The sequence below is a fragment of the Zosterops lateralis genome, assembly GCF_965231275.1.
Source record: "Zosterops lateralis genome assembly, chromosome: 13".
Lineage (NCBI taxonomy): Eukaryota > Metazoa > Chordata > Aves > Passeriformes > Zosteropidae > Zosterops > Zosterops lateralis.
The window spans coordinates 17,054,384-17,124,772 of NC_139773.1; the positions used below are offsets into that span (position 1 = coordinate 17,054,384).

The 70,389-nt window shown below is 40.5% G+C and overlaps 1 protein-coding gene across 10 annotated transcripts; it reads left to right on the plus strand.

The window, feature by feature from the left end:
• The first annotated feature begins 2,489 nt into the window (after positions 1-2,489).
• On the plus strand, positions 2,490-57,151 carry LRRC28 (leucine rich repeat containing 28). Of its 10 annotated transcripts, none has more exons than XR_014591058.1 (14): positions 2,490-2,544; positions 4,713-4,930; positions 8,583-8,623; positions 11,219-11,256; positions 12,015-12,152; positions 28,585-28,724; positions 29,872-29,920; positions 34,023-34,229; positions 40,471-40,573; positions 43,987-44,162; positions 46,379-46,538; positions 49,420-49,676; positions 50,435-50,510; positions 55,442-57,151. XR_014591058.1 is itself a non-coding variant. In XM_083870902.1 (12 exons), exons 2-12 carry the CDS (start codon positions 4,748-4,750, stop codon positions 49,490-49,492), a joined length of 1,308 nt encoding a protein of 435 aa, XP_083727028.1. In that variant the 5' UTR covers positions 2,490-2,544; positions 4,713-4,747; the 3' UTR covers positions 49,493-55,415. The 10 variants fall into 10 exon arrangements, 3 of the variants coding, with proteins under 3 accessions (XP_083727028.1, XP_083727030.1, XP_083727029.1); XR_014591060.1 differs by having other exon boundaries at positions 49,420-50,510; positions 55,442-56,390; positions 56,671-57,146; XR_014591062.1 differs by lacking the exon at positions 55,442-57,151 and adding an exon at positions 51,319-55,419.
• The last annotated feature ends 13,238 nt before the right edge of the window (positions 57,152-70,389 follow it).

Below are 70,389 nucleotides of genomic sequence, written 5' to 3' on the forward strand. Positions count from 1 at the left end.
TTGGCAAAACAAAAGAAAATGTTTCCATAAAGTTTTACTATGCGAAGACATTTCCAGTTGCATCTCCCCACAGCTGTCAGCCTCAATTAGTTACCTTGTGTAATAAATCTGGTACAGCATAATCTCTTTTTATTCACACTATCTTCATCTGACTTGTGTGATTTTGGCAACCACAAGGGATCACCAGTGATCCCTTGCCCATTTGCTCCAGCTACTGGATTTGTTCCAGTAAACCACTGAATGATGGTGGATCTTCACATCACTGACAACTGCAAACTACTTGAATAGATCTACTTTAAACTGCATTTCAAAGCAAGTTTCATTAGTTTCTTCATGTAGGCACAGATAAACTCAGCCATCCTTCTTAGCAAGATGGAAAAGTCAAGCCCTCTGTGCTCTCAGAAGAACAAAAAAAAAAAAAAATTAAATTAGGGTAAAGAAACAGTAAAATTTACTTAGCAGAGAGATCGCACTAGTCTGACGTGTTAGATGAGAATGACTTGACACCCATGAGGCAAATGCTCTCCTCACCAGATCAGATTCCAATATCCCTGCTCTGCTCATCATTTTTAGCCTTGTGACTACACCAGCAAGACTGGACACCTGTGCTGTGCAGGATCAGAGCTCCAGGGATCAGCTTTCAGATCTGAGAGCAGCACCTTTCAGAGATCACCATGGCACTGCCAGAGGGGGAAAAACAGAATGAATAAGTGTGAGGATTCAGGCTACACAAAACAACAGAGAGAGAATCCTGAGTGACCTGTCACAGGGAGAGATGTAAGAAAAAGTGATGTATGTTGGTGTGAGCAGAAAAGAACAGACAGAATTTGCTCCCAACAATACCAGAGTGCAGTAATCTTATCTCCTATCCATTACTCTCTCAAAAAATCTCCAACGAAAAAAACCCAAACCATTACAACATATGTGTAAATAAACACATTAAGCATCCTGGCTCTGATTTTCTCCCAGGAAAAAAACCTTCATCTTTCCTTTTCTATTTCAGTAGAAGACAGTGTTTCTGTCCTGATCAATGACTCAATATCCTGGAGAAGTACATTTGACACACTGAATTCTTTCTGAGGAACATGCTGCTAAAAGTCCTCATATTCAGCTTGTCCTTCAGTCTGAAATAAGCTTAATTTATAATTTCTCAGCTATTTATAGTTCAAGACCAAAGTGACATTAAAAAGTGTGATGTATTTGCTGTTTTTAAAACCATGGTGGTCTACAAGGAGGCCACTTTGTAACGTAGATTTTAAAAAAATAGACAAGTGCTCTCAACCACAGTGTACAGAATGATATGATAAATATGGAGGATGGTGAATTTTGAAGGGTAAATTATTTCAACAAAACCCAATCTATTTTTTCCTGGAAAAAAAAAATAATCCAAAAAGACTGCAATTGCAAAGTAAGATGGAGCAAGTGGAGTTGTCACAATCAATTATTGCCTTTCAAGTGCAGGGAAATGACAAATGAGCCATTAAGGGCTCCTATTCTTTATTTAGAACTGAAAAAGAGAGAAATGAGTCTGCGAGGGAAAAGATCTTAAGCTTTTCTGCATGTTGATTTATTTCAAGTGAAAGTTATGTGAATTTATAAAATAAAATCTTCTGCAAAGTGTTTATCTCGGTAACCCCGCAGACCTGCTGTGTGAATCTTGCTAGGACCAGTTTATATTAATTAGTCTGTGGAAACTAGAAAGAGGATTTCTGCTGCTGAGATTCTTTTTTATTTTTAGCCAGGTGTAGAGGTGATCTTCAGCAAAAAGCAACTTTTTAATACCTGTTGACGTTAAATATCCTGAGAATGAGGGAATTTGCTGTCAGCAGAGAACTGACAAGACACAAACAAGCCTTTATGTCTCATCCTAGTGTGTGTGAATACACATAAAATCAAAACATTCCACATGGCAACTATTGTGGGTAAAGACGGTCCTGATGAGCAGGTTGTGGGGCAGGCAGGACCCCCTGAGCTGTTAACACAGAAATAAAAGGCGGCGGCAGTTGCACCAAAGGTAGAGGGTGGTCCCTGACCACAACTTTTATGAGCAAATGATATTCTTCTTTATCAGCGATTAAGCAGAGATGACTTGTTAGCACCGGGGGCTGTGTGAACACGCGGGGAGGGAAGTGGAGCCCACATATTCACTCATGGAGCCGCACCGGGAGCGACCTGGAACACCTGAACACCGGGAGAAACCGGGACATGGGGGAACACCCGAAAACACCGGGAACACCGGGAACACCGGCAGAAACCGGGACACGGGAGAACATCCGAACACCGGGAACGCCCGCGGCCCCTCAGCCCACAGCGAGGGGCGGGCGTGTCGCTGAGGGGCGGGCACGGCTCTGAGGGGCGGCGCGCTCCCATTGGCTGACGGAGGGAGGCGGGAAAAACGGAGCACTGTGATTGGCTGCGGCCCGCGGCGGGGCGGGGCGGTGTCTCGCGAGAGCCGCGCGGCGGCCGCGGTCTCGCGCGGCCCGGCCCGTCCCGCCCCCGGGTCCCTGGGCCGGCGGCGGCGCCGCTCCCGCTGCGGCGGCCCCGGTGAGTGGCGGTGACCCGGCCGGGCCGAGGGGGGACGGGACAGGGACAGGGCGATCGGGTCCTGACGGTGGGAGGTTGTTTCCGGTGCTCTGCTCCTGCTGTCTGCTGGCCGGACCGCGCGGGCACGGCGCCTCTCCGTGAGGGGGTACGCGCTATGGCCGGGCCCGATCCCCGCTGTCTCTCCCGTTCCCGTCTTGTGCTCCCGTTTATCCTTCTTTCCCCCGTGTTCCCCTTGCCCGGGGCCCCTCTCTCCCTCTTCTTTCCCCACTTCCCATCTCTCTTCCCCCCCATTCACCCCCTTTTCCCTCCTCGCCCCTCCCTGAAGGACCTGGCCCCTCACAGGTCACTGGGTGCTATCAGCCCTCATCATTATTTTATTTATTCCCCTTAAAGACCATGGTTGTGGCTGTTCCCTTTAGGTAAGGCTGCGCCTCATCCATGGAAAAAGATAATTGAGAGAGGAAAAAGTTTGGCTGGTGGTGGAAGGGGGTAGGAGGAGGTTCCTTTGAAGTAAGAGCCAAAGTAGGTTTGTGACTGGACTTTGCATCTGTGGCGTTGCATGTCTGTGTGTCCGTGTGTGCCATGGCTAAACATGCAGGTCTGTGGAGTTCTGCAACTCTGTGAAGAGAAGCCCACAAGTGCAGGACACCTGAAAAACATCTCTGGACAAACTGGAAGGCTGTTGGATATTTATGCATATATTTTGTCATTTCTCAGCTTCTGATTAAAAAAAAAATCAGGGAAAGATGAGCTTTCCATTACCTTGTCTTATATTGTGGAGGTTAATAATAAATATTCAGACTGTGCTCATTAAAAATGTTAATGCTTTTCCAGGAATGATTTTAATGCTGATCACAGAAGTAGAGATGGGAATTGCAATGGCTTCATTCCCTTGATCATCTAGACGAAGAGAACTTTAATGTCAGGAGTTGGCACCCTGTTCCCTAAAACAGCTAATGAAGACAATGGTTAAAAACCTCCTTAAAACCCCACAAATGTGTGTTACTCCAGAAGGACACTGCTAAGAGCTGTTATCTACAAATTAAAGGAAATATGGTTGAGTTGTCAGTCTTCAGCTGGAGTTTTGTGTACCATGCCTGTCTTCAGATGGGATTTATGATTCAGGACCTTCACTTCCAATATCTGTTATGATTAGAAACCTCCTTCATTGGAGGATTGAACTGAAATATAAAGTATTATTGGTGGGACAGAGTTCTGAATCTTTGCCTTTTGTTAATGACAATAATAATGTGTATATAATTAATTTATATACACAAGTCTGTACCCAAATGGTAACTTTAATGAATAGCTTGGGTTTATTATGTTTTTTATGGAATAATTGTCTAAATCTGGACAGCATAACTTGAATTTTGGCTATATGTGAAAAACAAGCTGAATGAAGTCACGTTTCAAATACAAGTTAATTTTTAATTTGTCTTCCTGCTTTTTGTTTTCTGGTTTTGAAATTGTCAGTTAAAGCTTGACACTTTGTTCTTTCTGGTTTTATTTTTAGCTGAAAACCTGCTGTCTTATCTAACCCTTTATAAATTTTCTCACTGCAAGTTTCAAGTGTCTCATATGCTGGTGTATGATTTTAAAATGGCTTTACTGGCTCTCTGTCCCAATTATCTCTTCCAACTGGTAAATTATTCCAGTAGTTTTATATGGGAAAGCACTTCAAACTTTCATTGCCTTTTGTCTTACTGCCTTAAAAGATAATGGTGTTTTCTAATCATCTGAGACTAAAAATCCTCCACTAATTGTGTGTTTTTCTTATCTGTGGGTTCTTTTTTTAGCACCTGTGACAGGATAGATGTGGGACATCAGTCATGGTTAATAGAAGCTGCTTTTCTTTTTCCTTCTTGTGGTGGCATTTGTGACAAAATAATCCAAAAGGTCCATTGAACATGGAGGAAACTAAAAGTGTTTAATATATCCAAAGATTTTGTTGTTTCAGGTCCTATAGTGCACTAAAGCTTAATCCAGAAAATAGTCAAGGACTTGCTTCTAGCATAGCTTGTGGTGTGGATGTTCTGGGGACTTTGTGTATGAACTGGAACAAGTTTAGATAAATTATCAGATAATCTCTAATCAGGAGCTCTTCCTGCAAAAGAAGGCACAGCTACACCTTGGTAATACTGGGCTTTTTTCCTCTTTTTGTCTCCTAGAGATGGGCCTGCTCTCAGAAGATGTGATGCAGTAGATGTGGTGCTCAGTCATGGCATCAGAACTGTGTAAAACAATCTCTGAGGCAAAGCTGGAAAGGCACAAGAACCTGTTCCTAAATTACCGAAATCTCCATCACTTCCCTCTGGAGTTACTGAAGGATGAGGGGCTGCAGTACTTGGAAAGGCTTTACATGAAAAGAAATTCCCTGACCACATTGGTACGACTGTCTCTTTATTGCAATGTTTACTCTCTGTGTGTTTAGGGATTCTGATTTTTGAAACAGGAAAAACAAAAAAAGAGATGATATTATAGATAATCTTACCCTGAATGATGTCATCAGCTGTAAGATATGAGTATTTAAACTTGCATAGGTAATGTAGAGAATAATAAATGGAAGTTCATGACATTTTATGTTTACCCTTTTCAAGTTCTCAAGACCTTCTGGGGCTTTTCTTGTCAGGCTTGTTGTTCTGTTGGGGTTTTTTTTAACCTATACATTTTACTCACATCAGTGGTCACTTTCTCCGGTTGGGTGATGCTGTGCAGTCTATTCTACATGTCTTCATTAGGCTGAATTAACTTTCCCTTATTTCAAAGTCAATGTCAATCCCAGGGTCTAATTCCCAACTGTGTTAAGATGCCAGTAAAAACTTAATTCTATGGACTGCTGTTGATAGGAAAACAGTTAAGTGTCAGTTAATGTCACAGTTAATGGGGGATTTTCTTTTGGGATTTCTTCTTGTCTTGTTGTGTTGCCCTGAACTGGAGAAATTCTCACCCTGAGTGGATGTTGTGACCTCAAAATTCAGTGCAGGGCAGTTAAATAACTGAGATGTCCTGAGCTGGTAAAACTCTATAGGATAGAATCAGAACTTGCCAGTGTCAATGGGCTCTAGTATCCAAGTTTTCATTTTTAGTTGATTGGTTTGGATTTGTTGGTTGGGATTTTTTGCTGGGCTCTTCAATGGTATGAGAGGTAAAATAGTAGCAACAGTAGAGGAGCTGTAGGGCGTGACTACTTAAAATTTATCAAAATTGTACAGTTTTCAGGGTTTCCTAGAACAAGTCCAGTACTCCACTTTAAGGGCCAAAAGCTGAAAGAATTCTGAAGATTTTTTGCCTTTTCCTCATCTTGAATGAGTCACTTAAGTTGACATGTACTGTAGAGAATTATTTTAGCGCTCTGGTTTTGGGCAGTAATATAATAATGTGTAATAATTTAACAGGAAGATAGGATTCATGGTTACAAATCAAAAGTGCTATAAAATTAGCCAAAGGCTGTAAACAGCTCTGTCTTGACACTTCATGAAATTCAGTGATGATTTAATGCAGGAAGGTTCACAAACTTTGCACTGGTCAAAATCCGAAACAATCAGGAGGGTTTTGTATGAAAGTGTTAAGACCTGGATAAAGAAACTGAAACAAAAGTTAAAATGTAGGTCATACTTAGGCAAAATTGCTTTCCAACAGAGTGAAGCAGAGCATGATTAGATTCACAGCAATCAGGATAACTTGCTCATAATGTGCCTTGTTGGGATCTCATTCAAGTGCTCAGCACTATTGTTGGAACAAGGCAAACAAATTTGGGTGTCATTCACTGAGCATCTGTTCAGCAGAAGAGATGTTGGAAGTTGTAGTGGACCAAAATAGACCAAATCAGCAGCGTGTTACAAAAAAAGGCAGATGTCTTTTTGGAGCATGGAAAGTTTCACAATCTCCATTAAAAGCAGAAGGAAGTAATTATTGGATACTGTTAAAGCACGAGCTGGAGCAGAGAGTTTGATACTCATGAACAGCCTGGGTGAATTGGAGAGAACCTGGAGAGCAGCAGAGAGGAACCTGAGAGAAAAGGTTGAGAGATTGATGGAGAGGAAAAACCAGGAGGAACTGGGGGAAACAGAAATCACAGATATTTTTACAATGCAGAATTTAATAATGAGGTTTTTCGATGTCCACTGCTGGTAGGACAAGCAGTGCTCTCAATTTTAGTGAAGTCACAGTAAGTCAGGTACACTGGGGCAGTGCAGGAAGTGGAAATCTCATCTGAGAATAGCTGGAAACAGTTAAATTACTGAAGGAAGATGTGAATTCCTTAAACTTCTCTAATGCAAGGTGATGAGCAATAGCTCATCAATAAACACTTTAAATTGCATAAACATTATAGAAAACCATCAAAATGGAACCTGCACCATATTTCTCTAAAATCAGGTGGTACTTTTGTTCTACTGGTTCATTCCTTCAGAATTCTGAAAATAAATGACTAAATCAGCTTTTCTTCTTTACTCTTCTCAAATGACTCCTGTCCTTGACAGATGACTCCTCTGAAATGTCTGGGATAGCTGACAGAATTTACCTTGGCTAAGAATAATTTCATTTTTGTCTTCATTGGCAAGATGGAAGTGATGGAGTGCTGTGACATAATGAATGGATCAAGGAGCCATACAGCACACCTGTATCCCAGCATCAGATCTTCCCACTTCTCAGTTAATCTTTGATAACATGAACCTTCCAGTGTCCAATTTCCCCATCTATTAAAAGGAAATATTTGTTTGCCTTGTTACCTCTGTCAGAAGCAAGATCACAATACTACCTCAGGATATGTGATGCTGTCCTGTTCTGACAGGACAACAGTCTGTAGTTCAGGTTAACATCCTTACCACAATACGGGCTGTAGGAAGGCAGTGAATTTGGGGTTTTTTTCTGTTAAGGGTTGAATTTTTTGCTGTTTGAGCCGTTGTTCCCCGGGGCGGTGACGGCGCCGTGGGGGAGCGGCCGCCAGGGGGCAGCACCGCACCGCCACAGCGCGCGCCGCCGTGACGTCACCGCAGCGGGGGCTTCACCTCCCCCGGCAATTCCTGACCTGACCCGGCCATTGCGGCCCCGAGCTGAGAAATCCGGGTTTGGACCCAAATCTAGCATAGAACATATTTCCTACACGACAACATTACCTTTTTCAGGTCACCATATACTTCTGTCAACTCAAAGTTATATATTTTAGATAATACAGCTACTTAAGGTATCACACGTCATGTTTATTTTCACACGAAAATGTCTAGTTTTAACATGAATTTAATTATGTGGTCAGGCTGCTTTTAAAATGCTGTAATTTCTGCATATATCAGTATTGTAGCCCCTCTTTTCAGTTAAACAAAGCTATGTTAAAGCAGGTTTTTTTAAGCAATAAAACTGTCTTAACTTTGAATAATTTTTGAGTACAGTTTCCAACACGACATCTGAAACTTGTGAAGCCAATTTTGTGATATGTGTTCATGGTTATAAATGCCACCAAGGAAGAGAATTACAGCTAGGGATCAGTTGGCAGTTAGGAAATGATATGCATGTTAATATGTAAATATGAAAATCTAGTTTGATGGATTCAGCAGTTCTGGCTTGGTGGTAATTGATAAAGCTACACTAAGATTGTAGGTCATTTCCCAGTTTAGCAGCATTATAAAATACATTCTGGTTAGACATCTTGTGTAGTTCTTGTTCTGCTTTAAGTCTGTAAAGGCTGCAACTTCTTAGCAATCTCTTGCCTTCAACTAACTCATTTACTTGAATATATTTTCAAAAGGAGATGAGGTAATCCATCTTTTCAGTCTCAGAAATCTGACTCCCATTTTGCTGAGGACATGAGAATGTCACTTCTAGGCTGTAGCTCTGTTCAGTAGTGAACTTCTCACTCTGAATAAATCTGAGATTGCCCTGATGGATACCTGGGGGCAAACCAGGGTATTGTACAGATATTCCTTGTTGCCGTTTTTCCTCCTGACATGTTACAGTGTGGTGATTAAAATGACTTGGGTACACAATGTTTGTGTGTCTGGTTTTTGTTTCAAAACTTAAAAAAATCTCTAACTCTCTTTCAGCCAGAAAACCTTGCACAGAAGCTTCCAAACCTCGTGGAATTGTGAGTTTGTGTAGGAGTTTGAATATATTTTTATAATGCTTATCCGTCTCATCTTAAAATAATCTAGAATGTATTACTTGCACATAATTTATCTCTTAAGTGTGGAGGCCTTTCTTGGAGGGCAAGAAGGGGTAACTTTTTTGTTCTTGTGTTTCCTTAATTTGTTTGTTGTTGGGCTTTTTTTCTGAAGGAGGTGTATTAAATCCAATTTTATTTTTTTTAATTTCATGTTTATTTTACAAGAAGAACCTTTATACCAATGTCTCTGCTGCTAAGGGAAAAAAAAAAAAACAACTTATCCCATAAATCCTTTGTAGACTTGTCACACTGATAAACCCCTGGAACCTCCCAGTGCCGTGGCCAGAGGGTTGTGACAGAGGCAGAGTAACAGGTCACAGCCTCCAGCCCATCCCTGGGCTGCTCAATCCCACCCCACCTCCCGAGGGTTTTATGATCTCAGCCTTGCTGATTGTAGTAATCAGTTTTTGGAACCAAGTCACAGATTGTCAAATAGGAGCACAATGAGCATGTAGGGATAGTAACTGTGGAATGATGATTGCTGTAGGCAGAGCAGTTTATCCAGTCTTGTCTGAAAAATGGATGTCCCATAAACTGGATTATTTTGACAATTAATTTAATTAAGCCCCTGAGACAATGGTTTTTTCCTTCCCCTTTTCTTCTTAAAAAGTCACGATTCCTTTTTGTGGTAGGATTGGCAGTGGGGGGTTAAAAGGGACATCCTCTTCCCCTCTTTTAAGCCCCTTGTCTCAGTTTCAGATGAGTAACTGATGGATTGTGTTTGTTTAATGGGCAGCTCCACACGGGAGGTGTTTATCTGAGGAGTCACTGCCCTCAGCTGTCTGATCTTGTCATCCTCCTGTGGCCCTGGAGCCCCACCTTGCTGTGCCTGTGCCACAGTGTAACTGAACTGGTTTGTAGGTCACTGCAGTCTCTGACTCACTCAAGAGTGAATCCTATCTCATCCTGCCTCTGTCTTGACAGTGTTTGTGCTCTGAAGCAGTAAAATAAATATTTTTGTATTTGATATCATGATTTGCCACTGGGCATCAGGAAACCTCCATTTTATTTGATACTGCTTTTAGGACAACCTGTTTAAATTACAACTTAAAATAATTTTTTGCAAACACTGATTTATAGGAGTCAAACCTAATTATTTGGTGTTCAGCAAGCTCAGCTGTCCCACCATTATCCCACACATTCTGGTGGTCTAGACAGAGTTACAATGGGCCTGTGGCTTGTGTAGCTCTAATAGAGCAAATCAATTTCTGATGAGATAATAAGAGGTGTTTTGTTGTTGGGGAAGAGACCACAAAATACGGATTTATTTAAAGAATAATTTGTTAGTGTAGCTTTCAATTTTGAGAGACAAACTTTTTTTTTTTTAATTTTCCTAAAAGTTATATCCTTAGTGTGTTATCACTTGTATGCTTTTCTTGTTATATCATGCCCCTGATGCTGGGCTATGAGGTGTAGTTCCTCATAATACAAGGGGTTTTTTAGCTTAAGTGAAGTAGTTCACAAATATTTTCAGGAGCTGCAGCTGAAATGGGTAGGAGAATTCTCATCCTGTGTTTCTACAAATGTGCTATTCTCATGTTTGTTAACTTTTTGGCAAACTACAGTTTTTAAAGAGAAAGAGAAGGTTCAGGTGCCCTGAGCAGTTGAAATGTTCATGTCTTTTCCTGTGTTCTGTCTCCCTGAAAAGAGGCTCCCACTTTAGGAAATGCTCTTGGAATACAATAGGAAAAAAACCATGCCATCAAAATAATTCTATGTGTGCCTAAGCAATTGAACATTGAGTACTCAGTATTTCTTTACAGTTGGATATCAGTATTGGAAAAATTTGTTACTGTTATTTTCTACAAGATCCAATTGTTCTTTTGCAGCAATGATGATTGAAATCTGATATGTGTAAAACCTAAGATCAGTGTTTATATTACCAGAAGTACTGGAAGTGCTCCATCAGAGGGTGCTGAATATTCTTAGTGAGAGATCTGGCTACTCTCTGTAGCTGCATAAATAACCATGTAGTAAGGTTGGGTTTTTCTTTCAAAAAATGTACTTAAAGTTTGAAAAACCCACTTTCAGTGAATAGATCACACCTTCTTCACTGAAGGTGTGAGAGTTTATGTGCAGGGGAAGATGTTTGTAATTGTGTAACTGTGTGGGTGTGGGCTTTTTTTTCTTTCCTTGGCCAGCATTTAGTGTCAAATAACCTGGTGCTCAAATATGATTTATTCTGGTTATTCTCTCTGCTTATTCTTTTCCCTTTTTGTTTTCCTCCATATGACTTGCAAAACTAAAGCCCGTTATTATTGTAACTGTGAATGGTTTGTTTTACATAATTGTATGTAATTTTCTTTTATTTTTATGCTAATCATTTAATAATCCAAGTGAAACTTAAGTGCCTGTCCATTGCCAGTTTATACAGTTTCCACAGCTTTTGTGGTCATAGGGAGGAATGGCTTTGAGGGTGCTCTTTCAGTCTGAAACTGGATATTTTGCAAACTGATTATGTAGCAGAAGTCCTTGAGGGTAACAGGTGGTGTCCTCTGCTTTTTCTCCTCCCCCCAGGTACCTTCATTCAAATAACATAGTTGTTGTACCTGAAGGTAAGTAATCTACCAGCTCACGATAAGTGGCAGGAATCATAAAATATTCATTTTTCTTCTTTGAAGAGGCCTATTTTTCCTTTATTTTCCCATAAAACATTAAAGATTTTCATACAAAGTATACCAGTGTAGCTTTTAGTTGATAATGTCCTTGTTTATGCTATGTTAAGTTCTTTTAATGAATTCTCAAATGCACCTAAATGTTCTTTGCTCCAGTTCTAATTGCAGAAAGTGAAGAGGCTAAATGGCACTCATCTGCAGAAACTAAAAATCCAGAGTGTCTGCTGCTTTCAGGCAGTTACCACACTGAATACTCTGCTGGTTTAGATCATGACAGATTTGAAACCCAAAGGAGCAAGAACTTGTACTAGTTTCTTTTCCTTATCTTAATTGCAGAGTTATGCTCCCAACTTGAGGAATTTGTGTTCAATTTATGCTCTTTCTGAATATAAATTGGATAGAGTCGAAGGAAGAGAATGTAGAAAGTGGTTTCAGAGCAGAATTGTCTGAGGAGATTCTGGAGATGGGAGTGTTTGTACCTCAGTGTATTTGTTACCCCTGTCTCACTGCCAGCAGAACTGTTTGTTATCTGGAGCAGCATTTCCACAATTGATGTCACTGAGTTGTGAGACTGGCTTTAACACCTCGAGATGTGCTCAGACACAGCTGTCGGGTACTGTGGCTTGTCCTCCTCTCGCAGTGAAGATTTTAACGTTACTCTTGGGTCACATTGATGTTTTAATCTGTTCTCTCACAAGCCATTGGCTCCCTGGTTAAGCTGCAGTTTCTGGACCTGAGTGACAATGCCCTGGAGATCGTGTGCCCTGAGATCGGCCGCCTGAGGTCCCTGCGGCACCTTCGCCTGGCCAACAACCAGCTCAAGTATTTGCCTGCAGGTGAGTGCAGTGTCTGAGGGCTCACAGCACTGACACAGCCTCCAGCTTCACCTCCCAGGTGATCTGCTCTGGGTTTCCTGAGTGCTGCACCCTGCACTTGCAGGGCTTGCTGTTTGTGTTGCTCCCTCCGTGCTCTGTGTGCTTGCAGAGTCCTGAAAAATGCTGCTGAAGTGGGAAAAATGTATTTATTTAACAGCTTTTGCCATCGTATCAAGAAAATATTGAGCTTCTTTGAGAAGACACAAAATGCCAATGACAACTGTCATTATGATAAAATGATGTTTCTCCCAATTTTCCACAATATAAAGGATTCCGGTCCTTCCTTCCTTTCCTTTTGCCCAACAGCCCCAGTCTCGTATTTTCTAAAAAGACACATGTCTAGTAGCTTTGCCTATGGCAGTTCTATCTCATTGTGACAGTAGATAACAAATGTTTGTCTTGCTAGTTTATAATAAAAAAGCAAAATATATTCAAAGTAAACGTGACACAAAATCAGAAAAAGTTGACCATAGGCAGATTCTGAATGATTTTTTTTGTCTTTTAAATACTTTGATAAGCAGATATAACATTATTATTCTTCCATCACCCTTATATCTGTTCAGATAAGATGATGGTGATTTTCAAATACTTTTTTAATTTTAGTTTTTAATTTTTCTCTGGTGTATTTGCATTTTCTGATCTGCAGAAATGATAAAAATTGCAGGCTATGATTTCAAAAACTTGCCTAACTTAATCTAACAGGATTAGCTCTTGGCTCTATTTTAACTAATTTCTCAATGTGACCTTCATATGGTTTAAGTTCACATTGTTTATTCTCAAGAAATGTATTGCAAATGCTCCTGGAAGTTTTGGGTGCAGAAATCTTGCTGTCCTTTCCTTGCACTTTTCTAGACTGCTTAAAAAAAGTCAAAGGATGGTTATGATTAGAAAGAAAAAAAAAAAGTATATGACTATGTAAATGCTCTGGAATGAAATTAGATAAACCTGTTAAACATTATGACCCAGGGCCAATAAAATTTCCATCAATTTTCAGATGTCCTACATTCAAAAGAAAAGAGTGACTTGAGTGTGCTTTATGTTCCTCAAAGATAATTTACCTTATGGTGCTGTACCATGAAAGAAAGACTTGTTCAAAGAGAAAGTGACACATTTTCTGCAAAACTTCACACATTAACTTAAAAAGGTTCCAAAAAAGACTTTCAAAAGGATAATTTACATTACTGAAGAGTTGATTTGGAGTCTACCACATTTGATTAGGAACTGGTATCAGCTGAGACTTGCTGCATTAAATTTCTCCTGAAGTTTATAGAAAAATTTGGTCCTGAGCATTGTCCCTGAATGTGTTTAGGTCTGTATGCATGAAAAGTTTGCATGTTTAGGAATCCTCCTGCTGTTGGAGAATGCAGTGGTGCGTGGCCTTTGTGTTTGTGGTGGTGTCCCTTGTGCCACTGCTGCTGCTGGCACTAATCCTGTCCCTGTCAGTGGGACTGGGTGTCACACCAGAGTTACCAGCCCAAGCAGGATTAGCCTTTTCACTCACACACTCCATAATTTGCCCACTGCAGAGTTAATCTATTGCACTGATTGTTTCCTAAACAGAAACAATTCCCAAACGTGCTTCCAAGCATGTTTTCTTAGATGTTCTCTGTAAAATTGTGAAGTCTTCAAAGACTTCATTAAAAAAAAAAACATAGAGTTTCAAAATAACACTTATGTTCAACAGTTGAAAAAGGAGAGCAAAATAATAAATTTTGATTGTTTCATCCTTAATTACACTGGTAGCATGAATCTTCATTATAGTGTCAGCTAGCATTCTGTGGGGAAAGCTGGCAAAATTCAGCTGAACTAGGATGGGATGTGATTTCACTGCAGTGCATCATTTTACTCTGTGTTCACTGCTTTCTGTGCAGCAGACACTGCACTGCTGGGGAAAGACAGTTCTAAATGGCTCTTAATTTATAATAAGGAACTATTTAAGATATAATTTAGCTTCTACCCGTGCAGCTTGTGCAGAATTTAAAGATCTGCATTAAAAAAGAGCTTTTGGGTCTAGATGACATTCATTTATGGAAATTACTTCAGAGTGGTTGCTCTGGCATTCCTCTTGGGTCTCCATTCCCAGTGTCTGATGTTAAAAGTACTCTCAGTTTTTTCAAAATTCCATGGATATCTAGGAACATGCTCTTGGTTATATCCTCAATCAATTGCTAAAAAATATCTTCCTTGCAGCTGCAGACACAGTTGGATGGTAAATGTTTGCTGTTATGTGTCTGAACACCCCCACTGTTCTATTGCATTTTAATTCTTAAGAATGATTCTTTGTTGTGTCTTACTTAATTGTGATTAAGAGCTGGAAGAAACAATGCAATTAATAGCATATGTTGATCCATTATGCATTTTTAATGGTTTTGTTCCACAGTTGTGCTCTAACGTTCATTTTTAGTATTTAAGATTTGCCTTATAGAAATCAAATTTTACACTAATTGAAGTAGTGTGCATTTAAGATTTAGATTTAAGCCTCTAGTCTGATTGCAGAGATTCTTGAGACTCTGACAGAGATTGAGCGTGTGCTGTGGTTTATCTTCACTGGGATGGGCAAGGTTTTAATCTCCTAAGTACTTGTTTTAATAAAACAGAGGAGAATTTAATAAGGACATGCACTCTGCTTATCTCAGGTTTGGTCATGATTGTCCAGTGACAATTATTTTAAGGGAGGAGGTGGGGAAGAATGATAAAAATACATGCAGCCAGTGTGGAGACACAAACTTTAGCTTCCTGAGGAAATCAGACAATACAGGAGTGATGAGGAGGAAAATGGGCAGCAGGTGAAGCATGGCCCTGGTGTCCCTTGGAGATGGGGACTCACCTCTGTGCAGTGACACTGCTGGTGTGACTGACTGATAGTCCTTGTGCTCAGCAAACACTCCCAAATCGCTGCCACCCTTGCATCAGATCCTGAGCTCTGCCCTCAAGGCTCTGTTTGATTTCCCACTGCTCAGGGGGGGCTTCCATCAGCAACCCTCAGCTGTTAGAACTGCTCAGAGGTGACTCAGCTGAACTTGATGAGAATTAAAGGGAAAAATTTGTCCAGAATAAGCGCGTTGAGATAGAAATATAATAGCAAATGGCTGGAAGAAAATGCTTTGTGAGATTCTCTTAATGTCATATTTTGAATATACTTTAGATAAGATTAATAAGCAGACCAGCTTCTGCCTAATGCAGATTCTTCAGTATCTGCATTCTGGGGTAATCAGAATCCCTGAGAGGTTCTGCCTTTCAGAGACGAGCTGATTAAAAGAGTTGCAGATAAGTAAAACGAGATTTAATGTTCTAAAGTTCTCTTGAGGACTTGTTTTCATTTAAATGCACAACATTTTTTTGTTCTGCAAATTGTAAATCTTGTAGCTGCTGTCTTTAACAGTTTCTTGGTTCATTTATTTGGCTCTGGTAAATGCAGTTCTTGAACATGAAGTAAGTTTTGTAAAGTTTTCTACTATTTAAATGTAGCACTTAAATAATCTAACTTCTCGAGGGCCATTTGGAAATGTGTGACACCAAAGATGTTACTGGAAAAAGTCAGCATAAACAAAAGATGGTTATTTCATATTATTACATTAGTTCATGTATGAGCTTGACTTAGACATGACATTGTGTTTTCACAGTAGCTGAACCTTATTTTTTCAGAGATTTCTCCTTTTATTCGTTGAATTGATATTTCATTTTAATTTGGAATTGTAGAGTTAGTTCTATATGCATGTACTGTCAGAAGGAAATTTTCTGAATCTTCTCACTCACAAATGACTAACTAGAAAGTTCTCCTTTGTTTCTGAGAGTTATAATGCACATGATATTTTCATTCTTTAGAAATAATATTTCTCTTTGTGTAAGAGTTACTGTGTCATTTAAAAAAAAATAAATCCAGTGAGATGCATTATAAAAATTATTCTTGAAGAGTCCCAAAGTCAAGGTTCTCTGTTTTCTGTTACCATTTAGATTTGGTTTGACTTTAGCCTTGGAATCTTTTGATGTGCAGTGGTGGCTCTTCAGGTTTATATTTTGGTCTTAGAGCTGGAATGAGTGTTTGGGGAACAGATGACTTAAAAGAGGGTGGGTTGTACTTAAATTTGGATTTCAGTTTCTTATTTGACAAGGATTAGATTTTTTTTTTGTTGGTTTTTTTTTACTTGAGAGGTACTTCTCTTTAGAAACAGCAAGTTTTGTAGCATCTTGTTCTAAGATTTAATTAAAAGTGAGGTTATGTTTACTCAGCACATGCTGGAGTTAATTATAGATTTACTGAAATGAAAAGCTTAATGTTTTGCCAAGTCAAGAGCAGAATCTAAGTAATTAAAGAAGAGGGTATGGTTTATGATCCCAGCCCATCTTTTGGCAAAATTCCCTTTAAGAAGAGGGGGGAAAAAATCAGCAGTTGGCTTTACATGGGCTAGACCATGGTTCTCTTTGTGTTTGTTGTTCAGGAACTTTAAAAACCAAGAGCTGAGTGCACTGACCAAGGGAAAAAAAAAAAAAAGAAAAAAAAAAGAAAAAAAAAGTGGCCAAATAATAGCAAATTTATTGTCAAAAGTGGGATTACTGTTTGTTTGCCTGTGGAAGGGAAGTGCAGGTGGCAGAGCAGCCCTTGCTGGAGGGATGCAGGTCTGTGCCAGAGTCCAGGTCCTGCCCCAGCAGAGGAAAGTGTGGCTTCCATTGCAAATCCACATTTCTGTGTTGTCTCTGGAAGCTCCTGCAGCTTACATCCACTTGTTGCCACTTTGCTTCCTTTGGACAGACTGAAGGAAAAGGGATTTGTGTGCCTTTGGTGTATTTAAAGTGCAAACTGCAGCAATGTTAGCACAGAGACCCTTTCCTTTCAGTCCTGCTCAAATCCTTTTCCTTTTTAAGGCAAATTGTTTTAGAAATATAATCAGTTTAAGACTCATTAAAATACATTTGTAGGCTTATAAAACTTTATCTTCAAAGCATTTGAGAAAGATCCTGTGAAGCTGATAAGGGAGTGTTATCCTCATTTTACAGAGTAGAAAAAAAAAGTGTTTTTAACAGAAGTGATTTGCTCCAGGCCACAGCAGGAGTCAGTGTTAGCCAGAAATAGAACTTGGGTGTTCCCATTCCATTTGTTAAGACCACACCTTTTTGAGGCTGATCATATTTAATGTTAGGGAGGACTGAATCTTCCCACCCATTATTAGGAAATTAATAATTATCTCTCCATAATGAATAAACCTCTAAGTTAATAGGAAATTAATAGCGGTAAGATCAGGGAGTTTTTGTAACTGAACCAGCTTGTGCTTCCAGAAGGCTGGAAGAGCTCAGGAAGATAAATTTTGAAAAAACATAACTTTTATAGATAAATACTAGATCATTTTCTCTTGCCTAGGTAACTTCAGTGTAATGACAAGGAGAGTTAAATCGTTACTAAAATTATAAATCAAACGATAATTGTTGATTGCTGCTTTGTCTATTTATACAGTAACCCTTGGAATGTTGAGTGATTATTTCAAAGTCTGCTTTGCTTTGGAATTTGCTTTACTAATTGGGGGCAGGAGAAACTTCCAGATATGAAAACTGCATATTCATTTCTCTCACTTCTTTAATGTTGCTGTAAAGTACAATATCTGTATTTACTATTCATACCAGTATTTAACTGGTAAAGACTTCTTGAATACCCAACTTAGAATTCTGAATAGAGCTCAATATAAGGGATTTCAGTAAATCTTAATTAAAGGCACATAAACACGACTTATTCCCTCCCTTCTTTTCACAGTAGATTTCCACTGATGGGTGCAGCATGCCAGTAATTCTATTCTTACTCTAGACCCTGGCATGAAAGTATGTGGCCCTAATTCATTTTTTTTCTGAACTTATGTTCCACATTTTGATTTAGAGGCTTTAAAATCAGGGGAATAAATTTGACTTCTTACCTTAGCTATCCCCAGATTTCCCTTCTGCTTTTATTACTGTCTCTGGTTAGGGCAGATTGCTTTGATACTTAATAAAATTCAGATTTTTTTTTTTATAATGCTTGTGAGTTTAAAAGCAAAGGCACAAACTGATGCAGACCCTGGTCTTTTTTCCAAGTTGGCATAACCTTAGTCCACTCTGCTTTCCTAATTTAGTAACATGGATAAAAATATGCACGACGGGCCAGGTTTGGTACGCCAGGCACCCATCCAGGAGCTTGGTGTTTTTAAGTAAATGGACTTGTGGGGATTTGAGGAAAACACAGATTAAGTTACATGAGCTTTGCACTCTGGAAGTATGTGACTATTTAAAGGAGCATGGCCTCCTAAATAAAAAAAGTGTTAATTATTATAATAATATGTTGTTTTCTGTGAAGGAGTTGATGCCTAATTATTAAAAACAAGGTTTTCTTTGCACAGATCTGTAAAATATATGCTCTGTTTAATAATTCAATTCTAGCTTCAGTTTGCTTTATAAAACCATACATTACCTCTTAGGTTGAACAACAACTAATTATTACTTTTTTTCCTAAATCAATGGAATATGCTGTATTAATCCAGAAGCACAATAAAAATACCTGATAATATCTCTAAGTCATTCCTTAGATTTCTAGGAGGAAGAGATTTTAAATATTTTGGTTTTATATAAACTCCAATACAGCCCTATCCAGGCAGCCTGTAAGGACTGAATTTTTTTAAAGAAAAATTTCCCCAATGAAATTACAGCAGGGAGGAGTCAAGAACAAAATGGCAACGTGGATGGGAAATGATTTGGGTTGGACTTTGAGACAGCCTAGAGGTGACCAAAGCACAGGGCAGTGTATTCTACAGCTGCTATTCCTTATGGATTAACCTCCATGCACGTCCAAGCACAGTGGTACCTATTTAATTAAAGGATGTTGGTTGCTTGAGATTTTATAACAGTCTGCCTTGCTCAAACATTTGGTTTGGGTTAAAATCTCAGGAGGACTACTAGTACTTCTGAGTGCTTGAAATTTATGGGGAGGGAAGTGAAGACAGAGAATAAAAGAATTCCACTAAATTCCTGGAAATTTTTGTTAACTGAAGTTTTTCCTGTATACCCTCACCTGTATAGAATGTCAGAATGAGTCATCTGTGCATAGAGCTGCTCACTGTTCTCTCTTTGTCTGCTTGCCCCTTCTTAGTGTTATTTTCTTTTCCCACTTCCCCCCTGTTGAGGGGCTTTTAAAAGCCTCTTTGTTATTATCATACGACATTTTTCAGTGTACCACGGAAGGTTCATAATGTCACTGGGTGCTGGTAACAAAAATAGCATAAACATAGTCAGAAAAATTCCAGACCTATATTTTATGGTTAAAAAATGTTATTCCAATATAGGCTTTTGTTCCAATACTTCTTCCAGATGGGCTTCTATTGGGTGCACTGGAACTGAAATATTTCCCGTAACTGTAACAGAAATGACGTTAAAAGAGAAAAAAATCCAACAAAAGTATCTCTTTCAACAATGGCCTGTGGTATTCCTGGTATTCCTCATTCTGGGGATGCACAGCAGGTCCTCAGAAATGCATGTGCTGAGTGTGTATGTGTTGTAATTCAGTAATCTGAAAACTAATGGGAACCAGTTGGAGGAAGCCATCAGCGTCTCTCATTGTAACATTTAAATTACAGATTCAAATATTGCTTTGTGTACCAGGCTTATTGGACTAGAAAATTCCATCTTAAAATTTGCTATTCTAATTTAGAGCAATCACTGGGAAAAGTATGTAGAAATTAGGCTCCTTTAATGAGCATGGGCTTAGTTAAAAAAAGAAATTGTGATATGGTTAAGTGCATTGTATTTTCAAGTACCTGCAATTTTATAAAACAGATTTTAACTTCTGTGGTCATTCCATATGAGAAAAAAAGATCAGGCACAAGCTGAACCTGGCATTGAGGCTTCATGTCAATAACTGGAAGCCTAAAATTCTATTGTAGCACAAGTAATGACCAAGTGTTTTGAGTTTTTTCATATTAGTTTTATAATATTTAAAGGTCACTCAAAATTGTAACATAACTTTATTGATTTTGATTTTTTTTCTTCTTTCTTGCACATTTTAGCAAGATTATAATGATTTTGGCTCAATCACACTTTTTTTTGCCTCTAGGTTTGGTGATGCTTTAACTTGGAGAAAAAAAAAAAAAATCTGTGCCTGGTTGAGTTTTGACTGTATTTAAACATGAGCAATATGCTGATGTAATTACTGAGCTCATGAATAGATCCAGGGGTGTCTGGGAGCTGGGAGCTGTACATCAGCATCTCAACATCCTTGTTTTGTTGGAATTCCTCTGTGTGATCTGGGCAGAGACTTGACCTGTAAATTTTCCCTTTTTATGTGGCAGTTCTTCCTGGCTGCCAGATTGTAGTGACACTTCTTGTGGCTTCACCTGCCTGGACAGAGACATCTTGGAATGACACCACCTGAGTTCTGATCAAAACTTACTTTATTGCAACAGATGGTTGAACAAACCTGATTGTAGAGGGTAACACTGTGTCTGTGTGAGGCTGCCTGTGACTCGCTGTTGCCCCATTTTTTTTTATTTTCAATTCTGATTTTATTCTCAATTCCAAATCCCAGATCCCCATGTTTTTCAGTTTGAAACTGGATTCTGAGAATGGGCCAATGCTGCCATTTGTTCCCTGTGTTCCATGTGAAATCCTAGTGAAAGGTTTCCATGCTCCAAACTCACAGAATTACCCCCTCCAGCCCCTCCCTGTTCCTCCCCTCCTTTGAAGAAGAGCTCCTAAGAAACCCGGTGAGGTGTAGGTGAAACCAGGATGGAGCAGGGAGAGCCAAACTCATTATTGCCGGTGATGCTCCCAAGCCTGTTGAGCTCCTGGCTTAGCAGCGCTCCTGAAAATCAGAATCCTTGCAGGGACACGTCTGTTGCTGAGCTCTGGGCCATGGGCTTTCCCCGTAGCTGTTCCCCTTGAGGGCTCTCAGATAGGAGATAAAGGAGTTGGAGCTTCTAATGGTGGGTACTTGGATGATTCTCGCATTCCTGAGAGGACGGGAGCAGATTTAACTGGATTCTCTATTGTTCGGAGATTTGGTGCTGCCTCTCAAATCCTGGCTCATTCTTCAGCTCGGCAGTCCTTGATTTCTCAAGTGACTGTAAGCCTCGTTTCTCCAGGGGTTTTCCTCTTGTTTGTGGGGGTAGGCAGGAATTTTGAACATGTTGAGAGTGCTTTAAGTAATCCTGACAACCATTCATCTGAAGCTTAAAACTCTGTGAAGATGTTGGAGGTCTTAATGTGACTGTAGAAACGTGGTAGTTATGTTGCATGTTCTTATGCCTTTTTATTAAATAAGGAGTGTTAAGTACAACTCATTTCAACACGGTTCATTAAACATAAAATTGCATAACATTTTTCTAGTAAACTCAATTTGAAATTTCTCAGTGAATTGTTAAAATACAGGCTTTTTCTTTTTTTTTTTTTTTTTTTTTAAAGGGCTTGCATGTCCAAGTAACTTCCAGACTTTGCTTTTAAAAGCTAGTTATGTGGTATATGCAAAGCAATAAATTGAAAGAAATTTAAGATTAAATATTGATTTTAATACTAAGAGTGAGAAATAGTCTTGAGATGACAATAAAATGAGCAATAGGGTGATGTGGAAATGCTGCTAGACAGACAGATAGTTGACACAGTAAAACACCAAGTTGTCATTCAAACATCTGATAGAAGAAATGACAACCTGAAGTTTTTAGGGTGTATTGGAACAGAGCCCTGGTGGGATTCCTTTCCCCACTCCTGCCATGGGTAGAGCTGCCCCTTAGGAACCAAGAGCTTTGGAAAGAAAATCTCCTGACCTTTGAATGTCCCCCCAATGTCATGCTGAGCCAGGGGCCACGAGTCAAAAGTGGGAAGTTTGTACAGCAACATATAACTTTAAAGAACATTAAGTTGTCATTACTGCTTTGATCAGTGATAGAATATACTTTGATAAAACTCAGATAAAGGGCTTCAGGCTGTAGCATCAAAACAATGCGTTGTGTTCCTTTTAGTTTGAAAAATGTATTTCTACAGTCTGTTTTTGAGGAGTGGAGTGTGCCTGTGAGAACTAATTAGACCTGGCACACAGACCTAAATAATGAAGGTCAAATAGAATTATTTGCTTTTTACATTTTGATTGTTTGAAAACTTGGGTTTGAAATTTATGGGGAGGACTCATTGTGACACAGTTATATACCACAGGAAAAAAAACCAGTCTGAAGTGGCTACAGTTGTGTTTGAATTCAGTCATTATTCCATTTGTGGTGTTTGTTTTATGTGAGTTTATTGTCTGCCAGCAAATGAGAGGAAGAAGTAGAGGGTCTTTGGTTGCTTGTGGTCCATCTTATTCCTGTGGAGTTGAATCTAAGATGTAGAAAAACAGGCTACCAGGAATTTTATTTTGCAAGGAAATAATTACGTGTATTCTTGCTTGGACTGTTTTAAGGTGTTAGTTACATAAATGTATCTAGAAATCCATAAAGCCCATAAAACCTAACATTTCTAGTTGTTTCAATTTTATGGGTTATCAGAGTAGGCTCTAAAGCTTAATAGAACATTACTCTGTTCATAGCTCTGGCAAATCCCCTCCCACCCCCAAAATTCTTGGTGGCATCTCTTATAATCTTGGTAAATGAGAAAGTGTGATGGCTCATTGCTTGTCTGGCTGCTTTGCTGTGCAACTGTCATCAGGACTGGTGAAAATTCATGTAATCACTGTTGTGTTCATTATGATAAAGTGTGTTAAAGATATTGAGAGGGGTTTAGTTTGCTTTTGTGCTTTAGAAAAAGCCCGACCTAACCCAAAAAGGAACCTTTAGGATCTTTTACCTTTATCCTTACATAAGAAAAACAAACCTACATCAAAAGAAATTTCACTTCAGTTAGTGTTTCTAAGGTGTCATTCCCCTCCTTTTGAAACTTCTTCCCTCAACACGCTGAATCCTCTGCTGAGAGCAGAGCAAAGGCTCTGGTTTGGGGTTTGATGGCCGGGATTTCCCGTGTTGGGGCTGGCAGCAGTCGGGGGCTCTGAGCAGCGCCCCGGGGCCGTCCCTGGGCGGATTCTCCTGTTGCACAGGGCTTGTAACAGCCTGTCTCCATCGGGACAAGAGCAGGATGGGACTTGGAGTAAATCTTTTCCCTCTGACTGCTCTTACAGAGACCACTTCTTACTGAGGACATGCTCTGAGAAATTAACCTCAACTCAAGTAATCGTAGAGTGCATAATCTCAGACCTGCTTCCTAAGTGAAGGAATTGCAGAAGTTGTTGGTTTGTAACTCATCACTGAATTCTTTTGCTGATGATCTAATGGTAAAGATAAGCCTTTACTGATTGCCTGGCTCAAACACATGTGAGATTTATGAACCTCTCGCTTCTGCAACTTCAAAACAGATGCTCTTTAAAATACTTGTAAAAGTCTTTGGGTTAGAGCTGTTACCCAAAAGTAAAACTGAACTTCAAGGGAGTTTTGAGGGTGTCTCTCATAAACGTTTGCCAATAGCTGTTCACACGGGTGAAGACAGATGTGGATTGATAAGGCTGAGACCAAACCTCGGAGGTGGAGTTGTATTTTGAGAAAGATGTTTCCCATACAGATGGTGTTGGGCTTTCTGTAGTATGAGAGCTTCTTTAATATCAACAATCTGTTCAGTGGTGTTTAGCTGGGCTTTCAGAGAACCCCAGCTTTGAACAGATACTAAGCTGCAGGTGTTTTTTCTCTGAAACTTTTCATCAGTTTGTAAATGTGTGAAAAAAGAAATGGTGGTTACTGCTTTGCAATTTCCAGGTTTACCTCAAAAAGGCCTTAGTGACTTCAGTGTGCTGGACTGACAAGGAGCTGTAACTTTGTTTTGTTGCAGTGGTTTATTTTGGGAGGGTCCTAAGACAAGTTCAAGTAATTCATACAAGCAAAACCAGCATTTCAGGGGGATTATGTCCATGCTTGCTGCCTTTACTAACATAGTTTTAAAATAAATTTATTTGTTAATTCTAACTAAACTAATTTGCTAGTAATTTTTTATGTAAAACCTCTTACTAATTTGAAATTTGTGGGATTCCTTTTTTTTTTTTTGGTTGCACTAAATTAACATTTGTGACAGGAAAAAAATAGCTCTTGAAGCTTATTTTTTACAGTTTCTAGGGCTGGGTGTTAAAAGTTAACTTGCTTTCCCCTTAAACTCTAAAGTCTTTATAAATAAAGTTATCTATGAATGTACTTTTGTCTCTTTGGTTTCCTTGGGTTTTTCCTTTCTTTCCCTAAGCTCTCCCTAACGTATGTACAGTGATTAGCAGTATTAACAGGTAGTTGATTTTACTTGTACATTAAGCAAATGCAATTTACTAGTAGGGATTGAGTGCTCAGAGAAGCTTGGAGAACAAAGTCATTCAGTCTTTGCAAAGGAACAAACACAAACTGTTAATGCCATGCAGTAGAAGAATTTTATAATATATTGATTTCCATTTTGACCTTATTGACCAAGTATAATTCAGTTTTCTGCATACCACTCTGAGGGAGTTAAATTACTGCTTATTATTGACATCCTTGTTTTTACTCAGCTGCTCTATTAAATGAATTGAGGCAAAATAAAATGCATCATTTACTGACACTAAATCTAAATGGAAAAAGCCTGTAAAGAGAATGTGTAGAACTCGAGGTATGATGTGAGATTAACCTTCTCGTGGTTCATGTCACACACACAGAGTTTGATACCTGTATTTCAGTTAACTTAATGTTATTGCAGTGGGATTTAAAATAAAGACCTGTGTTTACCTTAGCATTGTCCAAATCTGCATTAAATTGTCATTCTAGATGGAAGGCTTTGATGCCAAGCAAGTGCAAGTGTACTCTAGTTGGTAATTTAGCATTTGAGAGCTTTATGAACTAAGACTATTTATTTGTGTAGGTAAAGGAATGCAATTCAGAATCATTTGAGGGGAATTTGAAGTGTAATTGCAAGCCTTACTTGTCTACTTTGTGCTGATCTGAAACACTAAACAGCACAAACTATCACTGATCAAGACAAGGCTTGCAGTTGCTCTCAGTATTTATAAAATCAGGACAATGCTAGTGTTGCTTGAAGTCAGATGTCTTTGTTTTTTACTGATAATCTTAGTTTAAAACTAGTTAGTACTTGGTCCATGCCATGGTTTCAAGTAGTAACCATGTCACTATAGCAGCTCCTGCCTCCCCTTCTCAGCTGGTGAATTCTCCAGGCTGCTGAGTTCAGCGGAGACAGCTGGGACTGAGGAGGAGCAAGAGAATCTCCTGGTGCTGCTGCTACAAAAGGACATCTGGATCTATAGTTTTCATGTCTATTATAGTGGGAATATTTCCTGTAAGGTTTAGCCAGTCCCTCCCCAGTAATTACTGTTGCAATTTGTAGTAACTGCCAGTGGCCTGGAAGAACTCCTATTTTCATAGGACTTGAGTTAAGACAGTCCCATCCAGTGACATTCATTTAAAAAAACAAATATGGTGACTCCACTGCTGTAAAAGCTAAAGATCTCCCTTTGATTCTTTTCTTTATCCCACACAGATTTGTAGTTGCATCTTTGTGCTCTGTGGTGTCTCCCAACAGTACAATGAGTGAGCCATAACGTGCCTTGATACAGCAGTACTTTCCTCTGAAAGATCAAAATTGAACCTGGACCTATTGCTTTTTTTATGCATTTAGTGGAGAGGAAGAAAAAAAAAAAAAACCCTAACTAACCTCAAGAAGAAGAAAGATGTGTCTGTTGTGAGTTGGTTGGAAACAGTTGATAGCAACACTCACAACAGATTGGTCTTTGTGTGGATTATTTAGACACCAGTGCTGTAATGGGTTAGAAGCCACTAATCTGTGTTTGTCAGAGAGATCACTCTGTTGTGTTGATCTCAAGTTCTTCCTTGGAAGAAGAAAGGAAAAAGCTGGCCTAGAATTTACAACCAGGACTAGCCCTGTCTCTGTGGCTTCCTGAGCTGTCCTAATCTCTCCTTAGGATGCTCCTTTTGTTTGCCTTGGTTTCAGTACTGGTTTGTTGTATTTAAGGAGCCATCTTCATCTGTCTGACATGGTGAGTTCAAATCATCAGCTCCGTATTTTATGCACTAAGTTTTTCTGGAAGGCTTTTTCCCCCCCTTTCCATGTATTGATATTAGTGCACAGTGAATGGTGGACGATGTGCAGCAGTAAAGATAGTCAGACATAAACAAAGCAAGAGAAACATAACAGGTCTCATGCTTTATTCATGTCACTTTTGTTTATGTTCATACCACCCAGAAAAAGGAAAACAGCTGCTCCTCAACTGAAAGACAACAGCAGAAAAACTCCTTAAATAAGAGACTTTTTCTGTAGAGTGCTAGCAGGATTCTTCCTGCAATATCTTTGATAAAGTACCATTCTGACTCTTTGTACTTCATTTTGGCTGCTCTATTCAAGATCTGATATATCATTTAGTAAAACCATAGAATAGTATTAATACATTAATTCCACATCTCTAACTTGTTTGTGTAGCAACAGTACCTTGCTGTGGGGCAGTGAAATAGGCAGAGCACACTAGAGCAAAATGAAAGGATAGGTTGTCTTCTGAAAAAACAAACCAACCAAACAAACAAAAAACCCCAAACCAAGAAAACAGCAAACCTGATCGTTTCATGGCCTTGAGTTACCTTTTGCATAAACAATTTTTTCCTCTCCCTGTTCCTCTTGCCCTTCCTCCCACCTTTTCCACTTTTCTCGTGTATGATAATTTCTGGTATTTTTATCATCTGGTTTATTCTAACTGTTCTCATTGAAACCATCAAATTGTGGACAAAAACGTAATTCCAGGCCTGCACTGAGAGGAAATACAGGCTAATAACCACTGTGGATCTGTGCTCTGTGTGTGTGCTGAGGGAAGCACAGAGTGCTGGGCCCATGGCATTCAGACAGCTGCCAGTTGTGTTAACTGAAGTTTAATTGTGGTATAAGATGGGGAGCCACTGACCTTTAGAAGAATTTGACTTAATGAGACCCTCATACCTGATGTCTATTTTCAGCCATTTTTAGCTGACCTAAAATTACTGTTTAGCGAGGTTGGACTTTATGGAGCCACTTTTCTCACCTTTGCTTGTGAATGATGGCACAAAATAAATAAGGATTGGTACTAAGTTTGCATGTGACATTTAGCAAGGTCGAGGGAAGAAAGATTCTATTTTGGTATGTTCAGTAGAAGTATGTATTTTTCACTTGGTTTTGGGCTTTGTCTGCTGCTTAAGTGTTTTGGAGAAAAGTCAATGTAGTTTTATGGCTGAAGTAGGTGAAACCAAGAATTGGGAACAGCTTTGAGGAGTGTTACATGACTGTGTTCATTCACAAAGACTCTCCTGCCCCAGAAAAATCTCCTCTGTGCTTTGGAGCCAGAATATTTGTGTGAAATGCAGCCTTAAGTATTGATTTGAAATTAATAGATTGAAGTTTGATCAGCTGGGATAGAGGCTTTCTTCTTCCATAGAATTTTTATGGGTTTGAACTCATTGAGCACTTTATTTAAAAGTGAGTTATTCATAAAATAGTTGCTGCAGTGTCACAAGATCTCTTCCAGTACCTCTTCTTTTTTTTTTCCCTTCCTTTAAACAAACTAAGCAAATATTAGCCTATATAAGCCTATAAAAATATAAGGAAAGGAATCTTTAGGTCTGTTAGACTTGAGAAACAGAACACTTTTCAAGCTCTCTCACCAACAATACAGAAAAAGAGCTGAATGCAGCAGTGTCAAAATGTAAATGAGATTCAATTTGCCTGCCCCTTTCATTGTCCTTAAACCTAATGATACCAATTTCAGTTATGGTTAAACTTCCTTGTTTGAAGATGGCACAGGTCTACCTTAAGTGTCAATTTGTGCTAGAAAATTTAATTTTTATAGGCTATGAAATGTTAGCTGCATGGTAGGACAGTAAATGTAATGTAATATATAATAGGCTATTTAATTTGTTTTAACCATCATAAAGTCTATTTAAGTCCTCCTGAGACATCCCAGAGCAGATCTAAAGGAGATCTTCCCTATCAAGCTCTCAGCAATTTCAACTTACACTTCCTGTCTGGTACAGTTTTCAATTCATGATAGTATCCACTTCAAATTCATGGCATGTGTAGACTTGGATTTTTTTTTTTTTTTTTTTCTAGTGGGACAGGTAGTAAGTTCTGTTAAGTATGGAAGACTTCGAGCACTTTCCTCACTGGTGCTTGGTTTTACAGGTATAATAAGGAAATGCATCTTGTACTCAGCTTCATGGAAATTGATTGAAACATTTCAGGGGTAAAGTAGGATAGTCCCTTTCAGCACCTTTTGTTCCTTGTCTGGAGGAACCACCATTTATTTTAGAGCCTGGGATAGGGAGGGAAGGCTGGGCTCATATCCTGGCTGTGGGAGCTCACAGTCACAGCCAGACTCACAGTGCTCTGTTTTGTAACTGTTCATAAGGAATTGTCCCTCTGGTACCACGAGCTGGAGAACATCACTCCGTGGTAAAGAGCAGAAATTTGTTAGTCCTGAGCTGCAGCCTCAGAACAGAGAGGATCCATTACCTCCTGTCAGAGCCCTTGGGCAGCAGAGTGTTAAAGGTTTGTATGAGAATAGCAAGACCATCATTACTGCCTGCAATACAAAGGGATATTAACAAACTTCCCTTCTCCTGATGAAATGCTGGCAGTACATAGAAATTGCCCTTTGGGAGGGAGCAAGTATAGCCATTCACTCTCCTTCTTCACTCTTTCAAGCAGAGCCCTGACTTGCAGCACCTTCTTATCAAGATTTTCTGTTCTTTTTTATTATGATTTTCTGTCCTTTTCCTTTCCATCTCTATCCCTTAAGTCTAGAAGTTCCTGCTTTTCCTCCTGTATGACAATTTGGTTCTCTACCACATTACTACTACTTTAAATACTTGGGTTGACAGCAACCCAAAACCTAGTATTTTTTACCCAGGTGCAAAATAGGAAGTCTAAACAAAGTAGACCCTTGAGGAACACCACCACTATGAATATTTTCTCCATCCCAGTAATTTACCATGAGGTGTGATCCTCATGTGTTACCATTAACCAAGAAATTTAATCAAAGAAAAATAAACCAGTATGACATTTGAGAAGATCTGGGCCACATTTCCATTCTGCTTTCTATTTATGTTCCAGTCACTGGTTACTCTTGGGTGCTCTTTCCCCTCAGAACAGTTGTTATGAGATTCTGAGGAGCCCTGAGCTCACATTAACAGGGCTTTTTTGAACACAGGTTCTGCATTTCTTCTCCAACCCTAGGCTGCTATCCCAGAAAATGTCCTATTCATTGAGAATCCTCGTGCCCAAATCTGCAATTTTGATATATAACCTTTTTTTTTTTTTTTTTTTTTTCAGTGTTCTGGGATGGAATTTTTTTTTATGCAGCCTCATTTCATTTTAGTAATGGATGTGGTAATTTGCAGTGCTTTGTCCTTGTTCCCATGAGGTATTCTGTCTCTGTCCTCATACACAACATTATTCTTACAGGAAAAAATGATGCAAAATACTAATTTGATATATTTGCTTTGTCCTCCTAATTTCTACTCTTTGTTGACATCAGTTCTTCATTTCTTGCTCTAAATTTCTTGTTGAGAAACCATTTGTTTGTCTGTGAGTTCCTATTTTCCTGGCCTCCTGGCAGTTTGCATTTAACCTCTGCAGCCTGACCTCTAAGTGCCAGCTCTCTTTGCTGATCAGTCCCTTTTTCCATTCCTTGTAGGTTCTCTACTTTCCCTTAATATCCTGCTTTGAGGTGCATTCTCATGCAGGTAGGTCTGTAGCCCTTTCCTGTCCTTAACTTTACTGGGATATAAGGACTCAGATTTAAAGTAAACCCTTCCCTCCCATACACTCAAATCCAACTCTGGATGTGTTTCATATATCTCTGGATGAAATTTTGGTTTATGGCCCATCAGGGAAAGGTGGGATTACTCTTGAAATGTAAAGAAAAACTGTTGGTTATTTTTGGGTCATGCAGCTGGTGAGGCCTGTACCCCCAGAAAGATTAAGGAAGTTTGAATTGCCTTTGGCAATTACTCTATGTTGTATAGGCTGCTTATTTCCAGATGAGGGTTTTTTTGGTTGGGTTTTTTTTTGTTGTTGTTTCCTTCACATAAAACCATGGGAATTAATTTTAAAAGCTGGCATTTAAACCATCTGAATAAGAAATTGATTTTTTTTTTCTTTCTTGATGCTAGTTATGTTTATACAAACACAGCCCATTTTGTTAGAAGGTCAATAATTTTGGACATTCCCTGAAATCCTTTCCAGGTTTCACTTTTTTAAGAAAAATATTAAATGTATGCTGATTTTTTTTTTCATTGTGGTGGGGGACAGATCTATTTGGCACCTTTTTATTGAAAACCCCAACACAGAAGAGGAGAGTTCACTTTTCCATTTTTCCAAGTAGTCGGAAGAGCTCTTACAACAGATGCCAAGGCTGCTTTTTGGAGCTTTGGAGCCGAGTGATCCCTTCTGAATCTGCATTTTATCAGGGGAGAAAAGGATAAAACGAATTCCCCAAGGCTGGCAGCTTTGGAGCACAGCCTGTGAGGGTCTGTGTGGATCTGTGGCACTGCACAGCCCCTCGGAGGCTGCAGGAGGGCGCTGAATTTCCGTGGGGTCAGGGAGTGCTGCACTGCCGGGCTGTCGGCCCCTCCTGCGCGCTGCGAGCACATTGGGACCATCTGGGGCTGCCCGGCTTTGTGTGCAGGCAGCAATCCCTCCAGATGGACACAGGGAACACCCCAGTCCACCAACCAGCACGGCAACGTCACGTTTGGCCTCTCTCTGTCTCCACAAATCTGTGTCCTATGAGCTGGGGAGGGTAGCAGAGCTGCCGAGGAGTTTGGGGTTTTTTCTGGCTTCTGATATCACAATGGGGCTCAGTGCTCTGCTGCGTTGGTTTTGATAGAGTTAGTCCTGCAGCTAATATAAATTTTAAATTACGCTTTTATGAATTTCATTTAAATGTAATTGGAACTCCTCAATGTGGTCTAATGGTGATGTATAATGCTTGTCTCTTTCTTACCCTTGGGGGTGCTGGGGGAATCTCTGAAAACCTCTTTGTCAGCTCTTTTTGTGTGGGAATAGCCATTTTCTTTTCTGGATCTGCTGTAAAATTTCCAAAGTTCACCTCTGGTATATCCTAGTGCTTGACGAGCTGACAGCAAGAGAGAGATTTGCAAGCCTTTCACTGTGTTTGTTAGCCAAAGCTTCCTGCAGTATTTATGCTGCAAGACTTTAAAAGCAAGGATAATAGTATTTAGTAACTAAAAGCTTGAAAAACTTATTAATGGACTGTTTATATTTGTGTTATTCCTCTTAATCGTTTCCCCTTGCTTTAATGAGATGAAAACCAATTTAGTGTCATTAGTAAGTGTCTGAGCATGTTCTTCAAACTGAGCTTTGAGCACTATGGTGGGGAGTCTGGGGGTTATATCTTTAATATGAGGGTTATATCCTTAATATGATGGCACTTTGTTGTTTGGCTTAGCCTTAAACTTCACAGTGGGTCGGTGGGTGTTTGTGCAACATGTGGCACTAGATGTTGAAAGTGGATGTTTACATCTGGTATGCATTGGGAGATTAAGGTAGAGAGGATGAAGTTTTGGGTATGTGTTTTTTGGATGAAGGATAAAGTGAGAATACTTTTATTTCCTCTTAGATTTGAAACATATCATTCTAGCAATGCCTTTGAAACTCTGCCAGCTTTGCCAACCGTAACATTTATGGGATTTTGGACCTAAACTGAACTAGAGAACTGTTTTTAGTGGCAGAGAAAAAGGTTAGTGCATGAAAATAGCTGGGCCTATTATTGACTGCATGTGGTCAGTGGTTTGGCTGAATGTAGGTGGCTCTTTTCCTGTCACTGTTTTCAAGCATATGGCTTTGTGATGAATATAAAACTCTTTCGAAATGAGATCTGCTGCAGTTCTTTTTGCACAGTAGTCTTGTGTTATTTAGTAGTGATTATTTTGCTTTTGTCATTTATTTTCGATCCTGTAGTAAAAAAAAAAAATCCTTTTCAAGTAAAGCTTATTCCTGTTGACATCAAAGCGAAGAGGTTTGAAGAATGTGATCATCTGTGTATAGCAGCTGCTTCTGTCAGTAATATTTCTAAAAGGATGCATAAACTGTGTTGCTGAGTCTTTATTGTACTTGATGCTGTGATTGTTTGCAGTGGGCAGAAACTCCCTCTAAATGTGCACATGCATTTTGTTTAATGATTACTTGTGTGAAAATCTCTAATATTGAATTACAACTTCCCTTTCTTTGCTTTTCATGTTTCCAGTCCTTATAAGTAACATTTACAGCAGTTTCTCCCAAGGTGAACTTCTTTTTCCCATTGTGTGGAAGACAGCTTGGGTTAACTCAGTATTTTGTTTCCTACTTGGTGTGTAGTACACAAGGTGCAACCTCAGAGCTCATGGAACAGTGAATTTTCTAGCTCCTGCTGCAGAGAGCTTAAGGGCACAACAGGTTCTGTTTAACTTTAACTTAAACAGTGTTACCCTATTTATATCTTTGTAAAAAATCTGGGTGATAGAGCTGTAAATTGTACAGATTGTGGATTGTGTAGATTGTCTGGTGTTTTCAGTGTAGAAAATTCTAGTGAACCTTGTTTTAGCAGCTCTCACATGCAAGAGCTGGTTTCATTCAGCTGAGAGCAAAGTACATTTGGGTCTGCAAGATGCTGAGAACCTGCAGCAAGTTTTAGGGGCACCGAGCACTTCATGAGTTGGTTCCATTGCTGTGAAGTATTTAAAAACAAAGCAAAACTGTTCCCTGTGCTTGGGGGAAATGTTATGGTTTCCTCCTGTTTGAGGGAAATAATATATAGAATTATCCAGTTTTTAGAGTAACTGTAAAAGAATAACTAAATAAACAGTGAGGTAACCTGCAGAGCTGCTTAACATATTTTGAATGTTATTTGTCAGTCAGTCCTGCATCCTGTTTCACAGGCCAGACACAAGAAAAAACACTGTTGCACAAGTGAGGCTGCTTGTGTGATCTTGTCTTACACAGGATAAAGAATTTAGTTTGTTGCCTACCTTAAAAAATTATACAATACTATTTGAAACACAAAATCTGCTTTTAAATTCTTGAAATTAAAAAAAAAAAAACCAAACTTCTAGACACTGTAATTATTGCAACTATAGATTAGAACTCAGTGAAATGTCTTCCTACAATATAACAGTATCACAGGTTAATTAAGAAATTTCTTTTCTAATTTAAACTAGTCCTTCTGAACTGTATCATGAAGACAGAGCTGTTTTCCCAAGCCTGCTGGGTGAAAGACTGTCACTAAGCAAGTGCTATGCATGTGTTTGTAACTCTTGTTGCAAGAGAATCTTAAGTAATAAATAATTACATCTTCCATATTAAAAAAAAAAAAAAAAAGAAAAATACTTGAATTTTCCTGAGTTTGGGGAATATAGTTATTTGGGGAATATAGATATTGAGGGAATAGTTTTTCCCTCAATATCAGCAAGCTTTGTAATGAGTTTTTGTTTGCATTTTGGTTTGGGTTTTGGGTGTTTTTTTCCTCATTCTGGTTTAGGACCAGGAAAACGCTTGATATTTTAACAGTAGTAATTGTCACAATTCAGGAATGCTTTATGAAAGATCTCATTCTTGAACATACTGATAAAGGTTCCTAACTGATACTGATCATCTCCATCATCTTCATGTATCAAAAAGATTTGGAATATGAAGATGATGGAGACGATCAGTATCAATTCTCAACATGGATTGATAGAACAGTCTTACAGAAAAGCAGCACCGCTGATGAACTTTGATTTTAATTTATGTGAGGGTTTTTTTTATGGTGATGATTTTTGTGAAAGTAACTCTTAATTCTCCTTACAGAGGTCGGAGACCTGCGGGAGCTGCAGACCCTGGACATCTCCACCAACCGCCTGATGACGTTACCGGAGCGGCTGCACATGTGCCTGTCCCTGCAGTACCTGACTGCAGACAGGAACCACCTGTGGTCTGTGCCCCGCCACCTGTGCCAGCTGCCCAGCCTCAACGAGCTCTCCATGGCCGGGAACCGCCTGGCATTCCTGCCCCTGGGTGAGTCCCCACCCGAGGGGGGGTCACACACAGCAAAACAACAGACTGCCCGCCCCCAGAAACCCAAAACAAACCAACGAGGGAGGTTCTTTGGTGGTCCCCGCAGACTCTGTTTATGGAGCTGTCACAGGGCTCATATTGTTGGAAAATATGTTAATAAAAAAAGTGCAGGTTAAGGTTTCATAGTTTTTTTTTAAAAAAAGCAATAAGGCAGCTATCAAATTTGCTTTATTTTTAGCTAACCGAGGGGAAAAAGTTTAAATGATGTGCTTAAATATAGTACTCTGTAATCTGAGTTCCACCACTTTGGGTAATGATCTGTTTCTGTTTGCTGGATCTGATGATTTAACTAAGATTCTTCAGCTAGGGTTTGAAACTTGTTGTGGAGTCCCAGTAACTCCATATAAATTACTTTTCAGCATGAGGAGTGTCAGTACCACATAATCCAGTGCAAGTTTAGTTTGTGCTGTGTACAGGCATCCATCAAAATTTCCACAGTAGTAGCCCAAGGAGGAATTGATGGGCCTTTTGCTGAACCCTCTGAAAGTTTGGAAGAGTGGAAGCAGGTCAGGAGTAGGAGGTGCAGTCAGTGTGTGGGGGTTTGTTGGGGGCAGTCACTGTGTGTTCCCTTAGGGAAAAGCAAATCCTCTTCTCTGAACTTGTCACTTTTCAGCCCTGCCACGGGGTGATCTCAGCTGAGATACACACATGCAGAGCTGCCCTGCCCTCTGAATAACCATTAAGAGTTTTTTCCCCAGAATACAGAGTTTGGTGTTAATTAGGTGCAGATTAAGTTATGATAATCACATTGGAAAGAGGCTGGAAATTGAGATGGCTAAAAATGAGATCATAATTTCTAAATTAATTACATTGTATAGGTTTAACTTAATCTTTTCAGTACTAGCAGTTCAGTTTTTAAAGAACTTACTGATCTTTCTGAATTTTTTATCACCTTAGTTTATATTACTGGGAAGTAAGTGCAAGTAATGTCTCCAGACAAAGTGTTGCAGTTATGTCCCAGCATATGTCATTATATAAATGAGAGAACGAGTTCCAGGATGCATCATCCAGATTCCAGTACTAAAACAAGCAAATTGCCTTCCCTTATTTTGGCAAATATTTTTAACTCCCATGAGAGAGGAAGTTAAACAATTTTAATTTTGCAGAAAATTCAGTAAGATGAGATGTAAAATTTTAAAGGATAGAAGTTTTTGCTACTTTTGCACTGGTAGCTTATCTGTGAGTGAGCCATGACCTGGATGAGCCATAGATCTGCCAAAGTGTTTTAAGTTCAAAAGGAGGAAATAAATCTCTAATATAATGACACACCTTCTTTTTTTCTTTATTTTTAGACTCAAATTCAAAACATTCAAAAGGAACTTTTAAAATAACGGGAAACATCAAAGACTGTCAATTGACCTTGTTCAGTAGTTCTTAATAGTGACTCACTGGTGAACATTTGGAGATAATTTGCTATCTGTGGATGTGAAACTGAATCATAAATCCTAGAGTTCAGAGGAAAAGCAGCACAGTATAAATGTAAATGTTTAATCCTTCCTCTGAAGAATCAGAAGGCTTCAGAGTGGTCAAGATGTGATGAAATAAAGTAGAAGAGAGAGTGCATTGAAAAGCAAAAAGATTAAATCTATCTTCTGTTGCTTGGGAAAATATTTTTCTTGGAGTATTGCTGAAGTTAAGGCATAATTGTAGCATTATTTCTGCTTGCTGCACATGTTGGCTGGTGGGGCTTTTGTGTGTATTCTTATATCCAACTTCACTTTACCAGTTAATGGCTGAGTAAGGATGCTAAATACTGATAAAAAATACTGCAGAAATACTTTCAAGTGATAGTCAAGCAAATATTGTCAAAACAATTTTTTGCAGTTAGGGAGCTGTGTTGAAAAGCAGAGAATTTATTTATCTCCTGACAGAATGAGTGAGGTTTTTTCTTTTTTTATTAGATGTGTCTGTGTTAAAAGAAATATGATTGAAACAAATTGCTTAATGCTTTTTAAAGCATTATTTACTTCATTTATTTCATGTGATGGGTGATATCTACTATTTCAACCAGGAATCCATTCTGCCTTGTCCAAGGCTGCCCCTTGTAGCTGCCAGCAGAGCCTCTTGTTAAGTGTAGTGGAAATCTGCATTTTCCTGTTCCTGCACTGATGGGGTGCAAGGTTTATTCCAGCAGCAGCACAGCCCTGCTGGACAGGATCAGGAGCTTCTTTGCCCTGTACATTCTTTTAAATTTGCAGGCACATGTGTCTTAGGAAAAACAGTGTAACACTCCTAATCAGTTTTAAAATACGGTAAAAATACCTGATCCCACTCCCTGACCTTCAGAAATGGTCTATAAACAAGCAGATGGGTAAACAATAGTGAATTAGTAATTTGTTTTGAAGAATACACTTAAATCTTGCATATGCCAGTGTGTTATAAAAATAATTTTTTCAGCTCTGAATATTTCAGTTCATACTGAAAGAAATGAGACACCACAGATCTCAGCCTTTGAGCCTTCCTAACAAACTGATTTTTAAGAACAACTCCAAGAATTACATGTATAAGTTGAACTGGAAGCTGCATCCTGAACAGTTATATTATTGTCATGGTAACTTCATGCTCCCTTAGTAAATGGTCATAGAAATTTACTGATCCTTGTATATCAATCTACTTACAACATAAATTACCTTTTGACAGAAAATTAACTTTAAATTTTTAGCATTAGCGAATGGTCCAGTGCCTGAAAACAAATTCCACTGCAAGCAGAAATGTGAATCTGATGACAGTGCAAAAATAAAAATAATTTTTGTAATAAAGTACAAATATAATTAAAATAGGCCATAAATTCTCAAGTGTGCTGGCAGTACAGGGAATGTTATGACAGCAAATATTCAGTATTATATCATTTTATTTGAGGATTTATGTGCACTTTTTCTTTAGAAAATGGGACTAGTAATTATCAGTGCACAGTAAACAAAGGTCTTATTCTACCTCAGTATATGCTGCTTTTGTGTCCTTGCCCTCACAGTATGGTTAAAAGAGCATCAGTGCAGCCACACAAGAGCTTTTGTTCCATCTTCAGCCATGTGGAATGCATATGCCAGGGCCCTGAGGTTAGAAAAAAAAAGGGGATAAAAAAAAGAGGGAGAAAAAGAAAAAAAAAATAGAATTGGGGTTTGTTCAGGACTCATGGCATTTGGTCATTTCTGGGAGAGAGGTCTTTGATCTGGGAGGCTGGAAGGAGGAAAGTGGAAATGTTTTAGACACAGTACAGTACTTGCAAAAGCCACATGAAAACCTTCTTTGTAGCTTTAGCCTTTTCAGAGATGGGCAGCTTCCTTATTGCACAGAGTTCTTCAGAAGCATGGTTTTTAGAGAACTTTTAACAATATTTGTTGGCTGATATAAGACATAAAAATTAATGTGGATGGGATACAAAGAGCCTTTCAAAGTGATGATTTATTTAAATTTAAACTTTATGGATAATGTTTGAAATTGGGAAAAAATCTTTTGGAGTCTAGAAGATGCTTGGTTATTTAATGCAAAGAAACTCTATCAAAGGAACATTTATAGTTACAGGCTATTTGGCTTTGGGAATTGAATTTTTCCTACTGAGATATTTTGTCTAACATCCAAAAATTTGCTTTAATTACCTAGGAAATGCAGTCAACTCAGAACTTAGAATCTAAACATAGCATAAGATAAAGACAGAGGGAAGAGATGAGATGCAGCCTCACTCCCCCCTCTCAGTGCATATGAAAAGAACAGCTTTAGGGCTTTTTTTGACTTGCCTGATTTTCAGCCCATTTGCATACATCTGTGTAGAAACCAGCAAGATGAGCCTCTTTTAAAAATTTTCTGCCATTCTCTAAATTAATAAGTTAAACAGTAGCACATTGAAGCTACCCCAGCAACCCATAGTTTTCTGCTGGTTTTAGTCTAACTGGTTTCTGCAACACGAGGGAACATTCTCTGAACATGACACGTCCCATCCACCTGCTACCTGCTTTAAATTGTATTGGCTGATTCCTCACCAGCCTTACAATATTTTATGGTGTTCCATTGCCTCCCTGTTGCAGTATTTTTATTCATTGTAGGATAACAATGGGGTTTTGTTTCATCTAAAAATATCCCAGAACTTTACTGAGCTATTTTCAGCCTTGCAATCCTGAGCCCAAATAAATCATCTCGTTGAGGTGATGCTCAGCAGCATCTCCAGCAGTGCCCATCAGTCAGCAGAGGGATTTGAGCTCCCCATCCTGAGGCAGGACACTTGATGGATGCAGCAGATAGTTCTGGGAGCTGGAATGTCTCTGGGACAGGGTCAAAGCAGCATGTGATGGTTGAATGTGTCCCTTGATGTCCCAGTGACTCTGCTTTGAACAAAGCTCAGATTATGGTCCCTGAAACCTCCTCAGACTGTTGCAAAGCAAGGGCCTGTGTTAAAGGGGAAAAAAAAACCACCCCAAACTAATTTTTTTCTCTGTTAACACTTTTATTTTAGAAAAGTAATCTCTTCGTTTTCTGTTGGTATCATCACTTGTTCTTTATATCAAAGATTTGATAATGTGTCACTCCTCAGCACGAACTTTCAAGGTTTCTGGTGCTCACAGTTGCCATTCAAGTGGGTGACAACTGAAGACCTTCAGTATATTTTAAGATGGACACACGTTTGGGGAGAGATCACTCAAAATATCTGCACTAAGTGATATTTAGAGCTCTTGTGTACAATAAACCTATTCAGTAATAAAGAAGGGTTTGTATTACCTATTGTTGTAGTAGGGAATGGAGAAGAGATCAATATTCCAAATAGAATTTCTGAATAGACATATCATGGAGATTGTTTTAATTTTTATTCTGTTCTTGGTCATGATTACAAAGGGGACAGAGGCTGTGCCCATTTCTCCAGTTACCCTTATATTTCTGCCAGCCAAGGGAACTGATAAAGATGGAAAGTCAGCATTAGTCAATATTAGTATTGTCTTGCTGTGGCTGATGCAGCCAAATGCTTGTTTATCTTTGTCTCTCTGAGGTACTCATGAAAGTTTAACAAGTTGGGAGGCACACAGATTATTTGTGTTTTTCGTGATGCAGTTTGTCTGGGTCACACTCTCCCATCCCTGGCAGAGGCTCTCAGACTCTGATCTCCTGCACTGAACACAGAAACCTTTTCTGCCCCAGTGTCTCAAAGGGCCTGGGGATGACAGATGAGATGGGCTGCCCAGCTGATCCTACACATCAGCTCTCTTGTTAGTCCAAAACTCTTTCAGACCTTTCTGTTCAGTTCAGTTTGGTGGCTTTTGAAATGTCTCTCATTAACATGTTTTTCACTTGTTTTAATAAAAATAGTTTTACTGCTGACTAGACCTTGCCAATAAACAAAATTCTCATTTCCGAGAATTCTTCCAAGAAACCTAAATTTTCCCATTTAATTTTAACTTTCTAAGCAAAATGAAATAGTTCCATACTGATATGCTTCTATCTAGAGGTATCTTAATAGATTTCTAGTCCACTAAGGCATTACTTAATCATGCTGTACTTGCTGCTTTTGACTACCAGCCATGAATATTTTAAGAGCAATAATGCAAGCAGCACACCTCCAGAAGTATTGATGATTTATTGCAGCCACAACTTTTGATGTCTAACCTTCTGCAGTTTAATGCTTTGTGTTTTCTTGGGCTCTGCAATTCACTGAGTCACACAGGCTCCTTTCTGAATGACTGCACTTGTATTTGGTTAAGACTAATGAATCCCAGCAAGGATCCCTCCATGGAGAAGAGAAAGAGGGGACAGAGCACATTCTTGTGTCTGTCTTGCCCACTTTCCCAAAGATAGAGAAGCTGTGATTTCACTGACATGAGGCCAGTTAATGAAAGCAGGTTTGACCTTATGAACTTGAAGTATGCACTGAGGATTTGAAATCAATTGTCCCTTTGCTTCTTCAAACTGACTTCAGAGTTTGTCAATGTTAAAATTTAATTATTTATAATGGGATTTTCAGGGCTCCTGAAAGGGGGCTTTGTTTTGTTTTAGTAATTCGAAATGCTTGCTTCTGAACAGCTTTTCAGCTCATCCATAATAAAACCATTGGCTGAAATTTTACAACTGAGAAGTACTAATTTATGTTTGCTTACATTGAGTCTGATTAGCTTATTTATATTTAAAGAGAATTGCATTGCTTATAATTGTCATTATGTCATCCTTTCTCCTCTTGACTTTTCTTGTTTTCTAACCCCAGATTTAGGTCGTTCTCGAGAGCTCCAGTATGTTTATGTGGATAACAATATTCACCTGAAGGGCCTCCCATCTTATCTGTATAATAAAGTCATTGGTTGCAGTGGGTAGGTATGAATTAATTCAGATGTCTTGTGTACCTGTCCTTGTAAAACTTCTCCTGTATGATACAACTGTTTTGTGTATCTGTGATTGATTCAGAGCTGGTGCTACTTGGGGGATTACTGCAGCTTCCAGCTCTGTTTTATTTTTGCAATAAATCTTCTGTGTTAATTGCTGACTTTTGACTATTTTAATATTAAGGCATAACAGTGAAGTTACTCTGCAATAATTTGTAATAATAATGTAAGGCCTAGAGCTGAATTTAAAAGTTGGCCAAAAGAGTAGGCTTCACAGAGTTTCCAAAACTAATTTTTAATATATTGCAGCATCTCTTTGTTTCTAAGTGCTCACATTTCTGTAAGTTGTGGGTCACATCTTGAAGTCATGTGTAGTTCCTTCCCTCATTTTACATCCCAGTATCAGCTTCTTGTAGGTTCTTGGTACCTACTAACTGAAGTGACTTTTTTTAGGAGTTATGGATTGACAGGTTTATTTTTACATGTGGATTTTAAAAATATCCTGGGCTGTCTCATGTTTGTGGTTAGAATGCAAGAAAAAAAGTGGTCTGTGTAGGACACTGGCTTAATTCTTTCTGCCCTGACACTGGCATAAATTAGGATCAGCACCCCTGATGAATGGAGCCTTACTGGTGTAAAACTGATCAGAAGAGGATTGTCCCCATTACCATCTAATTATAAATTTCTGGTATGCTCACTCTCAGCAGATCTCGCATTAAATATAAATTCCCTCTCTACAGCCTGCACTCTGCTGCAATATGGGAGATGCTGAGTCTTGGCATTTTAAGGTTTTTCTAATATTCTCATGTCAGCTGGTTGGTGATATTTAAATACTTGCAGTTGGATTACAGTTCTGCTGAACTGTGTGACTCGCAAGCTTTTACTAATTTTGTTTTTCAGGAAAGATAAATTCTAGCCTTTTTTCTTTCAGAACTGATTGTAAATTGTTAGACAGAGATTAAATTGACCTTAAATTTAACAGAAATTGTATTGATCGTGACCAAAACCAGTAAGGATAATGGAGGAGATGGTCCTGCCTATTTTAGGTGGTTTTATGCAACAACCATGTCTTCTTTTTTTTTGGTTTTGGTTTTTTGGGGTTTTTTTTCAAGTTTTCATCTTATACCCAGTTAAAATAATTTTATCTTTGCACTGATCTTTGTGAAGATCCTACCAGTTCTTTTTGCTGTTCTTACATATACAGTGCTGGTAAGACCACCTGCTAGTATCTCTGATATTATAAATCTAGTACAGAATTATAGAATCTAGTCTTAAAAATCTAGTACAGAAGAAACTAAAGGAGTTGCAAGTGCTGCAATGAAATTGGTTCTTGTAATGCCTCTGTGGAAGGAAAAAGTGATTTTCTTCCTTAATAATGAATTTTAAAAAGAGATAATTTTTAGGAAGAAAAATAATACTTGTATTTGTGCACCAAACAGATCCTTATCTTTGCTGTGAAACTGTCTTGAAACATTACAGATTATTTTTAAGAAAACATTTCGGTATGGGGAGAGCACATATATATTGTTAAGAAACCAAAGGTTTTATTTGGTAATGTGCTGAGAGACTTCAAAATTGTGTAATAATGGTCATGTGAAGAATTTCTATGTTCTTTCCAAGAAAGCATTAGTAACCAGGCTAAGGTTTTCATGGGTCAGGCAAGAGTTGAAGATCCAGGCTTTAGTGCTCTGTCTGGCCCTCCACTGGAGAATAAAATCTGACAAGCTGCTGTTACTGACATAAAGCTTGATTTCTGAAAATAGAATATAAATTGCCTTGTGTAAGTATTGAATCTCTGTCTGGGCATCCTGCAGTCAGACTGACTGAAAAAAGTCTTTTATATGAGAGGTGATGATCTCAGCACTCAAAATAAATTTTGATCTTATTTTTTACAGATTGGATTTCATAGTCCCCAGTTAGGGATCTGTCAGTCTTGTTGAAGGCAGCCAATAGGTGGTCTTAGCTTTTTTTTCCCCTCACTTATTTATCCACCAGGCTTCTTCTGCAGCTCCTATTTTTCCCCAGCTGTTTAGACCATCCTCTATTCCAATTTTTAACCTCCATGGATTTTTTGTGTGGCATTAATAGCCTCACCCGTTACATAAAGTAGAGCAAATGTGCCAGCTCTGAACTGCAGAGGCTGTAGTGAGTTCATGGGTTTGTTCCTTAGTGAGGTTGGTAAGGGGATATTCAGCTTGAAAAGACAACATTATGGATTTATTTATTGTGATAACTAACTCATTGGGAATGGATCGTTGGAATACTGGATCTCTGAATTCCCACTTAGATTTTAACCTCACTAATGGGTTGTGGGAAAGTATTAAATATTTAGCAAGAGGCTTATTGACTTGCTGTTTGATGCTGCTCTTTTTTGGTTGTTTCTCTGGGCTGTTTCTCCTTTAATCAGAAGAAATGAGATTCTTTGTTGTCAGAGGAGTACTAAGAAATTTCTTTCACATCTGATAAGGTTGAGAGTGGTTACCTCCGTTTTAGGTCTAATATCTGGGAAGGCTGACAAATTTGTGTTTCTGTTCCATTTGTTAGGACTGGCCCTAACAAGTTGCTCTTGGCTTCAAATTTCAGTTGTCATAAACAATTCCAATTCCCCTGTTGACTTCCCCAACCTCTTAGTAGAATTTTCCTATGCGTGTCTCTCTGGTATGATCACTTGCAACAGGGATCACGTAAAGAGTTATTATTTTTACTACAAGCTAAGTTTCTCTCCTTGGATCCAAACAACCTCCCCTTTCCATATATGATTTGGGAAGGGCAAGGCTGATAGACTTATTAGGATATCTTCCCACTACAGCATGGCTGTTGTTTTTATTTTTCCTTCATCTACCCACCCCATGCCCTCCAAGGGAACTCCGTGGATGGGGAAAGGTGTAGTTCAGAATTACCCAGTGGCATTTAAAATACATTTTTTGGGGGCTGGAGTTTGCCTCATGTTTTATGGTTGAGAAATCCGTGATTGTTTTCAACTGGTTGATCCAAGACACAGGAAGCAAACTTGGGTATGAAACTGCTCTCCTCAGTAAAGTATTTACTAACAAGAGGCTGGAAGAGATTGTCACATGGGCAAAGTAATGGGCACGTAGCATGGTTGGTTCACCCCCTTGGGATTGTGTTCTCATTTCTTTATGTTATTTGATGAGTAATTCCTCCAAATGTCCCATGTCTAGCACATCACAGAAGGTGGGAATCTGTAGAAACAGAATAGTTTGGGAAAGGACCTTTAAAGGTCAACCCCACCATGCACTGCTCTCTGCAAGGAATCCATGAGGGGTGCTCAACTGAGAACAGTATCAGGCTTGCTTTGGGTTGGTCATCTGGGTTTCCCCATAAAGTTACTTGTATTATTTTTTTTCTAACCACTTTCTAAATGTCTTGTGTCCTTCTAGTTGTGGTTCTCCAATTCAAGTTTCAGAGGTGAAACTGCTCTCTTTTTCATCAGGCCAGTTAACTGTGTTCCTGCCAGCAGAGGTGAAATCTATAGGGACAGAAACAGATCATGTGCTGCCTTTGCAAGAACTGGCCATGAGGACTCTCTATAACACCTACTACAGATTTTTGAAAGGTATGAAATTTCTGCTTTCTTCAGATTACAGAAGGAGTGAAAGCGTTTTCTGGCAGTGAGAGGAACATTTCTAACAGTTCTTCAAAGGCTTGGGCAAGGATTTATATTTTAAAAGATTTATTTAATCAAATTAAGTTTGAAATGCCGCATTAGAACAAAAATGTCCAATATCAAAAACCAGAGTTCCAAAGACTCTTTCTGAGGTCAAGTGGTGCTTATAAATGGTTTCTTCCTTAAAGCCTGTATGAAGAAGGACGCTGCTTTTTTTTTTTTTTTTCAGGAGAAACTCTTTAATGGCAATAGGAGATGAGAAATACAGTTCCTGAGGCAAGATCAGATGCATCAGCCAACAATGCAACTCCTTGCCAGGCAGCACACTCCTAAACTGGCAGACTTGTTATACATAAGGCAGAAGAAATGCGAGCAGCCCTCGGCCATTTCAGCACAGCGTGACAGCTGAGCTGCTTTAGTTCTGCCCCAATTCAGGCTCTCTGCTCTAAAGTGGCCCTTGGCTCATCTGGTTCTGCATCATGCAATCACATGAGTTAGCAATATCTGATGATAACCTGCAGATCCTCTCAGATCTGGATGTGTTGTGACTCCCCAGTGTTGATGCTATCTCAGGAGTTTTCAGCTTTAAAGGTCAAAGGAGAAAGCAGAAGAGTGGAGAGTTCCAGTGGGAATAGTGGAGGGGTTATGGAAAGGGTCTCTTGTACCTTGGCCACTGGAGTAAATCCTCACTGCTTTGCCAGGAAAAGTGTACAAGGAAGTCAGTCTTTTCTCACCTACTTGTGACTTGCACAGTCATTTCTAGAATCTAACTGTGTGGACGTGGTTCCTGAAGATGCCAGTGAAGTTTGGTTTGGGAATAGGAAGGTGATATTGCAAAATCAGTTTAAGGACTGTTTTGTAAACGGTTTTATACGAGGCTGTGAGAATTATACCTATTTCAGCCAAGATGCAGAACCTGAAAAGGATGGATTTATCTATCCATATACACACACCCCTAGGTATGTCCTGTTCTGAGTGACCTTATTAAAGACTGTGGCCATTCCCACTGCAGCAGCCCAGTTTCAGTGAGCAGGAGCAGTGCCTGTGTCAGACAGGTGTACGATGATGCTGTGCTGGGGAAGCAGGTGGCACATATGATTAAAGTAGCAGATTTCATCTGTCACTGCCTAAATTTGCAGTTTCAAGAGTGCTGTTAAATACTTGGCAGCTGCTAGGGAAGTGACAGAAGTGACTGGACTACTTTTCCTCAATCTTTCCTCGGCTGCAGAGTGTGACCTTTTCTTTCTGACGCAAACGTCCTGCTCGTCCCCTCCTTGGGGCTGCTGGTGGTACATTTTGTCTGGGCTTCAACCTTGCAGTGTTTGAAAGCTGAAACCAGTGTGATACCGTAAAACTGATTTATCAGGGACTGCATCTTGTCTTGATTACTCAGCACCTAAACTCACTCACCTGTCTTGGCTGTCTCTCAGTTTCTAGATAGAGATTAGCATGTGGGGTTTAATTTATAAAACACTGTGTGGCTTGGGCCAGGCCTGGGAAAGTGATGGCTCTTTCCCAGGAAATGACCCTGGAGTCCCTTTTGGTGAAAATTATGGCACCATGTAGGCTGTGGAGGAACACTTAACAGATGAGGGATGTATCGATCTTTTTAGAGTGGTCTCTTTGGTTGGACCTGTGAGAATTATGCTGGGCTGGATTGAATTTCAAGTAGTTCCAAATATTGCAAATCTCTTTTTGCTGATGGTGGAGTTTGGGCTTTGTAGTGAGGTTAGCTATCCTGCTGGATTGGTTGCTGAAATATTTTAATGAAATGCTACTGATGTTTTTTTCATAGTGTTGTATTGTTATTAGTTACTAAACATCTGTCTAGATCATATCTGTGTCTCAAAATCCTTCATGATCTTTTAATCCTTTCTAATATTTGCCCAAACTATAATATTTTCACCTGGGTATTTTAGCCCAGTTAAACTTATGCCCACAGATGCTAAACTTGTACATTTAACTTCAACTTTTTGAATTTAGACATGGAAAGCACTCTGTGCCTCACTCTAATTGTGGTAATTTGCATTACCTCATTGTTGTTTTGACAAAACCTTAAGAATGTGAGGCAGCTGTTTTCTGAATTGTTCATGGATCATGCTTGTGTTTTACTTTATCACGCAGTCATTTTATTACAAATATTTTTTGTTTCTTTTCTTCTCTAGATTTAAACTTTCTGACTCCAATCTCACTACCCAAAAGCCTCTTGGAATTGCTGCACTGTCCCTTGGGACACTGCCACCGCTGCAGCCAGCCCATGTTTACCATTGTCTACCCAAAGCTCTTTCCCTTGAGGGAAACTCCAATGGCAGGATTGCATCAAGGGTAATTATACAGGAAATTACACTGGGGTTTCGTTTAGGAAGAAAAACACCTTATGGAACAAAGCATTATCTTAAGGATTTTTTTGTAAACTTAGCATTTCAGATCCAAAGTCCCTGGCCTGTGATTGCATGTCTAAGTTGACAAATATTTTATTCATGAGTCAACCAAAATACTGCTGTTAGACTGTTAAAAGGGTCTTCAGATATGCTTGTCTCAGCCTGGTGTAAGACAGGAAAGGGTTTGGATAGGATGGGATTGAGCTGTTTGTGGTGGTGCAGCACACGCCTGGCAGTTCTGTGCCCTGGGAAGGAAGTGGTACCTACCACCAGTAATTGCCCTGATGGTCTCTACCCTGACTTCAGATTGCCACCACCAAACAAAACGTGCTGCAGGATCAAAGATGGAAAAAAGCTCTAAAGCTGGAGCGTAATTAAAATGTTCTGCAGTAAAATACTCTTGTTTTAATTTCCACACTAATTAACTTGAGATATGCTGTGGAAACATTCTGCATAGGAACATACATTTTGTAGCAATACACGTGTTTAATAATACTTCAGTTTTATGGTTGTAGCAGTTGGGAAAGTGTCTGCAGGATTCACAAGTCAAGTACACAAGCCCACACAGACTTGCTGACCTACTGGACAGTACAAGCATAGAAGGGACTCAAAATGGGGATATGGTTCAGGAAATGTTGTCTTTTTGTAGATAAAGATGCAAAATACCATTAAGGTGAGCCCTGATTGCTTTGTAGGGATTCTTCCCCTAATCCTTATGAGTCTGAGTGGATACTGTAGCCTTCCATGAGCCATAATATCAATTAATCCATTTTCTGCAATGGAAAAGCATCGTCTGAGAAATTTCAGCTCATACTGTTTGAAAAGTAGTAAAGAAGGTTTAAAGCTAAGTCACTTGGAGTTAAACAAGCAAAAGTGGTGATAGGTTCTTGTTACAGAATTCAAGTCAAGCCATTAATTAGAAAGCATATACCTAAAGGTGGTGGGCAGAAAAGAAAGGTGCTCTAAAAAATGAATGTTTTTGAGATGATTTGTTGGTGTCTGTATAATGCAGCAACACCACTTAGTTCCTGGCCTGCTGAAATCCATTGATTTGATAGTTATCTTCCATAAAAATAAGAAACTGCTTTTCAAGCAGGAAGATCTTTAATAAAAGCAAAGAGACTAATGGGTGACTCAGGTTGATGGTACCTGTTTTACACAGCTCTATCACAGCCTGTTTTGCTGTGAGTTTGTAACATGAGAAGCATCTGATTTGTAAGCAATTCAGCTCTATGAAATGAAACAACTTAGGTATGCCAAATCTGGGCAGCAGCCAGAGGGCTGCATAAATGCTATTTTGGAAAAGCCATCTTTCTTAGAAAGATCTGATTGCAGAGATTGCACACTTCAATTTGCCACTCTGTTACACTTCACTCATATGTCGAAATTCAGTGGATTTCATGTTGAGTGAAATAATTTACTTCCATATTACAGTCATAATATTCTTAGTCATAAGATGTTATAATCATGCTATAAAGAATTTCTTTCAAACATTCAACAGGATAATTTTCTAAGAAAATGATGGGAAACTACTGGCTAGTCACTAAATCCATCTATTACCTTAAATAATTCAACAGTGGGAGAGTTTGGACTACTTTGTAATTAATTGCTAAACATTGCTCATTGTAGAAGTTACAGTTACAAGATGATAGACATTATCAGTAGATACCTTTAGGAATTCTTAAAGTTAAGACTCCACAAAAACATACTTTAGAGCTGTTTCGGAAGAACACTATACTAAATACAATAATTAAAAATACATATTTCTGCATGGTTTTCACTTGTTTCAAAAATAGTTATTCCTTCCCTTAGACAAGAATGTGCTGTGTTCTGCAAAATGCCTTTAATGAATCCAGTCTTAAGTAGCTGACATTTGATGCAAATCCACAGAAAATGAGATCTAAACAGGGCAGCCTGTCATCCTTATCTCTGTAGCTTGTGCACTTGACATGGTAAGATTATGTGGAATTGTGGAGGTGTGATAGCTGGTTTAGAAAGATGTGAAGGACAAGGTTTCTGTTCTAAAGAGCTTAAAGTGACCATGAAAACACACAGGGTAGAGATCCTGGGCGTTTGAACAGCGCTGATTAGCACATGCCACATCCATGCCAGTAACTCCTGCCTGGATTTCCGTATCACATTCTGTATCCTCTTAGAGGGAAGGAGAGTTAAGAGTTGGACTGGATTTCTGTATCTGAAAAAGCACAGATGCCATGAGCACTGGGTAAAGTGTGATTTCTGTGTTGGTGGAAAACAGATCTGAACATTTCTAAGGCAGATATCTCAGTCCCTGCCAAGGCTGGGGCAGGGGCAGGGTCACTGGGGCTGGGATCACACTCGCACAGTGCCATCCCTGCTGCACTGCGTGGCATGGTGGGACAGCACTGCCTGTCACTCATCCCTTCTGAAGATCTGCTTGTTCACTCTGCTAACCAGGGAGGACACTGGCCTTCAGTCATTTCATGCCTACAAGCAGTAATTTAAGAAACACACGAGCAGGGCCGAGGCTGCCCAGCTATTTTCCTGTCAGCTGCTAAACCTGCTGGCTGTGACACTCAGCCACACCCTGCTCAGAGAGAAAAACCACACACTGCTGCTCTAAACTCAGTGCATAAGAAACCAGGAAGGTTTTGAGAGCCCCTGCCTTGGTGTCAGGCACTCAGAGACAGCTAATGAACCTGTGCTTTTTCTGGGCTGTGGAGATGGGCTAATCCCGTATTTTACCAACCAGCACATTGTCTGTGTGGAATGGAGCCAGCAGGAGCTTTAAGCTTTACTGACAACTGTTTCCCCCCCCTCCCCCCCCTTTTTTTTTTCTCTCCTAGGAGGACAACTGTTAGTTTTGTGGCATACTGCTGCTCCACCCAGTGTCTGCAGACTTTTGACCTACTGAGTTGATAAACATTTCAACCTCCTCAGGAGTGCTGCCAGTGTAAAGCTGCATTCGATGCCGTGTCTCCTTGGTACTGGAATACTGTGTGTGTGTGTGCCAAAGCAGCAGAAGTGCCCAGTCAGGAACACTCTGAGGCACTTAAATCCTGCCCTATCAAATCTGGAAGAACTGCAGGAACTTTTCAGAAGTGTAAATACCGAGCTTTTAAAAGTATTAACTTCTCTCTTCTCCGAGGCAGCACACAAACCAAACACATTCACGAGCTCTGACTTCAGGATTTCCAGTAGTTTTCAAATGTGCCTGATTACAGGTTGACCCATTGCATCATTTGGGGCAGTTGCATTCCTCTAACAGGAAAAAAAAAAAAAAGTTTAGTTATGGCAAACAAATTTTCACTTATTCATCCCCATCCTGTTCCCCTCTACAGCTGCAATCAGGTGTATTGCTGTAAGCCTGCAGAAACCTTTGATGGATCCCAGTGACTTTTCCATAGAATTCAGCCTTATTTTCTCCCTCTTATCTTAGTGTTTACCCCAGCAGAGTTATCCCAGTTGTATACCAAGTCTTTGACAGTTCGCTGTGGTATTTAAATCCACATGCTAAAAGCAGATCTTTCTTTCTAGTATCATTAAATACCACAGTGATTTAATTGGAGTAACTAGGATATGTCTGGAGTCTGAGGATCCTGTTTCAGTGAAGGCTGGTACTGATGCCTACACTAAGGGCTCTTGCTCCAGCATGTTTGAGGGTGTGTTTTCTTTATTTTCATTGCTTTATTTTTAGAAATAGTTCTCCTTTTGTTCCATCGAGTTCTTCAAGAAGAAGACAACTTTAAGTATCAATTTCCCTTGGAAAAAACCCAACTAGTAATATGATAGTAAATCTTTATATCTCTTACATGTTTACAGTTGCAGATCTGCAAAGAGCTGGTCTTGATCTTTTTCTAGATTCAGCATTTGGCTGATTTCTCCAAGTGTGTCAGTGGATTTTGTGCCTTGGAGAAGGCTGGAAATCCAGGAGCAGGTGTGTATTTCCATGCACAGGTATATTTGCACATATGGATACCTGCACAGAAGGTATTTGGGATATTCGTTTTCATACATTAATGGCAGATTTGGTGCAAATTACAACTCACTATCATATTTGTGGGAATCTTTTTTTGCTACATCTTGTTCATTTTAAATAAAGAACAAAAGATGGGAAAAAGGCCCAACATGCCTATGTGACTAAACATTTTGATTTTATACTGAAACAGTTTATAGACTATTAGCCCCTCTTGATTTGTTTTTGAATATATAATATTTTTAAATATAATTTTTGTTCTTTTTTTTTTTTACTTTCTATTTCTTAGGTATAAACCACTTGTTGATTTAGAACAGTGTACTGCTCTGTGCAGTAGGTAGTTACAAGCTGAAATAGATATGAATGAAACAGTTTGTTATAAAAATGGCAAGATAAAGAGAGTTATTTGGTAGAGTATTAGCATATGTTGTGGTGAGGTGTGCGTACTTTGAAGGCAGGAGGCATTAAAATGTTTTCCTGTTGCCAAAGAAGCATTTGTTCCCTCTGCAGGCTTCCTGGCATCTCTTCAATAAATAGAGTATCTTAAGAGCTTAAAAGAGTACCAAAAAGGCAGTTTTGAGGGTGTAATTTTTAGGTTGTGCATGTTACTTGTAAAAATCTTTCCTGGTTTTATTGAGTTGGTTTTTAGAGAGTTGAATTAGCATTAAGAAATGTAGAACTTAATCCTTCAGGAATGCAAGTATCATCTACTGCTTAAGAATTGTGAAACTTTCTAAAATAAATCCCATTTATTAAATCTGCTTTGCAGTAGGGGAAAGAGCCATGTCCAAGCAGCCTTGGTGCTCCTGGATTTCTGTCTGTGTCGTTTCCCAGGTTTATTTCCATGTTGGAATCCCAGCAGGCCCAAAATCCACCTTCAGCTTTATCTTTCTCCTTGGTACCTCAGAGCTGAGATGTAAATGGCCCATACAATTATATCTGTATCAGAAATGTGCAAGTGGAGGACAGAATCCATTTTTTTTAAAACCAGATGATAAAAGCTGTGGTAGTGCTACAGATGTTAATTTTTATATGATACTCTGATCAGGAATTTCCAGTATTATTTTTACTGTGGCTTCCTCTGTCTTTGAAGGAGATGTTTTCTTGGAAGTTTTTGTCCTCTTTTTATAGCAAGTTGTAGACTTGAAATCACAGTTTATATCTGAATTCAGTCTGTAAATACTATTTTGGAGTTAAATCTGGTTGTGATCACCTAAAAGACATTTGTTTTATTAGGAGTCAAGAAGAGTGAAGCTTGATTTTATTATTATAATTATTTATTTATTATTTCTTTCTTCTTCCCATAATCTAATTATTTCTTACTGAGTCTGTATCAGTCTCTTTATTATTGTCTCCAAGTGCAGTTCAGGAGAAATTTAGCCTGTTCTATAAGCAGGATGAATCTTAACTAATACTTTAATAGATGATATTTCAAGAATGGAATGTTCAATAAATAAATGACTTAAACATGCAATTGAAGCTGAAATGTCATACCCTATTTTTATAAAACAAAGAAGGGGAAAGCCAATATATAGACTGAGAATGCAGCTTAAATTCATGTTTGATGTTTTGGGGGGTTTTTTTTGGGTTTTTTTTTGGTTTTTTGGGGTTTTTTTGTATGAACAGTGTTTGTATTCATCTGTATCTTTGGGTGATATTCTTCTAGATTAAAATAACTCCATTCTCACTTGTCCAAATTTTTCTAAAGTTGTTCTGCTGTATGAGTATTTCATAACCAGCAAGCATGAGAGCCAGCTATGCAAATTGCAGAGGGGAGAGGGAGCTTGTTGCTGATTGATCCGTGCATCACTGTTTTTCAAGGTGCCACAATGCTTGGATTTCTCTTCAGTTGGTTTGTTTCTGGGTAATTTTTGATTTCTTGCTCTGGTTTGTCAGGTTAGTTCCCACCGAGGTAATTTTTTCTGTGTACTACAAAAAGTCAGGTTTCAGATGTTGAAAAAAATGACCATTTAAAAAGTTTTTTTTGTCATAACAGTAGATCTTAATTCCTCACTTAGGGTGGGAGCAGGAAAAGTTTTTGAGTTTTTTTTCTCAAGGCATTACAAAGAGAAAGGTGCAGGAGAAGAACAAGATAAAGTAAGTCCTTAACCCATTGATACTGCTATAAATTTTTTCTAAGTAAAGATTAACTCCCATTATAATTAGGGATCACAAGCATAATTTTTGATCAAGTTGTGATAACAGGCATCTTGTTAATAAAATTCAAACCCTATATAGGGGTAGCTTTTTGTTCTGCCATGAAGGAAACGAAGAAATCTCTGGCTTTGTTTAAAAATCCTTTTGAGTGGTTTTGCCATGGACACTGTTACCTTCAGAGCACTGTTCTTTGGAACCTTCCTCATCATCCCTCAGAGGATCAGAAATGCTCTTTCCTGTGCAAAGAGCAAGGTCTAATATAAAGAAATGTGTATTTTTCTGTTTTGATGCTTCTCCTGGGCTCTTACCACAGTTCTTTACAAACCTTCTATTTACTTGGTTGTGGTGAGGTTGAGATGTTGCTCTGAGCAGAGCAGTGCTGTTTATTGCCAAGTTGGCTCCAATTCCTGCAGATTGAATTCTGCTGAATCCCTTTTTCTGGCATTGAAGGGAGCACAGGACTGTTCTAACACCCGTGTGGGAGCAGCGTGTCAGGTTCTACTGACATCACAGCCCAGCTGAAGACTGGAGAGTGACAAACCTGTCACTAGAGAGGACAACTGGCTTTTGAAGGCCACTTTGGCCCCACCAGAGTACCACTGATAACAGAAGAACTTTTGCCCTGATGTCAGTGGACGATGGCTCAAGTTTTAATTGATGAGAGGGAAGAATGTGCGTTACCATCTTTGAATTTCTTGCAACAACTGGGTCAACACCAGAATCTGTGGCTGCTGCTCTGTCTGCAGCTGCACTTCCATAATTCCAAGATGTAACTGTCTTTGCCTCTTACCTCCCTCTTAATACCACTCATGTTGTTGCAAAATGTTATAGTTAACTTGTGATGGAAGAGGCTGAATAAATTGAATCCAGAGTTTTTATTACTTTTTTTGTATTACAGACCTATTTTGTAAGAGACCGAAGGTCTGGTGGAAAGAAATGGCAACGTTCATGTGAAGTCTTCATTGCTTTTGCTTTTATGTGCCCTTTTTTGGATTATAACTCAAACTTGCTTTGCAACTGGGTTCATTCTGAGTCTGTGGAAAGCACATGTGCATTGCTTTCTTGCTCTGTATTAACCAAATGTCACTTAGTGCGAAGGTGAGCTTGCTAGATGGTTTATTTAAAGTTAGTGGTGCGAATTATTGTATGTGCTTGTTAATAAACTATATTTTTGGATAGAATTACCGTTCATTAAAATTAACTAAATTCTTGCTCCTGGGACTATTAAGCTATGTTAGAATGTAGCACTTCATTTACATTTCAGTTCATTTGCATAGTAATTAGCTAATAAGTCTCTTGTCCCAAGGCTGAAGAGGTGGGGTGAAGACACTTAAAAACACTCCCAAGCCCAAAACACCACTTCAATTAATTTTATCCCTTTGTTTCAGACAATGTAGTTCATCAGATCTTGCATAATAGGAACAAAACCCATATGGAAATGTTACTTCAGACCCTTCCACGGATTGATCAAAAGGAAAATAAGTTTCTGTAGGGCTGTGCTGCCACCCTGATAGTCCATAGATGAGGCTGTGGTTCATGGATTCCTTACTAAGCAGCATTCAGCAGCTTTTTTTCCTCATTTAAAAGATATCATAGGAACAAGACTGCCAAAAATAAGTAGAAATTAAGCATCTGTTTTTCCAGTTGTTTAATTCCTTGCTATGCAGCATTTTGCTTCAGTCAAAGCTGCTGCTCTCCGTGTTGTGATGAGTTCTGTGAGTTGAATGCTGTCGGGATTTCTATGAGTGTACTGGGTGAGTATCAGTATCCATTCTTCAGGGAGACCTGTGGTGGCCAGGATGACTCAGATCAGTTGTAAACCTTGCAGGTTTAGGTGCTGTCCAGACTTCCCTGAAGCCTGTTTGGTAGTTAGTTTACAATTATTTGCCCTTTTTGTATTTTACAACTGACAAGGTAACTTTTCCTACCCTTGCAATGGAGGTAACCTCTCTTTGCCTGGCAGCAGGAGGAGGATGTAAGTCCCTTAAATAAATGGGAGAACAACCCTTAACCTATAACTTTTACCAAGCACTGATGTGTCCCTTATGAATTAGAAAGAAAGAAATGGAAGAGCTTAACATCCTTTTCCTTTGCAATTAAAAGTACTTGGCATAAATGCAAGCTAAGTGGAAACTTCAGTGGCTGAATAATGCTATTGTATGCAGGAAATGAGAGGAGCTGAGATCTCACTTGGAAAGGCACTGGATGTTTTTTGACTTCTAAGCCAAGATTTAGGGCTGTTCTATGTGGTGACATTTTGGGAACTTGAGAACCAAGTTGAACCCACTGCATCTGTGTCCCCCAGCTTCAGCAACAATTTAATGTTGCAGTAGAACCCTCTCTGTCCTACACTGAAGAATTCCACCAGTATTCCTTATAGCTGGCTCAGGACTATCAGATTTCTCTCTGCTGCTTCAGCAAGAAAGAAAGCAGGAGTTGACCATATGCTTTTTTTATCTTTTCACGTTCTAAATAATAAACCCCTCACGTCAGGCTCTTTCAGCACCCATTATGCCCTTCAGACTTCTCGTGCTCCCAGGCAAAGACCTTGACACATCTGTGAGAGATCTCGAGTCTCAAGAATGAAAACGGTTCTGTTGTTGGAGGTGCTGAAGTGATTTGACTTTCTGATGATGCTTTCCAAGTGGCAATCAAGGGCTAATTTCTCAAGTACCCTGATGCTCTTTTGTATGTTCATGAGGAATGTAAATATTGACTGGCTCTTTCTGCCAGAGAAAGCTGCCACTCATGGAGCCCTGGCCTGGTGCTAAATATGACTGCAGCCATGTGATGAGGACTGGCCATGAAATCACAGAATATGCTGAGCTGGGAAGGACCCATCAGGATCATCCAAATCCTGGCCCTGCCACAGGACACCCCAAGGTGTTCTGCTGTCATTTGCTGTGAACTTCGCAAAGTTATTAGGAGGGTTAATTTTTTTTCTCAAAATCAGTTGAGAAAGCTTGCTTGTAATGAAAAAAGCAATGCTGTGTGTGTTTATTGATCAGCACTATGAATGTTCTCTAAGTGCACTATTATAACAGCAAACCAAGCTATTTGATTAAGAAAGCAAAGAAAAGCATTGTTAAATTCCATTTTGGTGCACATAGGGTCCACTGGGAGCACTAACAGTTTGTTTAGGAATGAGAAAGAGAGCTCATAATTCATCATAAAATGCAAGTATGATCTGAAGATGCTGATGACATGGCCTGGATCTCATGAAAGAATAAATTTAAGAAGATAACCAGTGTTTATTCTGGGGTAAATATTAACTAATTGCATCAAATATGCCCGGATTTGGTTTTGTTGTGCTTTGAACTCTTAAAATTCTGCACTTGTAGCTATTATTACAATCTTACTAGGTTTCCTTTGTACTAGAGTTCTAACCATTGATTTTTATTGTTAAAGCAGTTAGAAGAATCAAGCTGAATATTGTTGGGTCAGTTTGTGATAACTGTGATTGCTTTGCTGGCACTGAAATTCTGAAGCAGTCTGAGCGTGGACTAGAATTTGGCCGCCTTTAGTTTTACTGTGTCTCTGTTGGCTCTCCAATTTCATTTTGCAAAAAGCTGAATCAATGGAGATGATACATGAGGAGAAGAATTACCAAGAAAAACAGCTTTAACTTTCTTCAGAAAGCCTGGCTTGGAATAGGGCTGGCAAGGTCTCCTACATGAATTCCAGGTAAGTGCTCCTTTTAAAGTAGGATGAAAAACAGTGGGTTGTCCAGGCAGTAGAGAACCCCATGTCTAAAAGTACCAAGATTAAGTATTCTCTATATCCACAACTTACTGTTCTGTATCTTTGTTTCTGTAAAAACTGAGGAACTGCCCAATAGGGAGTTTAGTTGTATCTTACATCTTTGTAGAATTAAGATTGATTTTATGCTTCTGACACGCTCATTACTCTTCACAGTGTATCTGCCTGTATAGTTGTAAATAATAGCCCTTGTTTCCTCCCTCAGTCCTCACTCCTGACCAGAAAATATTCTACTCTCTGGTTGGAAAACAGATCCTTGCTGTGGTCCTGTTATGACCAATATTAAAGCAGTTTGTTACCTGCACAGTGACACAGGCTTGTGTTCCATCAGAGGTACCACCTAATCACATTTCTGCACATTTACCTGCATCACAAATACATATTCCGTTCTGGCTGCAGATGAACTGAGGGATCTCTAACTTGAATTAATGAATTAATTTATTTTAAATCAGTACTTTGTATCAGATTTTTAGATCTAGCAGTATCTAATCCTGGCTCTTAAGCCTCCATGATGAAACATGGGGGCTTGAATTTCTCCGGTAGCTCAGTCTAAACAGTAGCCAAATTTCTGTCTGATCCCTATAAAGATATTTGGGAGAAGGTTTGAATTGAAAACCTCTATTTAATTATCTCCTTTTTCCCTCCTCCCTCCAGGAGGGTCAGATGGTGCAGGAACTGATACCTAGTAGCTGGAAATGTCTTTCCAGGTCAGTGCTGTGCCAGCTGCCCTCCCCGCCGCGCCGGTGTCGCGCTGGCTGCCAGCCCTGCCCAGCTCCTGCTCGCTGGCCCCGAGCTGCCAAGATGAAAAATATTGATTCCAGTCCATCTCATTGAAGTATTATCATGAGGTGTTCACAGACATGCTGGGACTGGTCTTTTACTTACAGGAACATTTATCCAGGGGGATCTGGTGTGTTATGTAGCAAGAAAATGTGAGAGGCAGAATGAATTTACTGTTTTCACTTACAGTCAGTAGCCTGAGACCTTACTGTGGCTTTAGCTATTCTTGATTAATTTCATATGTGGATGCTCCTCTTCCAGAATAAAAGTGCCTTGTTATGAAAGAATTTAATTCTTTTAATTTCATTTGGGAATAAATATATCCACACACCTGGTATTTAAATCTGAGAGAACTATTTCTTTATAAATTTACACCCTGTTCTGTTTTGGATCAGATCTCGTGTGTAGCTAAATCCTTGTATTTATTTAACAAGATCTGATTTATTGCTCAAAATTCTTTCTTTTGGGAAGTACCTGGTTGGAAAATAAAAATTCTGCTTGCAAGGATAAGACTCACAAGCAGGATAAGGGTGGAGATGGGGCAAATGAAAAATTGTGAAAACAACTGGTTTGGAAGCACTGCATTGGAAAACATTGTTACATGTCAAGTCTTATTCTGCTGTTTTATTCTGAAACATCTGGCTTTTGACACTTTAAAAAAAACTATTTTGATGTTTTTTAAATTGAGAAATACAGCTTTGAAACATGGCATGGAATATTTACGTTTCCTGCCATGAAAATGTCTCTTATGTCTCCATCATCCTATTTTCTGGTGCAAACACAGCTGGCAGGAATGGTTTGGACTGACTTTGCTCTGCCTGGGTGTTAAGGTAAGAAGCTGCCCTCAGAAGTCACTGTGTGTCAGCCCTCCTTGCTGGATGTGGTTTGAGTTCCATGGGCACAACCCAAGGTCTTGGCAGCCACACTTTGCTCCATGTCCCGTGTGAAGCTGGTGAGGGAGGAACTGGTGAGATGTTTTTCTCTCTGACAGTGTCCTCAGGCCTGCTGAGTGGCACAGTGGTGATGGGGACATGTTCTCCTTGTTGTCTGTGTTCCAGTGTGACATTCTGGTGCAGGGCTTTACTTTAAAGCTTTCTGTGTTTTAGCTGCTCAGATCTGGCTCAGCTGCCAGAGAGGTCCTGCTGTCACAGGAAGGATGTGCCTGTCCACAGTGCAGCATGTGCACTCTGGATGCATAAGCACAGGGGAGAGCTTTCCTAAAGATGTATTACTAAGCTCTTTAAGATTTAATGCTTTCTTGAAGTTCAAACTGGTGTAAGGGAAGGCTTAAGCAGCTTAATGGGTTAAAATGATCCCTGACTGTGTCCTTCAGACAGTTTAAAGACCCTGCAACAACCCAAGCGGGCCACCTGTTCCTGTCCCAGACAAACAGGTTCCCCCCCTTGACCTTTATTCTGCCACCCTTCAGTTTTGCCTGGCCTGGCTCCATGTGTGGAGTGATTGTTCTGAAGTTTGTCATTGTTTAAAATGCCACTTGCCAGAGTTTAATGTGCACAGCTGCAACCTGAGCCATCGCCGTGTGTTAATAAGGCTAAAACCATTGGACTGACACCAAAAGATCTGCTTGCACTTGGCATGTCATAAATTAATATCATTCTTACCTGCCAGGGATGATTCACTGCTGGCTCAAAGCGTATTTAAACTTTGGAGGATGCCAACAAACTGGGCGGTGGTTTGACCTGCCACGTGGCCCAGGACTGCTGCTTTCCCTGCCTCCGCCTCGCCGCTGTTGCAGTTGTGTCGGGAAACAGAAGCTCTTTATGGCCTTATGAGAGCTTGTGTTTGTGCTGCCCTGGCCCTCCTGCCCCCATCTGCCAAAGGGCTGGCCTGTTTGTGGGAACATCTCACTGCCTTTCAAATTCCTGGCTGGACTTTTGCCGCCGGCTTTGGGAGCGGTCCTGGGGGTTAATGCTTGACTGGACTGTGGCCTGTTTTTACAGCAGCTCCAGAAGGTTCTCATCCCATTGACCCTGCCTCTCCTAGGCAGGCAGGTTGTGCCAGCATCCCAGAACTGCAGATAAATTCCATGTTAGAGAAGCACACTTGAGCACAGCTAACAGCTCAGAGCAGGTGGGTTAAGCTGGTGCCCAGGGTAGGGAGCCTTGGAGGCGGGAAGGGATGGCCCACATGGGAACGGGGGAGATCGGATTGCAGGGTTATATGCCAGAGGTTGAACGTGCTCCCCGGAGCCCAGACTCTGGGGCTCCAGTGTCACAGCAAGTGCCCAGCAGGGAGGTGCTGCTCTGTCCCTAGGGATGTGCTGAGAGCCAGCAGTGCTGCTCTGTTTGTCCAAGTGCTTCTTGGCTGCATCTAGGGAACTGCAGTGCTGGAGACTGCAGTGCTGCCCTGGGCTGTTGCAGGGCAGGGAGAAAGAGGAGATGGGAAGAGATAGGAGACACTTAGACACATTTTACCCTTACTTCTTAAAGTCTGTGGATGGGGTGAAGGTGGGTGTCTCTGGTGGTCTGAGGAGATGTTGATACATCTTTTATATAATGACATGAGATTTGTCTCCTCTCACTTTTCCCTCAGGGCTAATGTGTTCCTCATAAAATACTGTGAAGGCATAACGTGCTCCTTCAGCTAAAACTGCTCCTTTGTTTTCCATGGTGTCCCCATTACCTATTTACTTTGGCTCATCCAAATAATTTGTTAAATACCAGGTTTGCATAAGCAGTCCTGTGTGGACTTGGGACCCCTTAAGCCTCTCTGTGGACATTAGGAGGGATAGAAACAGCCTCAGTATCTGCCTGAGATGTGTTTCAGTCTGGAAATCCCAAGTGTTGCAGGGAACAGGGTGTAACCATGATCTGGTTAGGGGTAATTATGGTTGGCAATGCCAGGAGCAGCCTGTAGCCCTCCTCATGTTGCTCACCACAACTGCACACAGCCTGGCAGCCTAACCTCGATGGAACTATTGCATTATCCTCACCACTGAATCCACTGGCTTTTGTTTTCCTTTCCAGCAGGGAAAAAAATAAATTACAAATGGTCTACTATGTGTAGGTAAATAAGGAGGAATCCTGGAAAGGGGTCATCCTATCCAGCAGGACAGACAGGAGACCCAGGTTACCTAATGACACGGTTGTGGTCACCTCCTGAAGCACGTTCAGACCTGGAGCAGAGGTTAGACAGTGTCTAGGACAAGGATTGCAGCTCTCCTCTGCTCAGCTTGCAGACACGTGGTGACTGAGCTGCATAAAGGCTCATGCTGTCTATATTTTATTTTGTGGGCAGTGCGGGCTGTTGGTTTTATTATTTTCTCTTTATGCAAGGCTGACAGGGAGCGTAGAGCTGGTTGCTGGGCAGTGGGGATTGCAGTTGGTAATAAAGGTCTGTTTTCTCACTTCCTCTATTTTTGTCTCTGGGCAGGATGAGGCACATCAGGGGAAAATCTGACTTGAAACAGAAGCTCAGTTTTTAAGTTGGAGTTAGACAGTCCTGCTGAGAGAGGTTTGCTCACACCACAGCTGTCCGTCACCTCGGGGCACAGCGCTGAGGCTGCTGGCGCAGGGCAGCCCTGGGGGTGCCACGTCTCTCCTGGACAGATCTGGAGGGGACACTCTTTCTCCAAACCTCTCATTAGTTTGCCAAGTGACATTTTAGTGCCTAGGGCAGGATGTCTGCTTGGTTGTCCCCCAGGTCTTGTGAGCATATTGCAAAAAATGACATACATCCTCCTGTAAGGTCTTTACCAGGCATGGAGTCACGACTCCTGAGTCTTACACCTTTTCTTCCTCTTTCTGGCTCTGATGGAAATTCTCTATATCCTTTGAGCACAGAGGTGTGTCTGTGTGTGAGACCCTGCTGGTGGTCTGTTACTTGCAGGAGGATTTTTTGCTTGCAAGGAGAATTTTGCCATCACCAAGTGCAAACTTTTCTCTGGAAGAGCTCTGGTTTTGGTACAAATCTCTGAATCTCTCCAGGTGAGTCTGTTTTCAACAAGGTCACCGGATATCCTCACATCTGCTCAGATGAGGAGATGAATGAATCCAGCTGAGCTGCATTTTGTGTGTGCCCTCTCTAAAATGAACTGCAGAGCTGATAAATTCTTCACCCCTTGCCCCTGGCAGCTCTGCGAATTGCAGCTTCTTTCAAAGCTGAAGTGAAAAGTGTCAGCATGCCACTACTGCAAGTGTCACTTGAGGGACAGGCTACAACAAGTCTGAACATGTACTAGAGCCTGGAAGGGGGGGTGCCGGTCCCTCTACTCCAAGGACAGTGCTGGGATGTGGAGGGGTTTTTGTAACTTCAATGGAAGCAATGGAGAATCAGTGCTCAGCACTGCTGCAGGCAGGAGGGGAGGACTTGTCCCCCTTGGGATTGCTGGTCAGTAGATGTTGCAGCAAGAGCCTGTAGCTGATATTAGTGGATTTGGGGTTTTGCTGTATAAAGAAGATCAGAATCTGGCCTGGGGTGAGGGTGTTTGTGCTTTGGCAGTGGGTGTGAAAGGAGAAACTCCAGAGGGTTGGGCGGCAACACGCTGGTTCTGTTCTCTTCCGTAGATGGCCTTCCGGAGACACACTGGGTGAGTGGAAAATGTAATGAAGTTCCCAGAGCCTCCTGGTGCACTACCAAGGTATTCCTGCCAGCTTTCCAGCCCAAGATGTTGGTGCAGCTGTAGGGCCTAGGCCACAGATAGAGGTGATTGCAGATTAACCCCCACCAGAGCAGGATTACTGAGGGAGAGGTTTTCTTCACCTGGGCAATAGCCAACATGAGAGCCATGCTTACCTTTGGGATGAAATGAGCTGAACCAAGAGCTCACAGTAGATCAAGCTCTTTTTCAAACTGCCTTAATTTTTTAAAAGCTCACTTGTTTGTTCTGCTTCACAAACTGAGCAGTACAAGCTACAGTAAAAATGTGGTCCATCCCAAATTCTCGCTGTGAGGATGGGTTTCGTGACCACTGCAGTCTGCACAAGGTCTTTAGATCCAAACCATCTGTGGGGCTCAGAGTATGCAAACTATTCATGTTGTCTTAAAGATTTACCAGGGAGCAGGGCCTCAGTGTACCAGAATCTGTAGGAAAACAGAGACCTGCACCACTGATGTCCTGGGGGGGTCTTGTTTGAAGCTTCTATTGAATAGATTGATCATTGTCCTGCAGCATTTAGTGGTGAAAAAAGAAGCAGAGAGGGGGTTTAACAAGTGTCTCATATGGTTTGTGTTGTCTCTGCTGTGCTGAACCTTTCTTTCTGCTCACACAGCAGGGTTTTGCTTTGCCTCTGTTTCCTTTGTGCAGATGGCAGCAATAGGTTTCGTTTCCCCCCCAGCCGTCAAATTAACAGCCTTGGCGAGCTTTCCTTTGCTGGCTAGTTTTGGGTGGTGCTGGAGAATTGCTCCACTCAGTACATTTCCAAGTCTGGCTTTTTAAGCCAAGCTCTATAAAAATAAACTTTTTTTTGTTGTTGTTTATTTGTTTGAGAGAAGGGACCTTGGGAAAGCAGATATGAAATTTGCTCTGACTGTATTTTGTCCGCTGAAGGAGTTGGCTTTGAGTTGCATTAGAATAGCAGATTGGCTTCTTGCACAAATCTCCCACAAGCAATGGGCTGAATTGGGAAAAGCTGGTGGGCAGAGGTACTGGAAACAATCTTCTGAGTTACAGCATCCGCAGGAGAGACTAATGAAAACTCTGGCCTCCTATCTCCAAACTCCAGAGCGAAGCTATTTGACCCACCCAGTTCACTGATCAGCTTCAGAATACCATGATAACCTGAGCTGGTGAATTTGCAGTGTGATTTTCCTCTTCTTTCCTCCAGTCACAGTAACCCAAATCAGACTCAAGGAGCAGTAGCAGAATGGCAGCCCCTCACCATGCACTAATACCAACATTTAGCTTACAGAGAAATTAGTGATCTGAATTTCTCCATTAATACCAATGCTGATGCAAGTGGATCTGAACCAGAAACAGGTGAAGGGTTGACTTTTTTATTTTACAAATGTAACAACCCAACCCAGAGGAAGACAGGAGCAGAAGGTTTCCTAAACCTTTGCAGAAAGCTTGTGGGAGGGACATAAATTCAAACTGAGCCAAGTGCTCCTGAGCCCTTGTGCCTTTACTACATATAAATAAATTGTGTGTATATTTATAGTAGATATAGTTTATATGCTAAGGGAACTTAGCACAAATCTGAAGTTCTTTGATTGCCTGCCTGTGTGCCTTTCTAACTCAAAAAGCTCCACTCTTGGCACCTCTCTGTAGTACAGCAGCATGTGTGGGCACATCTAGGTTGGAAGCTTTGTGCATGCTTGGTGCATCTTCACCTTCTGGGTTTTACTTCGTTGCAGAGTCCTGTGCTGTGCCAGAGACTGCAGGACCCCAGCTTTTGACTCTCTCCTCTACCTTGAGGATGTAGTTTCAAATAGTCACTCATCAGGTGTTTCATTTAAACTTGGTCCTACTTGAAAAAAAACCCCTGTGTATCCAACATAGTGCCATGCCAGGAACAACAAAAGCTCCAGAGCCCCTGCTCAGCCTCGCATTTGTTTCTCACATGTGTTCCAGGACTGCTCTCCTCAAACCTCCTCACTGGTTGTTTTCCTCTGTTGCTAGAGCCGTATGTCTCTGAAGGAAGGCCCAGCTCTGCCATTTGAACAATCCTGCTCCATCTGCTGCTGCTGCTCCTGGAGCTGTGTATGGAGTGGCAGTGTGGTGATGCAGGGCCTGCAGACACTGCCTCAGTCTCTCTGTCACCCCTGTGTTTCCAGGGAGCCAGGCTGGGTGAGGTATGACCAACTTGCATTTTAGTGCTGGGCTTCAGTGGTTTCAGTTTGTCAGGAATAAAACCACTGCCGTCAGCAATGAGGGTAAGAATTTACTGGGCATTCAGACCTGCTGTTCCTGGGAAAACAGCAGATTGCTGCTGCTGCTGCTGCTGGGAGTTAGTTCTTAAATGTGGTGTTTACAAACCTGCCTTCACCATGAGGAATATGACCATGGACAAAATCTAGTCAGATCTACTCCACAGTTCTCTGTAGGCTAAACCTATGCTCTAGGTTTAATTCTTGTCTCCTGCTCAGTTAAACTTTTATTTCAGTGGAAACCATAGTCTGCTCAGCAGGCCTCAGATTTCAGGGGATTATGCAAAAAGGACCCAGAGATGTGTCAGAAGTTTTCTCCCCTTATCAATGTGCAATATTAAGGGTAAAACCAAGCACTTCTCAGAGTGCTGGAGAGGCCAGAAGGTCTCCTTTGCTCTGTGTGGGGTTTTATGGATGTAGATGTGGACTGCACTGCCTGCAACACAAGTTGTTTGTTTTAATTTACAAATTAAAACTATGTTTATTTGCATCACTTGAGGGGTCTTTTGCTCACAGCTGTTTAAAAAGTGAGCTCTGGCTGCCAAGTAAAATAAAGTCTAATGTTACAACATGTACTGGGAAGGGCAGAACTGGAAATTACCCTGCCAGCAGCAGGACACTGTAGGTACAATATTTAGAAATCCATGCAAAGTGCAGAACTTGGCTGTGGCTTGTGACAGATGTGGGACTGAAGTGCAGGAAGGTATTGCAAAATATCAGGCACTTACAGTGAGAAACCCCATGGCTGTGAAGGTGAGGGAATTGTGTCCTCAGGGAGGCCCTGAGGAGCAGCTCTCCCTTGTCACACACCAGCTGCCAACCAATGTCTGGCATTCCCATTATGGAAAACTGGTCAGGAGGTGGCTCGAATCCCTGGTTTCCTTTTAGTCCTCTCTTGTCAAGCTTTGTGCTCTGGTGAACACTGGAAAACATGCTTGTTATGTTGGGCAGTGGTTTGCTCCTAAAAATTGATGAGGGGAAGGCTCATCTCCCCGGGGTTGCTTTGTCCTCTGGCCCTGTGGACGTGTCCAGTGCCTGTGAGGTCTGTGTGGGCTGGAGCTGGGCACAGCCTGCAGACACCCCCAGGGCTGCAGGCAGGACATTTGTCAGGCAGGGATCTGGGGTTTTCTTCTCTCTTCAAGGCCAGAGAAGTGGTTTGTGGGGCAGTGATGGCTGGTGTGGTCTCAGCTGTGTTTCATCTGACTCATCTGGTGCAGTGGAATAAATGAGCAGGGCCTAAATGTTGCTTTACTGTGGCTGAATCTGAAAGCTCAGCTATCAGTACAAGTACTGTGGGGTGAGGTACTGTATTTATTTACAGACTTCCCCTGCCTTTAGGGGACACATGCAAGAAAAAAGAGAGGAGTCAAGGCACAGGAGGTTGAGGGAGGCTGCTCTGTTTGACAGCTGCATGCAGAAGTCCAAGTCAGTTTTTTTGACACCCAGCAGAAAGACTCTTTCCTCTTGTTAGTGACAAGGAAAGCTGGAGGAGTCTGGCTGAGGTAGCCTCAGATCAGATGGAGACAGTATCCTCCTGAGCCCTGGAGGCTCAGGCTGGTTGCGTTGCCTGCAGGGTGAGGAAGGTTCTCTGCAGAGCAGGTGCTGCCATTACCTGCTCCTGTAGCACTGCCTGTTTTGTGTTGTGCAGCCTTTTGTTGCCGGCCCTCCTCAGCCCTGGATTACTTTGTGACCATAATTTAACAAGGCAGTTTACAATGGCTCTGACACCATTTGGGTAGATGAAGTTGGCTCAAAAAGCATCCACCCACTTGCTAAACAATGCCTCAGGCTCCAAACACATTAAACTTGCTCTGCTCTGCTGCCTACATGCAGCTTTCCAGGTGGAGTTTGTTTTTGATGTTATCCATCCCCTCTGATGGCTCATGAGCTGGCCAACTCTCACTCTGCCTCCCATCACTCCTGTCCATAATTTGTTGTCTAATTTTTGGGAGCCTGCTCGTTGCAAAGTCTTGCACAAGCAGGGAACGGTCTTTGCTTGAGGAGATGTCTCTGCCCATTCAGCTGGGCAGGGAGTGCAAGACCAGGATTAATATTTTAATAAAAATATTAAAAGGACAAAGGACAACAAAGGACACTGTACATATATTTGTTAATTCTGCCTCCTCTTATTTGGATTTATCTCATAGGGGTGTTAAGATGCCCTGGGTTAATGTAAATTCAATCCCTGTGTTTTTTTAAGAATTGGTGATTTGTTGCTGGATTTGACTTCCTGGAATTGCAGAGACATGAAATTGTTGAGAAACCTTGATTTAAGTTCAGTTTGATGTGATGGAGACTCCAATTCTGAGTCGAGCTTTAAAAAAACCCAGCAATCATCCCACCAACAACTACTTTCTTTTTTTAACCAGAAGCATATAATCTTCCTTGGAACTTTTCTTAAGCACCATAAGGGCGAAGAGGTGGATGTTGTGAGCTAGAACACTTTTGGTGGCAAGGATTCTGCTTTTTTGGACTTTGCTAATGCAGATCAACGTGTGTATATGTTGAAACTCACAGTGAGTAAAGAACAAACAGCTGTCTGACATCCTGACAGAGTTGGCTGGGAAATGGCCCAAACACAGAGAAGTCTTAAAAAAAAAAAGAAAAAAAAAAAAAAAAAGGAGGAAAAAAAGGGAGAGAAGAGAGTGTCTGTCTTGAAGTATGTTTGAAATAATGAAAAGAACCGATGTGCAAAGCGATTAAGAGATCTTTGAGGATCAAAAGCCTTGATTCAGTTTTGCCAATGGAACAAAACTTTTCATCTGTTCTTATGTGGACCTTAAAGTAGGGCAGAAGGGTGTAGTTTTTAAATTATTTCATTTCAGGATTTACTTTGGGCAGGGGGAAAGGGTTCTTTCTGTTTGTTCTTGCTCTTGTTATTCAGTGTCCTTAACACAAAAGGCCAGCCTGGCTCTGAAATGAAGAGCAGGGTCGTTCTATGAACTGGTGGTTCATTAGTCTCCTTTTGATATGTCAGAACAGTAAGAGACCCTTTTATTTTTTTTCTCCCTTTCTAGTAATGTCTGTGTTCTTAAATCAAGACATCTTCCCTCATCATGCTGCAGTGGCTGAATCTGTTTCAGAGGTTTCCTAAGTGGGCTGTACCCAGTAACGTTCATCTCGTGCACACAGACCAGAGAGTCAAGAGTTTGATGCATGAGGAAGCCAAACCCAAAGATTTCCAATGCTCTGTGCAGTAAATTCTACTCCCAGCTTTGTGTTCAATTGGAGCTGGATGCCCCCCACCAGGTTCTCTCTGAGCCTGTTTTCCCTGGAAGCCTCATGTCAGCAGGACCACAGAGGAAGCCTTGGGAAGGTGGATCAGGGAGGCTCAGAAGTGCAAATCGCTGGATTCCAGCACCATCAGCTCGGCAGCAACGTGGCTTTTCTTGGGGAAGGGGTGGTGGAAGTAGCAGCAAAAGAAGATGAAGGGACCTGGGGCTGTGAGAGCAAAGACAAAAGACTGGGAAGGAGAGGACAAAACTAAGGAATGTCCTTGTGTTTGGGTTTCTGCAGGGGACAGTGGAAGAGCTCCCTCTTCCTGTCCCAGCCGGCTCTAACCATTGTGGGAAAAGCCTTCCTTGCACACTGGAGTGTCTCTGTGGTCCTGGCATCCATGAGGCAGGGTTTTTCTTTCAGCATGGATTTGCAACCTGCAGGATCCACAGGAGAGCCGGGATTTGCTCTGTAGGGTCACCAGAGCAGCTCTGTGGCACCACACTCCACCACCAGTGGGGTGGGTTTTAGAGCCAAGGTGCAGGTTGGGTGGGTTTAATGACAGAGGTCACCTCAGTGATGGAAGTTGTGTGTTGGCCCTGTCTCATTGCAAAAGAGCTGGTGAGAGCAGAAAGGTTCTGTGTTCCTGTTGCCACTGCAGATATTCAGGAGCAGCATCTGGTGCCACAGGTGCTTCCTGTGACCTGGAGCTGATGTACTTCTGGTGTGTGGTTTCCTGTCCTGTCCTGACTAGGGACAGGTGGGGTAGGTGTTCTCTAACCTCTTCAGTGGGGCAGCTGTGACAAAAGGCTGTTCTCTGCTCCGAAACCTAATTAATACAAGTTATATTTTGTCACCATGTGTGCAGCAGAGATGGCGACTCCCATTTCTGCTGCTCTGGGAACCACATCCGTGTGCTACACAGACCCTGTCACGCTCTGGTGACAGACCAGTAGCACTACTGGAAACCTGAAAACAACAGCAGCAGAAGCTGAAAGCTGCATATGGCAGAGCAATATTGTGGGTTGCAGGCTGGAAAATTTCTGCTGGTAAAAATTTCTGGCAAGGTGTGGACTGCAGAATGAATTAATCTGCTTTCTTCTTTGATCTGCTTCTAGATTAGCTCTTTCTGCCTGATCCAGCACTCCTGTATCCATATCCATGGCAGGAATGAAATGTCACCATTGATACAAGCCTGGTGTGTAAAAGTCTGTAATTACAAGCCATTTTGTGAGCAATATGATGGGTGAAAAAAATGACCTCCTATGGACTGGTGATCTCCACCCTCTTGGCCTTGAAAGCAGGCATACATTAATTTACTGCATACATTAATCTGCTGCATACATTAATTTACTGCATAATTTTTATGCTGCTCTAACATCATCATAAGCATGTGTCATTTCGGCATATTATCAATTCTAATACAGCTGTGAGCAGCAAAATAGAGTGAAGAGAGTCTTCATGCCTGCCTTCAGGGTTGAGGGTGGAGATGGGATTGTCCATGTACTCTGTTTTGACAGTAGCTTCTCTCTTGGTGTTCACGTAAATAGTTATTTTTAGGAAGATCATATATTCCCCAGTAATTGTTTTAAATGCATCAAAGAGCTCACTGATATAAAGCCTGTGATTTATGGGTTCCCGCTACTTTTTAATAGCTGAACTTAAATTCTGGATTCACTGAAGCCATTTGGAAAATTGGGATTATTCCAAGCTGGAGCAAAGGGAGGGAGACTGGTATTTTGCCAAGATCAGCAGTGATTCATTCCTACATTCGTGCTCAGCATCCAGTGAAGGGCAGGAGCTGGGAATGCTGTAAGGAGAGCTAGCAGGAGATTATCATGTTGAAGGTGAATCTGCCCTCCTCGCTCCCTCTGCTGCTAGATAAGGTCTTTTGAATGAGAAGGACCAAATTCTGTCACGTTTTTCTTTCATCCCCTCTAAAAGCTGATTTATTCCTACAAGCTCCAAGCCAGCTAACTTGCCTCCTGACTCTGAGGCATAGAGAGAACTGAATTTTGGCTGTTCCAAGAATGTCCCCACAAGGGTGAAGGACTGGAGAACACCTCGTGATAAATAAAACTTTGGAAATCCCTTACAAAGAGATGTTTTAGTGACTGCTTGGAATGAAGCAATGTCTGTATCAGGTTAGGCCAGCAGGCTCTGGCAACGTGTGTAGGGACCCTCAGGGGCCTGTAAGGGGACAGGGTGGACCCAGGACTCATTGCTGGCACATTCTGTCATGCTCCAGTGGTATTTGGCCCCTGGAGCAAGTGAGAGGTGATTGCAGAATAAATCAGATTGGTGGTGGTATCATTTAGATTAGGTGATAAATGTTGAAGTAATACAAAAAGTGGAAACTTGCTGTGGTCTAAGAGTTTTGTTTAGCCTGAGGACATTTATGATTTTGGTGCCAGCACCAGGGTTCAGACTCCATTTCTAGGATGTACAGCCAGACAAATGGTCAGTAATCCTGGGGTGTGAGGAATGAAAGGGGCTGGCTGTCTGTCCATCCTTGTCCATGCAGCTCACAGGGCCTGAGCTCCAGCTGCACGTCCAGTAGCCATGGATGTGGTGACAGGGAGAGCAAAGCTTTTACAGCTGAAATACTTCTTAGTTGTGAGCCCCTGGGGAGTTGCCTTCCCTCAGAGGGTTCTGTCCTCCTTGTCCTTGGGCCAGCTGACGTTGGAGTAAAATTCCTCATATTTTTGCTCTCCCAGCCCTGGGAGAGAAGCTCAAGCAGTTGGTAAAGTAAATGGACCAAATATTCCAGCATAGTTCAGTCCCCACAGAAAGGAAAGGACTTTGTCTTTCCTCTCTTGCAGAGCAGAGGCACAGCCAAAACTGTGTTTTCTTCTTTTCCTGACATATCATTCCCGTTACGTCTTTTTGAAGGATATTAGTACTGAGAGTGCTGCTGTTGTGATCAGGAGGCAAAAATAGCCAAATTTATATTTGTGGATAAAAGGCAGCAATAAACCCCCCAAATTTCCAAACACATAAAGGAGCATTGACATCTAAATACCAGAAATTCTAAGCCCTTACCTTGCTAATTCATGTGGCATTTGGAGGGGCTGTGGATTTTTATTTCATCCTGGTATTT

Coding starts and splice junctions, on each gene's coding strand:
- LRRC28 (XM_083870902.1), top strand. CDS start 4,748: ATGTGGTGCTCAGTCATGGCATCAGAACTGTGTAAAACAATCTCTGAG. Junction 4,931..8,582: donor GAAATTCCCTGACCACATTG/GTACGACTGTCT, acceptor ACTCTCTTTCAG/CCAGAAAACCTTGCACAGAA. Junction 8,624..11,218: donor CTTCCAAACCTCGTGGAATT/GTGAGTTTGTGT, acceptor TCCTCCCCCCAG/GTACCTTCATTCAAATAACA.